This window comes from Arachis ipaensis, chromosome B3 (assembly GCF_059453495.1).
Source record: "Arachis ipaensis isolate K30076 ecotype BB chromosome B3, ASM5945349v1, whole genome shotgun sequence".
Lineage (NCBI taxonomy): Eukaryota > Viridiplantae > Streptophyta > Magnoliopsida > Fabales > Fabaceae > Arachis > Arachis ipaensis.
This window is the reverse complement of record NC_142438.1, coordinates 69,298,148-69,370,236: the sequence shown is the minus strand read 5'-3', so window position 1 is coordinate 69,370,236 and position 72,089 is coordinate 69,298,148. Positions and strand designations below refer to the sequence as shown.

General features: G+C 36.5%; 2 protein-coding genes and 1 pseudogene across 2 annotated transcripts; all 3 read left to right on the top strand.

Annotated features, from left to right (window-relative positions):
• The first annotated feature begins 15,591 nt into the window (after positions 1-15,591).
• On the top strand, positions 15,592-17,297 carry LOC148571018 (uncharacterized). The gene is made up of 2 exons (XM_088507187.1): positions 15,592-16,125; positions 16,350-17,297. The coding sequence occupies exons 1-2, from the start codon at positions 15,592-15,594 to the stop codon at positions 17,295-17,297; spliced, it is 1,482 nt and encodes a 493-aa protein (XP_088363313.1).
• Positions 17,298-18,685: 1,388 nt separating this feature from the next.
• On the top strand, positions 18,686-20,222 carry LOC148571017 (uncharacterized). The gene is made up of 3 exons (XM_088507186.1): positions 18,686-18,985; positions 19,097-19,777; positions 19,911-20,222. The coding sequence occupies exons 1-3, from the start codon at positions 18,686-18,688 to the stop codon at positions 20,220-20,222; spliced, it is 1,293 nt and encodes a 430-aa protein (XP_088363312.1).
• Positions 20,223-55,441: 35,219 nt separating this feature from the next.
• LOC148571016 (casein kinase II subunit beta-2 pseudogene) lies at positions 55,442-55,923 on the top strand (annotated as a pseudogene).
• Positions 55,924-72,089: the final 16,166 nt, after the last annotated feature.

Genomic DNA, 72,089 nt, shown 5'->3' with positions numbered 1-72,089 from the left:
ATTAATTTAGTTAAAAAAATCATTGTCTCCTATGTTTTTCTATTTATTTTTTTTAATTCATTAAATCCAATAAATTATAATAAATTAATTATATCAACTAATTAATTCAATCAATTATTTTTTAATTTATTTTTTGAATTCAATAAATCAAATAAAATTAATTATACTAATTATTTGTATTAACTAATTGATTTGATTAATTCTTAAAAATATTTTTATTTTATTTATTTTATTTATTTAAATATAACTAATTAGTTATTTAATTTTATTAGGATAAATATCAAATTCTATTTCTAATATAAAAATACAAAATTTTATTCCTTCCATTTTTATTTTACCACTATAAAAGACCATATATGCTAGAAGAAAATATCATTCATTTACCAATTACTCTTTCATTGGGTAGCTTTTACAACAATTCTTTTTCTTCCGATGAGGCGTCGTCACAAGAAGGCAACTATCATGGACACAAATCAGCACATACTCTTCAACTCCCGTGTTCATCATTCAGAGCAATATATGATATGTTATCCATTAAGCATTTATAGACCATGGTGTTATCATGTATGCATAAATAAAAAAAATCCATAATTAAGCTTAAGTCATTTACCAATTTGTGTGGTATATTATAGTGTGAAATTACTTTCAATTTGTGTTGTGCAATGATATTATAGTTTAATTTAAGCTTTTATTTTAGAATTGTGTTATGATTTTATCTTATCATTTTCTCTTAGATATTAAGTTGATGTATTTTTATTTATTATTATTGAAGCAGATGTGATATAAAATTTGTAAAAAAAAAAAACTCACATTTAATTTATTTTATTGTAGTCTTATATTCTTCTATTTCTTTTTATTTTTTTATTCATTTTATTTTTTTAAATATCATATAATTTATTATAATTGATTATATCAGTTAGTTTAATTCATTAATTTATAATATATATGATAAAATAGATCATTTGTTACTTATACGTTTATTTTTCTAAAATCTAAATTTGAATAATTATATTTTCAGTTTTTGTTATGAATAAAATATTATTAATAATGAATAATAATTAACCACTCATACTTTTAATTAAAGTATTTGGATGATTTTTATATTTATTAATATTATTTATTGATTATTTTTTCATAAATAAATTATATTATAATTTATCTTAGTTCATAATTGATTAATGATTAATGTTCATGAAGCTATGTTACTCTAAATTTTATATTTTATAAATATTTTATTTAAATATAATTTTTTAACATAAAAATGTATTATTTTTAATAATATCATAATTTTATATTTTTTAATTATTCTAAATGAATATTTTATCAAATACTAATTAAAGTCATTTTTCCCTTTACTTTTACTAATCTATTATCTAACTATTATATAAAATTAAAATCGTATTAATAAATTTAATATTAAAGTTAATTTGGCTTTTTATTATTTAGAGTATTTTTCAATCAATAATTTTATACTCCTTACTTTTTTTTCGGTTTCATTTTGAATTTTAATTTAGTACTCAAAGGTAGTGAAATTCCATTGATACTGAAATAAAATTACAAAAGGGTCCATAGGGTAGAATAAGTAAAATAATATGATACCCACATTGTAACATCCAAATGAAACAACTTAGGATCTAAAATATTTATCTTTCTCTTTCTCGCCATCTATTATATTATCTATTCTATCTATTCTATTATATAAAAATAGAATTTTTACCTTTAATGATAGAATCAACGTAGTATGCTTCTGCTTTATTTTGTTTAACTTATTAAAGACAATTCATTATGATGAATTAATTATATCAACTAATTGATTTGAATATATATTTAAGTATCACACAATTTAAAATTATGTATATTAATTATTTGATTTAATTTTTATGATATATAAATTTAAGGAATAAATTAAAATAAGATAATTTATTACTTATTTAAATTGAATACAACAAATATAAATTAATTTAGTTAAAAATTTACTATTTTCTAATCTTCTATACATAAAAATGACAAAACAAAATTATAAAAATAATCTTTTTATCACTTTTGCTATTTTAATTTTATTTTCTTTGCTTTTTTTATGTATAATTTTATTTTATATTAATTTTGTTTATTTAATAATAAAATATACTCATATTAATTCTATCATATAATAATATATTTTACTCCTATATTAATCGAAGAATTTCAATAGTTATTAACTACATCTAATAGAATGACTGAGAAGTGAGAACTACGAGAAGTTAAACCCAGGTTCAAAATGCTGAAACAAAGAAAAGAAAACAGTGGATATATGATTAGAGAAAAATGTATAATAATGACAAAATATACTAAAATTGGATTTTTTCTCCAACTAATAAAAGTAAGGTGTTAATTCCTCATGAATTCATTTTTTCTCTAAAATGAAATCACTATTTTTTTTCTAAATTTATTTTAGAAAAATATATTTATTATAATTATATGACAATTAACATTTAACGAATAATGCATGATTATACTAATTTAAAAAAATATTTTTATTATAATTATATAAAATCAATATTTAATACATTATCAACTAATAAAAGTGAGGTGTCTATTCCTCATGAATTTATTTTTTCTCCAAAATAAAAGCACTATTATCTCTTCTAAATTTATTTTAGAAAAATATCTTTATTAATAATTATATTACAATATTACAATTAGCATTTAATGAATAATGCATAATTATAATAATTTAGAAAAATAAAATAAAATCCAGTAATTTATCTTCCGACTGCACACGTGTGTAGAATAACTTTTAAGAAGGAGTCATGTATAGTAAATGCGCTCGATGATTGTAAAACTATATACTAACATTGATATAATATTATTTTAGGTATATGTTTTGTAGGCATAAAAGAAAAGTGTTGAGTTATTTTTTAGTAGATTTAAATTATTTATTGTTTATTAGAGAATTTTGTGCATTAGAATTTTTTAATAATTTATTATTTATTTTAAGCTAATTTTGATATGTCCTTACTTGACAGTAAAACAACATTTAAAAATTTGTTGGTGGGTCTAAGTATTATTAAGTTATTTATGGTCACATTGAGTATATATATTTGATTTATTGAAAAAAGTAGATTACTAAAACTAATTAATAACTATTTTAGAGTTAATATATTTAACACTAGATTAAGAAAAAACAAATAATACATAACATATTATATTTTTATTAATCAAATTATTATAATTTAAATTAATTTTAACAAAATAATTTAAAATTTTAATTTTAATCTTATCGCGTGCATGGCACGAGTTAATACACTTGTTAATATATAATAGGAGAGTAGTAGTAGGTTCAATGCTTGACAAGTGTATAAGCTAATTGATCAACAAGTGTTTTATTTAAATGATTGACAAGTGTCTTGCTAATTCAAAATTCAAAAATAAAATATAACAAGTATAATAATTCGTGTCATGCACGTGATAAGATTGAAATTATAATTTTAAATTAATCTATTAAAATTAATTTAAATTATAATAATTTAATTCATAAATAAATAATATAATGTGCATTGTTCATTTTTTTAATAGGATATTAATGTATGTATTAACTTGAATGTAGTTATTAAATATATAAAAATTATGTTTGAATTATGAATTTTCTAAATAAAATTATCCCGTTTAAAATATTTAAATTATGATTTCAATCATAAATTACAATTATGATTTAAAATTTTTTTTTATATGATATTATATTTTTTTTTCTCTATTTCACTATTAATATACCAATATTGCAAGTCTAAGTTACAGTATTTTACTAAATCTTGACTGAAAAAAAATATAATTACGTGTTTCTATCATTCAATTTATTTATTACACCATGTACTAACATTAATGATATTTTTTAAAAAAATATATTGATAAAATAGATATAATATGATTATAAATTAAATATAACATAAATAAATAAAGGTTTAATTACTCTGCTGGTCCCTATAGTTTCGCAAAATTTTCAATTAAGTCCCTATACTTTTTTTTTCTTTTAATTGAGTCTTTGCACCAATTTTTTTTTTAATTGGGTCCCTACACTTTTTATTCCTTTTATTTAGGTCCCTGTACCAATTCTTTTTTTTTTTTTAGTTGGGTCACTATAAAATTAAGCCAATTACTACTAAGAGGGACTTAATTAAAAAAAAATTAGTGCAGAGACCCAATTAAAAAGAAAAAAATATAGGGACCTAATTGAAAATTTCACGAAATTATAGGGACCAATAGAGTAATTAAACCATAAATAAAATATATAAATAAATGCTAAATCAATATGCTTACCAATGCTTTTGTTAAATTTTGTAAATTAGAAAATAATTATGTATTCGGTTGTTTAGTGATCACATAAATAATCAAGTAATTAGATTATAAATTGATTCTAAAGCGTGCATCTTATTTTTTTCTCATTTTTAAATGAAAGCGAGAATTAAAAAAAATAAGTAGTAGTACATTAAAAAAAAAGATTTTCCACCACAGCACATAATTATTACCAAAAGATATTTTTCATATTAAAATATTAAAATTTTACATACTGCAAATCATGAAGATCAATCACAATGTATTGGTCATTTCTCTTTATTTTTGACTATGATATAAATTTTTCTTTTCCAGTCAAGAGTCTAATAACATCTAATTGAACAAAAAAATTGAATTAAAAGTACCAAATTAAGGACAAATGAGTGAATAATATAACAAATTATAACTTTGTATGTGTGTAAAATAAAGAGAATTTACTCATTTATTTTATGTTAAACGATAAAACTAATAGTAGTATATTAATAAAAGGATATACCTTTAAAAAAAAGTCATAATATAATTTCAAATATTTTTATAAATATATTGTTAAAATTTTTGTTATCAATAAAATGATGCTATTATACAATTTCTCGACGAAACTTAAAATTAAAAGGAAAACAGTTTTGTGTGGGTTAATATAAACTAACTACGTACCAAATAAGTAGCATCGTTCATTTGTTTGTTTCAGTATATCAGTATGGGCAAGCGAATTAAAATGATTATCTAGAATTTTACAATTGTCGGCCGTATGTACTAGACATGACTCATTCTTAAAAGATATTTTGCACGTGTGTGCAGTCGGAAGATATATTCCACTTGATTCCTCAATCTCAAAATTTGGGAAGAAATAGCCTTTCTTTCTACCAATTCATTTTCAAATATTTTTATCAAATAAATCTTGATTGAACAATGAATTTTATCGTACTGCAAAACAAATTAAATATAAGTTATTAGCATCTACAAAGCTATTAAAAGGAATTGTCTTTGATATGTGGAATGGTGTACTTATAAAATTAACTTAAAATATGAACTACAAAGATTTATAAGAATTTAATGTTGATGCACTAATAGTGTAAAGTAGTTTTACACGTGCATCTAATTACGTAATGACATATCACTAAAAATAACTATTTTTCACATTGACCGCGTGAATGATCATCCAAAAGAACGGATGTGATTGCACGACTGTGTACGTAAAACACTTTTACACCATTAGTGTATCAAAATTAAACTCTATTTATAAATTGAATTTGGAAACAATTGCTCAACCAAATAAAAATAACAAATTAGAAAAAAAGAATGCTTTGACTCTTAGATTTAGACTCACAAATCGCAAAAAAAAACACTATATATATAGCCTTTAGTAGTATAAAATAATTATAGAAATTAATTATTGATATCAAATATCAATTTACCACTATTAACGTTAGTATCATATTTATGGCAATTAAAATTATAAATTTATGTTTATTTTCTTATTTTTAATTATTGATATCTTAATCCTTTTAAAAATATGTTTTATTTTTTTAAAATATTACGTGTGTATTGTTTAGACCTTTTCTATTATTATTATTATTATTATTATTATTATTATTATTATTATTATTATTATTATTATTATTATTATTATTATTATTATTATTATTATTCTATCACCATTAAAAATAACAATTAAAAATAATAATTAAAAAATATTAATGATTGATAATTAGTATTATACAATTAATATAATAATTAGTATTAATTTGTATTAACGTATCTATCAACTTGCATAATGATTGAGAATTAGAATTGTAACACCCTAACTACCAAAGCTCACGCTTCCGGCTGCGCGCCTTTGATAGCTCGGACATTACGACGACTTTTACATTATTTAATACTAAAATATGAGCCTGTTTAAAACTTTAACCGCAATACCGCTCCCAAAAATTCTTTCGTTCAATATCATACATCCATAAATACCATACAACTTACAAAAACTCATAAAGGGTACATACATATATACACTTATATACATAGATAATATTATAAGCATAATCCAATACAATCCCTATCCCTCTTACAGATTATATCAAGATAAAGGCGAGGGTACAAAGAATAATAATCTAAAGCAATACAGAGCATTTCAACAACAATTAAATAAGCTCTTCGTAACTTCTGCGCCCATATCCTGAAAGGGGAAAAATGTAGGGGGTGAGAACATCATCCTCGAAAGGGTTCTCAGTAGAGGGTTTTTGGGAATTACTGTAATAGGATACATGAAGATAACCGCACCAGTGATTCATAACCGTCTTATACCTCTTTTCAAAAACAACGGTTTACAATAGGAGTAAAGTCGGAAATCTTTTCTAAAAGAGGAACCATTCAATTCTCAAAAACTCAAAAGCCTTTCAAAACGGTTTATCTATGCTGAACCAAAATAGCCTTTCATATTTTATTCCAAACCAGAAACACAAAACCAAAATCAACCATCGGTTCATCTCATTCCAACCACGGCCCTAGGCCCAAACAATCCAACCATCAACCAATCACCACAGTCCAACAGAGTCCCAGTAGCAAACACAAATAGGAAGATGCAAACACAAACAAACAGTTATTACAAGTAGAACAATTAGCAATTAATCACATAGGCAAACCAAGTATAATATGCACACCCAAACAATGTCACATAAATGCATATGATGCATGCCTGTCCCTAGTGGCTGATGATATCATCTGTCGGTTATAGAGCCAACCCGACAAGTCCTGGTAGCTAACCATTGGACTGTCCCTCTGTCGCGCATCCCCAACTCGAGTTATACTCATCATAAACTTGATCATAATCATGATCCATATCCATCACCCTCACTGGTGAATATTTACGGGGGCGAGCTCATCCGGGGCTTTCACAGTGCCCGGCCACACTTACGACATAGGGTCAACAGAGTATCAAGTCTCAACCTGGAGCACGTGGTGGCTAGCCACTGCTACTACCCAGGGAACTCGTATCTCAGATAGTGGAAGTGCAACATTCACATTTATCAATGATTCAGCATAAACATGCAATCAATCTCATCCATGGATCAACATCCATCTCAGCCATCCGGCTCACGGTTCATTCTAGAACCAGCCAATATTCATATCATACACAGCCATTCCGGCTCACGGTTCAATCCAGAACCAATCAATATATATAAACATACACAGCCATTCCGGCTCTCAATAAAACAGCACTTCCACATTCAAAATCATCAAATTCATGAAATCGGCATTTAAGCCATAAATCATTTTCTCAACTCATTTCACTTTGAAATCAAGTTTCAACTCTTTTCAGCATTGGCTTTAAAGATCTCATTTCTCAAATCATCTCAGGCTCATAAGCCACTTTTACTCAAGGTAAATTCTCCTTTCAAAACAATGCCACTCTCGGCATCCTCTTTCCAAAACTTCCATAATCATGGCAAGTTAAAAGCCTCTTTGAGATATTCAAAATCACCCATCCAACAATGGGATTTTATAACAAAAGTTTCTCGGCAGAGTCCCAAGTCTTTAGGGGAGAATAACATAACTTATTTCGCCAAATTCATTTAAAATCATTAAAACATTGGCTTTCCGACTTGAGTAATAAAATAGGATCTAAGCCAAACCGAGTCACGTAACCTTTACTTCTTTCAAAATCATTTCCTTTACTTAAACAAAACCGGCTTCAATTCCATAATTAAATCTGAAGCGTTTCAAACTGATAAGAGAATCATTTTTGTTATGTTAAACTAGAGTTCAAAAGATACTTTGAATCTTATTTAAAACGTCAAAATAATGAGGCTCATCAACCGAAATCCAATTCCTTTTAAAATCACGAAAACTCTCCCAAGGGACAATCTTTGTGTTTAATAGAGAAAAACATAAACCCGTTTTACCTTTTAAAACAGCCTCAAAGCAAAATTCTCTTTCAAATGACTTGTACCCAAAGACATACTGTTCTTCTTGGAAAATAAGGATAAATCATGATTCTCCTTTCAATAATTCTTTCAAAGCATAACTTCATTGCTTTCTTAATTGCTCTAAGTAAAGGTAATAAGGAAGCCATAATTTCACAATCCTCAAAATAGATAGGAAATGCATTAAACTCAAAATTCCCCAATTAACATTTCAAATAAGGACTCGGATTCTATAGAAATTTCGGCAGCACCTCCCCTAAAACTTGGACTTTTGCCACCCGGTTCGGGTCCCAACTAAACCGTTCCTCATTCCTTTTCAACAACACAAAATCAGGAATCAATTCAAATCAAACTAAATCCAACAGTCGCCTCAATGGCATACCTCAAGGAAACCATTTCAAAATCAACTCAATATCAACCGATTTAACTCATTTATAAAGCTTTAAAGAATCGGTTCAGCAATAAATCATTTATCAAAATCAGAGCAATTAAAGCAACCCAGGCTGGATTTCAAGAGCATTCTATCTTTCACATCATCAAAATAATTGACTCAATTCAAACCAATACTCAACGGATTAAACTCATTTCAAATATTTAAAGAATCAACTTCAAACATTACATTTCACAAGCCACACAACAATTCAGCCAAGCCAACATCCATAGTCGTTCGAGTCAATCAAATAATACATAAGGCAGATACAATCACTAATTACACCATATCTCACATCAGTATCCGTATGTAATAATTCCAATAATAAATTGTAGTTTTCGGAAAGCGCCCCTACCTCAAAACGCAATTCCATAGCCCAAAAGTCTCATAGAGTCATCTCCGCCTCAACCCAAAACCAACTGCAGCCAGCAACTCGGCTCCACTTGCGTTCTCAACAATCTCAGCAACTCTAATCGCAACATACAACAACCGAAACTCAATCTCATAGCAATTAATGCCACAAACCTCAGCATGAGATAACAGAATAATAACGAAAGGGCTTTCAAATCGAAACGCTTACCGAACCGAAGAAGGAGCGGCTGAACTGAACAGCGACGGTCTCCGAACCGGTTCGGCGGCAGCCCGGCAGCAGCTCCGCCAATAATTCTCGAGTGACGGCGGCGGCCCGAATTTCTGATAATAGCAGCTGTATAACCACGCAGTATCAACAATCTTCCCGGGATTTCAAAAGAACAGAAATCTCACTTAAAACCCTTACCGGCAGAATTCTCCGGCGACGGCAGCAGGGGCATTCTCCGGCGGCAGAAGCTAACTGGCGTGACCCCATGAGCAACGGCAAGGCTCCCAACAGCAGCTGGGCGCGGCGGCAAGGACAGCTCCGCGACGGTCCGGCGGGCTCTCTCTCATCGCGACAACACCGGCGACGTTGGCGGCGTGCAGACTGGCGGCTGGGTGGCGCGACTCTTTCCCCCCATCGCGGTCCCCTCCATCGTCTCCGATCTGTTCTGTGGCGGCGCAGAGGCGGCGGCGCGACTGGGACTGGGTGCGTTTCCACCAACCTCGCGTGACAGAGGCGCAACTGCTGGCTCCAGGAACGGGACGATGACGCGGTGACTCCGACGGCGACTGGGCGCAGCCCGCGGCTCCATGGATGGCGGCGACGCCGTGAGCTCCCCTTCTTCTCTCCTCTGCCGCGTAGCTTCTTCCCCCTTGCTCGGTAATGGCCCTCCCCGTGATGGCGGCGAGCGGCGAGCAGCTCGGCGGTGATGGTGAGGCCCGCCGGCGCTAGCCCGCGCCTCTCTTCCTCCCCCTGCTTCCCTCTGCGTTCCCCATTTTCTCCTGGCCCTTTTCTCTCTTTTGCTTCTCCTGGTAGCAGCTGTTGCTGCTGTAGTTAGGCGTGTGTGTGTGTGTTGGGTTCAGGGGAACCGGGTAACCGGGTAGGGTTTTTCAGGGTTAGGATTCATTTTCAAAAATTAGGGTTAAGGGCATTTTAGTAATTTTACTTAAAAATAGGGATAATATAGTAATTAGAAATAAATTCTAATCCAATAATAATAATATATAAAATACTATTTGTTCATCAACTCTACAATTATTTTCAATAAAATGCCCAAATCAAATAATAAGAAATAATATACTTAATTTCTTCATTTTCCAAAATAACAGTATTAATATTTAAAATATTACTTATCCAACCCAAATCATATAAAATACTTATTATTTTATAACTATCAACTTTATAATTCAAATATAGAAAATAATCCAATAATTATAAAATTGGATAATAATCATAGCTTATCTCAAATCCAATAAATCAAAACTTGCCTTAATTATCTTTAATAAAATAATTTCTGAAATTAAGGCTATAAATAACCATATGATTTTGAGACTTGATCATAATAAGACTTTTTCAAAAGCTCCGGGTCTTACAAGAATTATGTAAATTAATATAATAATTAGAATGATTAAAGATATGTAATGATTGACAATTAGCATAATAGTGTATTAAATATTAATTTTTATATAATTATAAAAAGATATTTTTCTTAAAATAGATTGAGAAGAGAGTAAACATAATTAAATATATTGAAAGTAGTACTTTCATTTTAAAGGAAAAAATTCATGAAATATTGATATCTCACCTCCAATATTTTTAAAAATACACTAATATACCAATAACACTAATAGTTAAAAAATAATTGTGGAGACTTATTAATAATTAATATCTAAAATAAGTAAATTAAATAACAACAATTGGAAAGAAATATTTACAAATGTGAGAAATAATAAATATAAATATATTAAAGAATGTATTAAATATTGATTTAATATAATTATAATAAAAATATTTTCCTAAGTTAATATAATTATACATTATTCATTAAATATTAATTGTAATATTATAATATAATTATAATAAAAATATTTTTTTAAAATAAATTTATTTAGAGAAATATAAATTGGTTATTAATAACTGATGCTATTATCATATAATTATCATATTATTATTATTATTATTATTATTATTATTATTATTATTATTATTATTATTATTATTATCAATATAATTAAAATTATTAAAAATATTTTCAATTGATAAGTAGTTTAATAATTTATTAAATATTGATTTTATATAACTATAATAAAAATATTTTTTTAAATTATTATAATTATGCATTATTATTTAAATGCTAATTATAATATAATTATAATAAAGATTTTTTTTTAAAATAAACTTAGAAGAGAAAATAGTACATTTATTTTGGTGGAAAAATGAATTCATGAGGAAGTGATACCTCATTTCTATTAGATGGGAGAAAATTCAGTTTTAGTATATTAAGTGAATAGTTGTGCTTGAATCATTGTTAATATATATATGTAGCATTTAATAAATCCGATGAAATAATGTGTAGCAAAGTAAAATATATAGGAGTATATATGCGTTGTGATATGTTGTCAAAAGCAAAGAAGGAAAAAGAAAAAGAATGAAATGAGCAACTGCAGAAAAAAGGTAACACCATAAAAGGACTAAAAGCCAATCGTTCAGTTGAATCAATCTAAAATAATAGTGTTACATTTTTTTGCATCTTCGTTATATTATTTGCTGATAAATAAAATGCTCCTCATTTTTTCAAGTAACAATAGAGCACACGAGACAGAGATTCAAATACAAATAATTAAAAGAAAAAATTTTGTTGAGGGAAAAATTGAAAAAGAGAAAGATATTCATCAGCACATACATATATATTATTGGTCACAAATACAATAGGACAATTATTTGACCAAAAATTGATTTATTACACAACATTAATTTGTAAATATCGTTACGTGTTAGATAAGCATTGAGAATCGTAAAAAATGACCTCTTTTCTATTAGTGCTGCCGAAACAACAACGTTAATAATAAGACTGAAACCAAAGAAGAAAAGAAAGAAGAAGAGAAGATGGTGATGAGAATCGAAGAGTAAAATAAACAACTTTGTATGCAGCTATTATTATAGTTTGTGAAATTGTTTAGGACAAAGAAATAAAAAAAGTAAAACGGAAAACCACCTTCGAAAAAATATGAAGAACCACTGTTAGGAGGCTTTAGGTATTTATATGTTCGAGAATAAGAAGACCCATCAAAAAAATTTATTATTCACATTATAATCTCTTACCATAATTCTCGTATAATAATTTATTCTATTAAATTAGATTCATTATTCCCATGTCTTTTGTTTCTATTATTATTTACAAAAGTCAAATATAATTATGAATTTTTAGATAATTATGATATTTCAAAATATTATATTTACAACACTAAATCATTATATATATATATATATATATATATATATATATATTAATTATGCAAATTAATCTCTTATATCCATATAATATCATTAATATTTTGTCTTTGAATATTTTTTTTCTATTTTTTTTATTAATATCATTATAATTTTGTTTTGCTACTAAATGTCATGGTTATTAATTATGTATATGTAGTAAGATGATCGAAAACTAACATACGGTTGATAATTTAATAATATTTAATAATTTTTAATTATTAATTTTATATAAAAACATCTATAATAAATTATACAGGAGAGAGTAAATTTTTTTAACTAAATTAATATGTATTTATTATTTTATTACATTCAATTAAAATAAATAATAAATCATCTATTTTGTTATGCGTCTTATAAAGTAATGATGAATTAAAGTAATTGATAATAATTGATTGATATAAATTATAATAAATTGTGTGATATTTAAATATTTAATTAAATCAATTAGTTGATATAATTAATTTATTGTAATGAATTAAATTTAATGAGTTAAAAGAAATAAATAAAAAAACACTCTCAGAAGTATGTCACGTCAACTTTATCGGTAAATATAGAAATCTAATTTTTATATAATAGAATAGATAGATTATTATTATTATTATTATTATTATTATTATTATTGGATAATAAATAAAGGATTGATGAATATATAGTTGTTTCCGTAGGATATTGTTTAGTTTGAAATATTAATTCATGTCTACTAAAATATATATAATAATTTACATTCTTACATGTAACGATGACGTTCTTGATTCCTTACTCTTGACAATTGAACTTCATACACATTTAGTAAGGAGTAAGGACTAATGCTTCCAACAAGTGCCAAATTATCATTATCATTATCTTGCAACTAAGATTGTCCATTCTCCGCCAATTTTTAAACCATGTGTGCAAATATAAATTCTAAAATTATGGGGAGCTCATTTGATATTTTGATTGACCTTATACTTGTTTTGTAATGATCCTTGTCAATATATTTCGGGTGTGCTGAATTTGAGTGTCATTACCACAGAAAATTTTTTTTGTCACTCAGTGTAATATTTAGATATAAAAAATCAATTTTATAATTTTCATTTCTTTTTAAAATTTGCTAGACATATTTTTATAATATAGGTGGTAACTAGGTATATCATATTTACCCTTGCTTAATTGATAATAATGTATGTGTATGTGAATCTGAATGTTGGACATTGTTTATAACTGTCTTGGTATTTTAAGTAGTACAATTTCATTAGTATGTAATATAAAACTGTTTTTTTTTTTTTTCAGATTTTAGGTCGTGTAGCAATTTAAACATTTCTAATGTACATATGCAGGTGGTGGCTCTTGCATAGCAGAAGTTCTACAAGCATTGCTCCTGTCGAAGAAAGCATATGAAAACGGTATGCACAAAATTTTGTTGTTTTGGATTTTTTGTTTGGATAATAGATCTTTGTGGTAGGCCAGATTTCAGAAAACGCTAATCATAAAGTATGAATTATTAGATAAAATACTCATTAGAGAACGCTGATCATTAGTAATGTGCTAATCGTCGATGTAACATAGACTTGTAGTATTTGTGTTGTTTAAATTTATATTATGTTTTATTATTTTTCAAGAGAAATTTGTGTATAAATATTTTAAATTTAATGAAATATTTTTTTGTAGTAATTAATTTTAGTATATTTGTATTATGTAGAATAATAATAATTGTTGGTAAAAATAATTTGAAATTAAAAAAAAAAGACAGGTTATTATTTCTAAAAGAGTGAGTATAATTTAAAAAGTCTTAAGATTTTAGTGGCAATAGTAATGGCAACTAAAAGTGAATAACATTACAATTTTAGAATTATTTTTAGCGGCTATATAAATTGCCGGTAAAATGGGTTTTGGCAGCAATAGTAATAGCCACTAAAAGTGAAGAACATTGCAATCTTAGAATTACTTTGGGTGGCCATATAAATTGCCAAAAAAATGGCCGCTAAAAATTATATACCTTTTGCGGCTATTAAAAATGTCTTTACCGGCAAATGTTATAATTGCCGCTAAAACCTTTTAGCGGCAAAGCATAAGACGGCTAATGTCTAATTGTCAGTAAATGTATTAGCGGGTATTTTTATTGCCACTAAAAATAACATAAATGACTGCTAAAAGTGATTTTTCTAGTAGCGGTCTCCAAACCCGGTTACCCGGGTCCGACCCGCTCCGCCCTTCTGGAAAGTCCAGAACCGACCCATTAGAGCTTCTAACCGTTAATCAAATTCAAATACTTCCCTTATCTTGGCCGAATAAGATAAGATAAGATAATCACCATCACCTATATAAAGGGGAGTCCCTGGCCCCCTCAGGTATGTCATTCACTCTACACACCTTATACCTCTCAGATCCATTCTGACTTGAGCGTCAGAGTGTCTTTGCAGGTACCACCCCCCATTGCTCCAGTCAAATAATCTGGCATCCGCCTCGACCCGCAAGTTCCTGATCCATCTCTCAACCTGTACCGGAGGCATCCAGTACATTAGCGCCGTTTGTGGGAAACTTGCAACATCATCGCGGAATGGCGGACACCTTCGTGGAGCGATCCCCAAGCCATCATTGGTAACTCCCGAACGAGGAACCCAACCTCTGAACACCAAGAGACTACAACCCATGGAAGGATAGCAAGCATTATTCGCCAGACCCCAGCGCGAAACAGGGAAAACAATCCCGAAATACCGATCGTCAAAAACCTGGGAGAAAAAGCAGCTTAGATAATCTAAAACCTCTGTCTCCGAGTGCAAGAACTCGAGGGACGAATCCCAGCTAAGGAAAAACACCACATCGAGGATGGAAGCCATGCGACCTCCCGATTAAGATCCCGCCACGAAGCCACACACAGCAGGTCGCTCGAACGGCGACACAACAGCAGAAACGATTGCAGCACCTCTCACGACCAAAGACACCAGCACGGCGCGAATGACAGAAGACACGCCTGGTCGTCCGAACGGCAACACGGCAAGAGGCATAACCGTAGCGTCTCTCGTGACCCGAGTCCTCGACACGACACCGACGACGACGACGACCGACGACACCGAGAAGCCAAACGCACAAGAAACGACCACATAATCATGGGAGCTACTCCCTTTACTAAAAGAATCCTGAAAGCAAAACTCCCCAAGGGTTTTGACAAACTCACGGACATGAAGTACGACGGAACTAAGGACCCCCAAGAACACCTAACGGCCTTCGAGGCCAAAATGAACCTGGAAGGAGCCCCCGACGCGGTTCGATGCAGGGCCTTCCCAGTAACCCTAGCCGGACTCGCGATTAAATGGTTTAACGCCTTTCCTAATGGATCCATAACTGGCTTCCACGATATCTTGCGGAAATTCATGGCCCAATTCACCACCAGAATCACCAAAGCTAAGCATCCCATCAGTTTGTTGGGAGTTACCCAGAGACAGGACGAATCCACGAGAAAATACCTTGACCGATTCAACGACCAGTGCTTGATGGTTGACAGACTCACGGACTCAGTCACAAGCCTCTGCCTAACCAACGGAATCATGAACGAAGACTTCCGGAAACACCTCACCACTAAACTGGTTTTGACCATGCACGAGATCCAAGGCGTCGCAAAGGAGTACATAAATGATGAAGAGGTAAGCCAAGTTGTAGCCGCCAATAAACGACAGCACGGCAACACACAGCATGACAACACTACACCTCGACATAACCCCCCACCAAGAGAAAACCAGAAGGAACATCCCAAACCAGCAAACATAAACCGACCTCCCAGAGTCAGAAAATTCTCCAACTACACACCCTGACGGCCCCGATCACCGAGATATACCACCAAATAGCAGACCGAGGTATCCTCCCAAAGGCCCAACAACTCAAGGAAAGAACTGGCGGCAACAAAACCTTACACTGCGACTATCACCGAGGTTACGGACATAGGACACAAGACTGTTTCGACTTAAAAGACGCTCTCGAACAACCAATAAGAGACAGAAAACTCCTCGAGTTCGCCAAAATTATTAGGGAACCAAAATGTGTAGAAAGAGACAGATCACCAGAGAGAGAAGGACGCACCCGAGGACGCAGAGACAAGCCCCCCAGGGAAAGCCCAGAGACAGACCTGACCATAATCGTAAACGTCATCACAGGCAAAGACACCCCGGGTAAATCAAAATCATCACTCAAGAAGGATCTCAAGGTCCTGGCAGTCAGAAACCAAACCCCAACTGCCACCACCGGTAAGGCGATAACATTCTCCCTCGAGGACTGCCAACATGGCACCTCGGCGGAAGACGCCCCCTTCTTCATTTCGGCGAAGATCGGAACCGGGCTGGTCAGAAGAATACTGGTGGATACAGGAGCAGACTCTAACATCCTTTTCAGAGGAGCCTTTGACAAACTCAGACTCCGCAACAACAATCTACAAACACACCGCAACAGAGTCACTGGATTCAGAGACAACTTCCTCAAACCAGACGGTTCCATCGTCCTTCCCCTCACCATAGGGACGGGAAACCAAAGGAAGACAATCCTATCCAAGTTCGTGGTCCTCAAAGACTCCACCGCCTACAACGTCATCCTCGGAAGAAAAACAATCAACGACCTCTCCGCCGTCATCTTCACCAAATACATTCTCATGAAGTTTATAGCAGAAGACGGCTCCATCGGAACCATCCACGGAGATCGGAAAATTGCAGTAGAATGTGACAACGCCAGCCTAGCCTTGCGAAAAAGATCACGCGATGCGGCCGACATATTCCTAGCCGACCTGGATGCCCGACAGGACAGACAACCCAGGCCAGAATCAGAATGAGACATGGAAAAACTGCAAATAGGGCAAGCCAAAGAAGAGTACACTTTCATCAACAGGAACCTCCCGTACAATCTTAAAGAAGATCTCTCACACCTCCTAAGGTAGAGGCAGAGACTTGTTCGCATTCACACCCGTCGGTATGCCAGGAATAGACCTCGACCTAATGTCTCACCGACTAGCCGTAGATCCCAAGGCTAAACCTGTGGCACAGAGGAGACGGAAAATATCCCCTGACCGAGCAGTCGAGGTCAACAAACAGGTTAAAGCCCTCCTCGAAGCGGGCTTTATCAGGGAACTACCTTATACGACCTGGTTGGCTAACATCGTGCTAGTCAAAAAAGCAAACGGGAAATGGCAGATGTGCGTCGACTACACAAACCTAAATAAAGTCTGTCCAAAAGACGCCTTCCCCCTACCAAATATTGACGGGCTGGTAGACGCCGCATCCGGCCACCAATATCTCAGCTTCATGGACGCGTATTCCGGGTACAACCAGATACCCATGCACCGACCTGACAAAGAGAAAACGGCCTTCATCACTCCCAACGGCACATACTACTACACAGTCATGCCCTTCGACTTTAAAAACGCCAGAGCCACTTACCAAAGGCTCGTCAACAAAATTTTCCAAGGCCTATCTAGTAACAAGCTAGAAGTTTACATAGACGACATGCTCGCAAAAACCGAATCTGGCGAATAGCTCATTAGCGACCTCAAGCTCGTAATGGATACTCTGAGGAGGCACCAAATGCGCCTCAACCCGACAAAATGTCATTCGGGATGGAAGCAAGGAAATTCTTGGGGTTCATGATCACACAACGCGGGGTAGAGGCAAACCCCGAAAAGTGTAAAGCCATACTCGAAATGGCAAGTCCAAAAAACCTCAAAGACATCCAGAAACTGACCGGCCGGCTAACCGCCCTATCTTGCTTTCTTGGCGCATCGGCACAAAAGGCGATCCCCTTCTTCAAACTTATGAAAAAAGGAACCCCCTTCAAATGGGATACGGAATGCGAAAAGGCATTCCAACACTTCAAAGCAGTATTGGCGGAACTCCCGTTCTCGCCAAACCCTAAACAGGGAAGGTCCTCTATCCATACATGTCCATAACGGAAGGTGCACTAGCCACGACACTGGTCCGAGAAGACGAAAACAAGGCCCAGCGACCTATCTACTTCATAAGCAAAGTCTTCCAAGTCATGGAATCACGCTATTCCCGCCTCGAGAAGCTCTCCTTCGCGCTCCTCACAGCTTCTCGACGCCTTCGCCAATACTTCTAGGCACACCCCATTACAGTCTGAACATACCAAGCAGTCAGACAAGTACTGCAGAAGCCTGACCTAGCGGGATGAATGCTAGCATGGTCCATCGAATTATCCCAATTCCAGATGACATTCGAACCCAGGACCGCGATCAAAGCACAGGCCCTGGCAGATTTCATCGCCGAGATGACACCAGGAAACCCCACCACGAAAACCTGGAAGCTATACGTAGACGGCTCATCCAACATCACCTCCAGCGGAGCTGGAGTGATACTCGAAAGCCAAAACGGGGTCATAATCGAACAATCCGTTCCGTACGAGTTCCCTGTCTCCAACAACCAAGCAGAATACGAGGCTCTCTTGGCTGGCTTAACTCTAGCCAAAGAGATCGGGGCAAAAGTCTTAGAGATATGTAGTGACTCACAGGTAGTCAGCTCCCAAGTCAACAGAGACTACCAAACACGAGACCCCCTACTCCAACAATACCTCACCAAGGTAAATAAGCTAAAAGAAGAATTCGATTGAGTAACCATACAGCACGTTCCCAGGGAACGAAATGCAAGAGCAGACCTACTCTCAAAACTGGCCAGCACCAAGCCAGGACAAGGCAACCGGTCGTTAATTCAGGAAGTCGTCCGAACGCCGTCCGTATCAACCACGACCGACACCGTTCTACCGATCTACGACCCGGAATCATGGACCTCCCCTATCCTACAATACCTCCTCGACGGAGTACTACCTGAAGACCCCAAAGAAGCAAATCGGGTGAAACGGGAAGCTGCCAACTACACCGTCATTTTAGGACAACTGTATAAACGAAGATTCTCGCAATCCCTACTCAAGTGCGTCGAGCCCGAAGACATGGAGTACATACTCCGCAAAATCCATGAAGGCAACTGCGGCCATCACATCGAGGGCAAAACCCTAGCCCAGAAGGTCGTCCGGGCTAGATACGTCTGGCCCTCGGTTATCAAGGTCTCCATGCAGCAGGTAAAAAACTGCAGCAAATGCCAGATACACGCCGACTTCCACCAGGCCGCCCCACACCAGCTCAACGTCATAACGGCGGAACGGCCATTCGACTACTACACCAAATGGACAGCTCCGGTATCTCATCATCGCCATAGACTACTACACCAAATGGATCGAGGCCAAGCCCTTGGCCTCCATCACGGTAACCCAATGCCGAAAGTTTTTTTGGAGACACATAATAACCCTGTTCGGGATCCCCAAGATCATAATTTCAGACAACGAAACCCAATTCACAGACAAAAAATTTCGAGAATTCCTGGAACGGCTTCGCATATCCCATAGTTTCAGCTCAGTAGAACACCCCCAGACAAACGGATAGGTGGAATCCGCAAACAAGATAATAGTTAAAGGACTCAAGAAACGACTCAACGGGGCCAAAGGACTATGGGCCGACGAACTCGGATCAGTCCTCTGGTCATACCGAACCACACCCCAAATCTCCATAGGGGAAACCCCGTTCCCCCTGACATACGGCATAGAAGCCGTTGTCCCAGTAGAGATTGGAGACCCAAGCCCCCGGAGAACAATCGAAAGTAACGACGAAGAGGCAGAACGGGACCTCACAGAGGAAGTGAGAAGCATAGCCCACATGCGAGAACTAGCCTTAAAGCAAAGAATCGGCTTAAGGTAATCTGACGGGAGTTCGCACCCGATGACCTCGTCCTACGACGAAACGATATCGGCGCCCCCACCCCCGGATAAGGGAAGCTCACCCCCAACTGGGAAGGCCCACACATAATCAAAGCAGCAGTAGGAAAGGGAGCATACAAGCTCGAAAGACTCAACGGCGCCGAGATCCCGAGGACTTGGAACGCCACCAACTTACAATGATATTACGCGTAGGCTCATTCCCTACCTCCAAGTTCCTATGTTACTTATTATTCTACTTATTCTTTTGCTTTTTCTCTTTTACTTTGATTTTACTTATTATTTTTCATAAGTGTTATTTTCGGGTACTCTTTCCCCCACGACGGAGGGTTTTAACAAGGCCCAACTTAAATAAAATTTCCTTAATACACCTGCCCCGCTTCTCCCCATACTTTCATAACGGCAAAAGAATGCACGGCCAACATCGAAGACCGATCACCCTCGAGGCCTAAAAATGGATATCCACACATGACTAAATGGCCTACCGACATCGAACGGCTATCAAGAAAAGACCTCGTTTTTAACGTCGAAAGCAAATTACTGCTACATCGTGATGCCCTTCGGTCTCAAGAACGCGGGTGCTACTTATCAAAGGCTGATGAACAAAGTCTTCTCAGACCACATCAAAAAAATCATGGAAGTCTATGTGGACGACATATTGATAAAGACACAAAGCGAAGACACATTACTGTCCGACCTGACTCAAGTGTTCGACACTATAAGGAAGCACGACATGCGACTCAATCCTGCAAAATGCACCTTTGTGGTAGAAGCAGGCAAATTTCTAGGTTTCATGCTCACACAAAGAGGAATTGAAGCAAACCCAGATAAATGCCAAGCCATACTCAACATGAAGATTGGCCGCCCTATCCAGATTCTTAGCAGGGGCAGCGATAAGATCTCTCCCCTTTTATGCTACTTTAAGGAAGGGAAAGCAGTTCGAATGGATGACAGAATGTGAACAAGCCTTCCAAGACTTCAAGGAGTTCTTAGGACGGCCGCCTATCTTATCTCGACCATGAGAAGGAGAACCGCTCATATTATATCTCGCAGTAGGAAGCCGAGCAATAGCCTCAGCACTAGTCAGAGAAGACAAAAGTGGGCAACAACCCGTCTACTTCATTAGCAAAGTGCTACAGGGATCCGAGCTGAACTACCAGAAGATAGAAAAGTTTGCCTATGCTCTCATTCTAACATCTCGACGACTTCGCCCGTACTTCCAGGCTCACACCATTAAGGTTTGAACCAACCAGCCCATAAAAGGAATACTGCAGAAAACAGACTTAGCAGGCAGAATTTTACAATGGGCAGTCGAGTTATCAGAATTCGACCTCTAATATGAAGCTCAGACGGCCATTAAATCACAGTATCTGGCCGACTTTATCGCAGAATTCACAGATGCCTTGGAAACCCCCACAAAATGGAATCTCTACGTGGACGGTTCTTCAAATAAGACTGGAAGCAGCGCAGGCGTGATAATAGAAAGCAACAAAGGAACCCAAGTTGAGCTCTCCCTCAAGTTCGGGTTCCCGGCCTTAAACAACCAGGCGGAATATGAAGCGTTATTAGCTGGTTTGAAGCTGGCTACAGAGGTTGGAGCTCAAAAACTCAACATTTACAGCGATTCACAAGTAGTCACCTCGCAGATAACAGGGAGCTATCAAGCCAAAGATCCCACCATGAAAAAGTATTTGGATAAAACCAAGGAACAGCTCGGACAACTCGGGGAATATAAGATCTGTTACATATCCCGCGAACAAAATGCCCGAGCTGACGCACTCTCAAAACTAGCCAGCACCAAACCAGGGGGCAACAATAGAAGCCTCATCCAGGAAATGCTACAGAACCCATCAATCTCAGAAGAGGAAAAAATCCTAGCCATAACAAGTCAGGACCAGGGATGGATGACCCCCATAATTAACTACCTCAAAGCAGAGACACTCCCCACAGAGGAAAAGGAGGCAAAGAGATTAAAAAGGGAGGCACAGTACTACACTATTATAAACAACATCCTGTACAAAAGAGGGATCTCAATACCACTACTAAAATGTGTGCCGACCAACAACACAAAGGAAGTGCTAGAAGAAGTACACGGAGGCATGTGCGGCAACCATCTCGGAGCACGAGCTCTTGCCAAAAAAGTACTCCGAGCGGGATTTTATTGGCCAACCCTACAGAAAGAAGCTATAGAATTTGTAAAGACATGTCCACCATGTCAGAAACATGCCAACTTCCACATCGCCCCGCCAGAAGAACTCATCAGTGTAACCTCGCCCTGGTCATTTGCAAAATGGGGACTTGATCTTCTCGGACCCTTTCCCCAGGGATCAGGACAAGTAAAATTCCTCATAGTCGGAGTAGACTATTTTACAAAATGGATTGAGGCAGAGCCCCTAGCCAACGCCACCGCTCAAAGAAGCTGGAAATTCCTATACAGGAACATTGTCACAAGGTTCGGGGTTTCATACTCTATCACCACAGACAATGGCACTCAATTCACAGACGCAGGCTTCAGGAGACTAGTAGCCGACTTGAATATAAAGCACCAGTTCACCTCCGTCGAACACCCTCAAGCCAATGGACAGGCCGAAGCTGCCAACAAAGTCATATTGGCTAGGTTGAAACGGAGACTACAAGATGCAAAGGGAGCTTGGGCCGAAGAACTTCTACAAGTCCTATGGGCATATCGAACAACGCCACACTCCATGACAAATGAATCACCCTTTCGACTAGCATATGGAGTGGAGGCAATGATCCCAGTAGAGATCGAGGAAGGGTCATCTAGAGTAGTCCACTACAATGAAGAGGCCAACACTCAACTTCAGAAGGAAGAACTTGACCTACTACCTAAAATCCAGGAAAGAGCTCGAATCAGGGAAGAAGCACTAAAACGTCGAATGGCTTCCAGATATAATCAAAAGGTAGTGCCGAGAAGTTTCACGAAGAACGATCTCATCCTAATCCAAAATGATATTGGAACAACTCGACCAGGAGAAGGAAAGTTGGCAACAAACTGGAAAGGACCCTACCGAGTTGTAAAAGTACTTGGGAAGGGCTACTACAAACTGTCCGAACTCGATGGACGAGAGCTTCCCAGATCATGGCATGCCTGCAACCTAAGAAGGTACTACAGCTAGAAAAGTAAAAGATCTCACTATTGGATGCACTCTTTTTCCTGAAAATATTTTTTAATGAGGCACCAAGTTGAGACTCAAACACTATTCAACATAAAGGGATGAAAAATTCCCACATGTATATATTTGCACTTTCCTTTGAATAAAATATATATTTTAGATATTCTACAAGTATTCAAGACGCATTAATCTGAAGCATTCATTGTCTAATTATAAAGCAACAGATCGGCAGAAAGTGAATAACAATTTCACTGCACGATCACGATAAAGACAATCGTCCGATAAAGGTGAAAACGCGATTAACCCAAAAGACGATCTAAAGATAGCAACCACCTTCTACAAATCGGCAAAGATGAACACAGAATAATGTAAGAAGTTATCGAAAGTGATCCGAAAAAGAACCTGAAGAGGTCTTATGGATTGCTAAATAATAACTTAAAGACTGGCCGACGTTAAGAAGTCAGACCAAGTCAACTCAAGTTATAAGTAAACCCTAGAAAGAGGTCTGGCCAACCCTATTAAAGAGGATTACTTTAACTTAGAAGGGCCCGACATGACAAAGTCAGCCCAAAATGAAAAGTTATAAGAAGTAGTCCCTGAAAGAGACCTGACAAAGGTCCAAAAAAGAGGACTACAAAAATAACTTAGAAAGAGGACGACGCAAAGAAGTCGACCTCCTACAAAAAAGTTATAAAAGTAATCCCTGAAAGAGATCTGACAAAGATCTAAGAAAGAGGATTACAAAAATAACTTAGAAGAGACCGACATAACGAAGTCGGACTCCTACTACTAAAAAGTTATAAAAGTAATCCCTGAAAGAGATCTGACAAAGATCCAAGAAAGAGGATTACAAAAATAACTTAGAAGAGACCGACATAACGAAGTCGGACTCCTACTACTAAAAAGTTATAAAAGTAATCCCTGAAAGAGATCTGACAAAGATCCAAGAAAGAGGATTACAAAAATAACTTAGAAAAGGACGACGTAAAGAAGTCAGCCTACTACAAAGCAAGTTACAAAGGTAACCCCTGAGAGAGACCGGACAAAGGACTACCAAAATAACTTGGAGGACCAACTTGAAGAAATCGGTTATAGATCGTCAAAAATACAAGCGAGAGCGAGAAAACCGAAAAACAAGTTGGACCCACATAAGCATAACCTCAAAGGATCCAAGCTACAAACAATAAAGCGAATCCGAAGAGGACGAGCGGCAGGGTTCCAACATCCTCAGAAAACAAAAAAGATACCAAGTTAAGCGCAAAAGCATGATATAATCTACAAAGTTATAAAGCTTCAGAGGCCACCAAAATCTTCCTTAAAAGCTAGAAAGTTACTTTTGTTTGTAAAAATAAAAAGTTGCTAGGCAAGCAACGAGAAAGTATCAGCAGTTAACAAAACATAAAGAGTTTAAAAAGCCCACAATCCGGGCCAACTACGTAAATATCCAGAATAAATGGGCTAAGGGTCAGAAGACTTTTTAGCAGCATCAGTCCGAGGAGACGGAGGGCGAGTCTGGAGAGGAACAACATCCACAGTACCGTCATCCCGGTTCAAGATCTGGCAGTCAGGATCAGAAGCGGGAGGGCCGACCTCGGTAGGAACAGCAGGAGTTGACACCTTGGCAGAGGACACAGGGAGAGGTTCAACATCATCATCATCCTCATCATTAGGGACAATCTTGCCATCCCTGACAACGTTATCTAGGCTGAAGAGGGTCAGGTCGGCCTCGGGAGCAATAATCCGAACTTGTTCCTTCAGGTTCTCATAGGCAGCAGTTACACTACCAACAAGATGACTTTGGAGCTCGGAGTAATCAGCTCGGGCATTCTCCAACTCCTCCCTCAGGCGCAACACCTCCCGGTAAGATGTCACATAACTATCCTTATGCTCATAGCCGTGTCCTTGGCCAGCCTCACAGAAGCCGCCAGAGAGATGGAACTCGCCTTCTCATTCTCCAAATCTTTTTTTCCAACTTGGCCACCTTCACTTCAAGCTCCTCCTTCAAGCCTTTCATCCAATCAAACTCCTGTTTGGCCTCCTCCATAAAAGCTTTAGTGGCATGGAGAGGAAGACTTTGAGCAGTTCGATATAGGGCCACTCCCATGTGTGCCATCTTGATACTACTCCGAGTTATATAATCAAAATGATGAAGAAGCGACACATCATCCATAGGGAGGACACCATAAGGGCCGATTGTTGATCTACAAACTCGATCGCATCAAAGTTAGGAGCATCAAGGTTGAAAGGCTCAATTGTTTTTTTCTTTTTACTAGGAGGAGCACCAGAAGCTGCAGCAGAAGACTGGGGGGGCTCCACCGGACGAACCCGAGGAGTGGGGATCACCTTCCTCAGACCGGGAGAACTCGGCACGGGCGACTTCATTGAAACTTGTGAAGATCCCTCCCCAGCCGCCTTGGCCGAGATGTTTCGAGCAGCAGTTTCCTTTTTTGCCCTTTTGAAGGCCTTCATGGAATCATTATTTTTTCACATCTCTACAAAATCAGCCACAGCAAAGGATCACAATTACAAGAAGAGGAAGAAAAGCCAATAAAACAAGATAGAAACAAGTCTGACAAATACCCAAAACAGTCCGAACCAGAGACGCATCGTTTAAAAATCTTTTTGTATCAAGATGAGGAGGCGCCCCCTATAAATCCTCAAGAACAACAACAAAAGCACGTTCAACATCGTCAAGCATCTCCCAAGTATAGCGAGACACTCTCACATCTTTCTGCCACCATAGAGGGAAAAAGGGCTCATCGTTTTCATCAAGAAAAAAGGGGCGGGCCCCCTCGACGGCACGAACTTTAAAGAAGTAATTCTTGAAGTCCTTAAAGGACTCATCATACATAGCAAAAACTTTATGGCCCTGGGCAGACCTGAAGGAAACCCAGGAAGCTTTCTTTTTTGAAGAACCACCAGGCTTGGCGGATACAAACAAGTACAGGAAGAGAGTCAGAGAAGGTGTTACACCTAATTCTCGGCAGAGTAACTGAAAAATCTTAATAAAACCCCAAGAATTTGGGTGAAGCTGGGAGGGGGCAATATTACACAACCACAACAAGTCGGTCTCGAAGGCAGTGAAAGGAAAAGTAATGTTCAACTGACTGAAGAAGTATTCATAGGCGTAAAAAAAGGGACGCTCCCCCTCGATGGAAGTAGGAAAACAAACTCTCTCATCAGAATCAGGAGCAACAAGCTCAAAATCTCCCTCCCGGGCACTATTACCACAAATCCTATGGCGCTTCCTCAGCTCTATGCAAAATTCAGCATCCACAACAGAAACACACAGCAAGACAAGGGAGTCCAGCCAATCGGACATCCCCTCAGGAACTCAGGAAGACATCTCTACAATGTTATTGCGAGAAGACATGAGGCCAACTAACCCTACAATAAGAAAAGAAGATGGGGTTACCAAAAACATCTCGGACAAGGAAGAAAACGACTCGATTAATACGATACAGGTAAAGAAACAGCAAAGGAAAACCCCAAGACTCGAACCAAAGTCCTGGGGCATCCCTTGGAGGCAGTAACAAAGCAAGGTTTCCAGGAAAATCTACAGCTCCCACCCAAGCATTTCTCAAAACAAGAAAAAGAAAAAGTCATCACAGTCTACCATCGAAAGCATTCCTAAAAATTAAGTGCGCCAAGAAGAAACTATCAAAGATGCGAACTTTCTCAGAATCAAGCAAAGTAACCTTCAAATAAAGCAAGAAACAGATGTAGATTTTCTAGATAAACGGTGTCAAGCAGAAAACAACCAGAAGCAACCAAAAAAAAAAACCCTAGACAGCCTCAGCAAAAATGCCAAGAGAATGCATAGCAGAAGTCAGGAAGAACGCATTACAGCGACAAGCAAATACAAGACCACGAAAAGATTCAAACTTTTCAAAACATGCAAAATCGAAGCTCTACCAAAAACTGAAGACGAAGCTACAAAAGAAGCAATAAAACTAGAACCAACCTGGAAAAAGCGGCAAGCTTCAAAGAAAGATTGAAGATGGAAGACGAAATCTGGAAATCACCCTCTCACAAGAGAAAACATGAACAAAAGCAATGTCGCAGGGAGAAACGTGAAAACTACAAAACCCTGGGCGAAAACAGAAAGCGAGAAAGAAAAGGGAAGTTACGGTAACAAGGGGAGAGAAACCATTTTTTGGGTATAAAGATTCAAAATAAAAACCAAGGGAAACGGAGCATTAAAAGATAATTAATGAGGGTATTTAAAACCTCACACGTTCCCAAGAAATGAGCGCTAATACAAAAGTGCGCACTTTCAGAGGAAGACGTTCTACATTCGAAATTCTACAAAGAAAAGAATCGACTAAGTGCTTGAGTTCGGCTTCGCTAAAGAAGGACCGAAGTCAAAGACTCGATCTCAAAAAAGAAGACCGAGCTCAAGCAGGGGCACTGTTCATACCCTGGGTCGAGCTGTCCGACCCGGGATGATCGGCGACAAAGCGACCGACCTCTTTAGGACTGACTAGCCGACCTCTTTTTAAAGAGCTCGGCCAAATCGACAGGAGAGCCCAGTAAAGGGCCCAAATAGAGGAGCACGACCCAAATCCAAAGGCAATCCAAGCCTATAGAGATAAAGGCGGTTCCCTTAAAAATAAGCTGACTTTACTCAAGATAAAGATAAGATAAGATGAGATAACTAACTTATCTTATCAGAAAGGTCGGCCCACACTACTATAAATACACTGGAGCACCCAGGTATAACTCATACTCTGATTCTACAAAAAACATGTTTAATACCCATGCTAACTTAAGCATCAGAGTTTCTTGCAGGTACCCCCCACCCTCTGGTGACCAAGGATCAGCAATGCAGCAAGTCCAACAAGTCGGACACAACAGCTCCGACCAGCAAAGAAGATCTCCTCCGAGATCGACCTACAGTTTCAGGTAACCCTCGGAACAGAAACCTTAGCAACTTTTATAGCCAACTCTTCCCTCAAACTCGGATCCTCCTTCTTTTCAACCAACTTCCGATGAATCTTTTCACGACTCCGTCCCAAACTCGCCAGCCGCAAACCCACCACCTGAAGATCAAACATTAACACATTATTTTTCCCCAAAACAAACACACAAAACTTTTTACCTCAAAAACAAAAATTACCTGCATATATTGGTCAATCGCCACATCTCCCACCTCTTCCGCCAAACTAACATCAGACGGGGTCTGGCATACCTCATCCGCAGTGATCATGAAAGGATGATCTTTCCCCCAGAGCGACGACCCCTCACTCTGCTCAACAAAACTATGCAACTTTTTCTGGTTTTCACAAAACCTATGAACCTCTTCCATCAGAACATCATCCTTCTCATCACCAGAAACATCGGACAAATCCACCACATCACCCTTTCTCTTCTTAGCAATAACTTTCCTCCTCTCCCGCCTCGGTTGATCAACCTCGCCAACACCAACCTTCTCTGCCATGGACGAGGATACCTCTTTATCCAAACCCTTGCTCTTCACCCGAGACCTCAAACTCGCGGCAGATACACCTGGGTACTTCCCACCTGAAAAACACGAAAAACAAAACCTGATAAAAAAACCTCAGATATGATACAACATTCACAATTCAAAATCTTACCCAAATATTCCACAACAGCAGCCTTATTTTTCTCCCATTGCAGCAGATCATAAACAGAAATCAATTCCTGCCGATCAACAAACTCGGTCAAAAACTCGATCACGCACTCATCCTTTGGACTTATAGATTCAGACCCTAAAATGTTCTAAGGCTCTGAACACCACCAAAGAGGAAATCTTTCCCCCAAATGCTCATCCACATAAAACAGAAAGTCATCTTCGCAGCTACTTACCTTAAGGTACATTTCCTTAAAGTTCTTAAAAGATGATATGTATAGCTTGAACACAGCAAAACCCGGAGAGCTGTTCAAATTTACCCATCCACCCTTCCAAACACCCTTCGCCTGAAACAGTGAGAAGAACAGCTCCACTGATGGATTTTCCTCCAAAAACTCCATAAGAATCTCAAACGTCCAAAGGAAAGCTGATGAGCGGATATTTTATACGCTTTTTGAGGTTAATTTCATATAGTTTTTAGTGTGTTTTAGTTAGTTTTTAGTTTATTTTCAGTAGCTTTTAGGCAAAATTCATATTTCTGGACTTTACTATGAGTTTGTGTATTTTTCTGTGATTTTAGGTATTTTCTGGCTGAAATCGAGGGAGCTGAGCAAAAATCTGATTCAGGCTGAAAAAGGACTGCTGATGCTGTTGGATTCTGACCTCCCTGCACTCAAAGTGGATTTTCTGGAGCTACAAAACTCCAAATGGCGCACTTCGAATTGCGTTGGAAAGTAGACATCTAGGGCTTTCCAGAAATATATAATAGTCCATACTTTGCTCAAGGATAGATGACTTAAACTGGCATTCAACGCCAGTTCCATGCTGTAGTCTGGCGTCCAGCGCCAGAAACAAGTCAAAAGTTGGAGTTCAACGCCAGAAATGGATCCAAAGCTGGCGTTGAACGCCCAAAACAGCCCTATGCACGTGAGAAGCTTTAGTCTCAGCCCCAGCACACACCAAGTGGGCCCCAAAAGTGGATTTTTGCACCATCTATCATAGTTTACTCATTTTCTGTAAACCTAGGTTACTAGTTTAGTATTTAAACAACTTTTAGAGATTTATTTTGTATCTCATGATATTTTAGATTTAAACTTTGTACCTTTTGACGGCATGAGTCTCTAAACTCCATTGTTGGGGGTGAGGAGCTCTGCTGTGCCTCGATGAAGTAATGCCAGTATTTCTGTTTTCTATTCAATCATGTTTGTTCCTATCTAAGATATTCATTTGCACCTTATTATGATGAATGTGATGATCTGTGACACTCATCACCATTCTCAACCTATGAACGTGTGCCTGACAACCACCTCCGTTCTACATTAGATTGAATGAGTATCTCTTAGATTCCTTATTGTTTTTCTCTCTCCTCACTAAATTCAAAAATATCTTTTCTCTCTATTTTTAAAACAAATTTTCGAAAATTTTTTTTAAAAATTCAGATTTTTTTTCAAAATTTAAAATCTTATCCAAATCATATCTTTTTCAAAACTTCCTAACCACTTTCTCTCTCCTCATTTTTTTCGAAAATCTTCACCTATTTTTATTTATTTTATTTTGATTTATTTTATTTTCGAAATAATTAAATAAATAAATAAAAATAAATATTTTTTTTATTTTACATCATCTCCCTTTCTCCATCATGGATCTAAGTGGAAATGAACAGTCCAAGAGGACTCTGGGGTCATATGCTAACCCCTCTACTGCTTCATATGGGAGTAGTATCTGCATACCTTCCATTGGAGTCAGTAGCTTTGAGTTGAATCCTCAGCTCATTATCATGGTGCAGCAAAGCTGCCAGTATTCCGGTCTTCCACAGGAAGAACCTACAGAGTTTCTGGCACAGTTTTTACAAATTGCTGACACATTACATGATAAGGAAGTAGATTAGGATGTCTACAGATTATTACTATTTCCATTTGTCGTAAAAGACCAAGCCAAGAGGTGGTTAAATAACCAACCTAAGGCTAGCATAAGGACATGGAAACAGCTGACAGAAAAATTCCTGAATCAATACTTTCCTCCAAAACGGATGACACAGCTAAGGCTGGACATCCAAGGCTTTAAACAAGGAGATAATGAATCTCTTTATGATGCCTGGGAGAGATACAGAGAGATGCTAATAAAATGCCCCTCTGAAATGTTTTCAGAGTGGGTTTAGTTAGACATCTTTTATTATGGGCTTACAGAAAGAGCTCAGATCTCTTTAGATTGCTCAGCTGGTGGATCTATCCACATGAGAAAGACAATTGAAGAAGCTCAAGAGCTCATTGATACAGTTGCCAGAAATCAGCATCTGTACCTAAGCAGTGATTCTTCCATGAAAGAAGAGGCTAAAACAGTAACTGCTGAACTCAGTCCTGCAGAGCAAGCTGCTGAATTCAATCAACAATTGGATTTTCTAACAAAGCAGTTAGCTGAATTCAAGGATAAACTACAAGAGACAAGGATGGCTAATATAAACATGGAAGTACAATTAAAGTAAACAAAGCAGCAGCTGTCAAAACAAATAACAGAGGAATGCCAAGCAGTTCAATTAAGAAGTGGGAAAGCACTAAATACCCCACTTCAAGGTAGTAGGAAACCAAGAAATGAGCGAACCACCCAAAATCCATCTGAGGACAGTAAGAGCCCAAGAAAAAATAATTCTGGCGCTAAAACGCCAGAAGTTGGGTGGAAGGCTGGCGCTGAACGCCCAGACCATGCTCAGGACTGGTGTTCAACGCCAGAAACAAGCAAGGATCTGGCGTTGAACGCCCAAAAGAAGCTCAGTTCTGGCGTTCAAACGCCAGGAACAGATGAGGAGCTGGCGTCTAACGTCTCTCCAGCTTCTAACTCTGGCACTCAATTGCCAGTGAGGGATCAGACACACACAAGTGCTGATAACAGCCCATCTAAAAAGGCTTCTTCAACCATTTCTGTAGGAAATAAACTTACAGCAACTAAGGTTGAGGAATATAAAGCCAAGATACCTTATCCTCAGAAACTCCGCCAAGAGGAGCAGGATAAGCAATTTGCTCGCTTTGCAGATTATCTCAGAACTCTTGAAATAAAGATTCCATTTGCAGAGGCACTTGAGCAAATACCTTCTTACGCCAAGTTCATGAAAGAGATCTTGAGTCATAAGAAGGATTGGAGAGAAACTGAAAGAGTTCTCCTCACTGAAGAATGCAGTGCAATCATTCTGAAAAGCTTTCCTGAAAAGCTTAAAGACCCTGGGAGTTTTCTGATACCATGCACATTAGAAGGTAATTGCACCAAGACAGCTTTATGTGATCTTGGGGCAAGCATCAACCTAATACCTGCATCCACTATCAGAAAGCTTGGTTTAACTGAAGAAGTTAAACCAACCCGGATATGTCTCCAACATGCTGATGGCTCCATTAAATACCCATCAGGCGTGATTGAAGACATGATTGTCAGAGTTGGGCCATTCGCCTTTCCCACTGACTTTGTAGTGCTGGAAATGGAGGAGCACAAGAGTGCTACTCTCATTCTAGGAAGACCCTTCCTAGCAACTGGACGAACTCTCATTGATGTCCAACAGGGGGAAATAACCCTGAGAGTCAATGAGGATGAGTTTAAGTTGAATGCTGTCAAAGCCATGCAGCATCCAGACACATCAAAAGACTGCATGAAAGTTGATCTTATTGACTCTTTGGTAGAAGAGATCAACATGGCTGAGAGTCTCGAATCAGAGTTGGAAGACATCTTTAAAGATGTTCAGCCTGATTTGGAGGATTCAGAGGAAATGAAAGAGCCTCTGAAATTTCCTCTGGAATTGGAAAAACCTCCTAAACCTGAGCTCAAACCATTACCACCATCCCTGAAATATGCATTTCTGGGAGAAGGTGACACTTTTCCAGTGATCATAAGCTCTGCTTTAAATCCACAGGAAGAGGAAGCACTTATTCAAGTGCTAAGGACACACAAGATAGCTCTTGGGTGGTCCATAGGTGACCTTAAGGGTATAAGCCCAGCCAGATGCATGCACAAAATCTTATTGGAGGATAATGCTAAACCAGTGGTTCAACCACAGAGGCGGCTAAATCCAGCCATGAAGGAAGTGGTGCAGAAAGAGGTTACCAAATTACTGGAGGCTGGGATTATTTATCCTATTTCTGACAGCCCTTGGGTGAGCCCTGTCCAAGTTGTCCCCAAAAAGGGAGGCATGACAGTGGTTCATAATGAAAAGAATGAACTGGTTCCTACAAGAACAGTTACAGGGTGGCGCATGTGTATTGACTACAGAAGGCTCAATACAGCCACCAGAAAGGATCATTTTCCTTTACCATTCATAGACCAGATGCTAGAAAGACTGGCAGGTCATGATTATTACTGCTTTTTGGATGGCTACTCAGGCTATAACCAGATTGTAGTAGATCTCCAGGATCAAGAGAAAACAACATTCACATGTCCATCTGGAGTGTTTGCTTATAGAAGGATGCCATTTGGGCTGTGTAATGCACCTGCAACCTTCCAGAGATGCATGCTCTCTATTTTCTATGATATGGTGGAAAAATTTCTGGAAGTCTTCATGGATGACTTCTCAGTATATGAAGACTCATTCAGCTCCTGTCTTGATCACCTGAAACTAGTTCTGAAAAGATGCCAAGAGACCAACCTGGTTTTAAACTGGGAAAAATGTCACTTTATGGTGACTGAAGGGATTGTCCTTGGGCATAAAATTTCAAACAAGGGAATAGAGGTGGATCAAGCAAAAATAGAGGTAATTGAAAAATTACCACCACCTGCCAATGTTAAGGCAATCAGAAGCTTTCTGGGGCATGCAGGATTCTATAGGAGGTTTATAAAGGATTTTTCAAAAATCGCAAAACCTCTGAGCAATCTGCTAGCTGCTGACACGCCATTTATGTTTGACACAGAGTGTCTGCAGTTGTTTGAAACGCTGAAAGCCAAGCTGGTCACAGCACCAGTTATTTCTGCACCAGACTGGACATTACCATTTGAGCTAATGTGTGATGCCAGTGATCACGCCATTTGTGCAGTGCTGGGGCAGAGGCATGACAAGCTTCTGCACGTCATTTATTATGCTAGCCGCCTTTTAAATGATGCCCAGAAAAATTACACAACCACAGAAAAAGAATTGCTTGCAGTGGTTTATGCCATTGACAAGTTTAGATCATACTTGGTAGGATCAAAGGTAATTGTGTATACTGACCATGCTGCTCTCAAATATCTACTCACAAAGTAGGATTCAAAACCCAAGCTCATAAGATGGGTGTTGCTTTTGCAAGAGTTTGATATAGAAATAAGAGACAGAAAAGGGACAGAGAACCAAGTGGCTGATCATCTGTCCCAGATAGAGCCAGTAGAAGGGACGTCCCTCCCCTCTCCTGAGATCTCTGAGACTTTTCCGGATGAGCATTTATTTGCCATTTAGGAAACACCATGGTTTGCAGACATTGCAAACTATAAAGCTGCAAGGTTCATACCCAAAGAGTACAACAGGCAACAAAAGAAAAAATTAGTTACTGATGCAAAGTACTACTTGTGGGATGAACCCTATCTCTTTAAGAGATGTGAAGATGGAATAATCCAGAGATGTGTGCCTAGACAAGAAGCACAGAGGATCCTATGGCATTGCCATGGATCACAATATGGAGGCCATTTCGGAGGTGAGCGAACAGCCACCAAGGTCCTCCAATGTGGCTTCTATTGGCCCACACTCTATAAAGATTCCCGAGAGTTCGTACGTAACTGTGACAGTTGCCAAAGAGCTGGTAATCTGCCTCATGGTTACGCCATGCCTCAACAAGGAATCTTGGAGATTGAGTTGTTTGACGTATGGGGAATTGACTTCATGGGACCTTTTCCACCATCATACTCAAACACTTATATTCTGGTGGCTGTTGACTACGTATCAAAATGGGTAGAGGCCGTTGCCACACCTACCAATGATACTAAAACAGTGCTGAAGTTCCTCCAGAAATATATCTTCAGCAGGTTTGGGGTCCCTAGAGTACTAATCAGTGATGGGGGCACTCACTTCTGCAACAAACAGCTTTACTCTGCCATGGTTCGGTATGGGATTCGCCACAAGGTGGCGACTCCATATCATCCACAGACTAATGGACAAGCTGAAGCCTCTAACAGAGAGCTAAAAAGAATCCTAGAACGGACTGTAAGTACCCGTAGAAAGGATTGGGCAAGAAGCTTGGATGATGCTCTGTGGGCATACAGAATAGCATTCAAGACTCCTATAGGGACCTCTCCATACCAACTTGTGTATGGTAAGGCATGTCACCTGCCCGTGGAACTGGAACATAATGCCTACTGGGCAACCAGATTCCTAAACTTTGATGCCAAATTAGCTGGAGAAAAAAGATTGCTCCAGCTAAATGAACTAGAGGAATTCAGATTCACTGCTTTCGAAAATGCCAAGCTTTATAAAGAAAATAAAAAAAATGGCATGACAGGAAGCTGTCATCTAGAATCTTTGAACCAGGACAAAAGGTTCTATTGTTTAACTCTAGGCTCAGGCTATTCCCCGGGAAACTGAAGTCCCGGTGGAGGGGACCATATGTGATTACAAGTGTATCACCATATGGTTATGTGGAGCTTCAAGATATTGATTCTGATAAGAAGTTCATTGTTAATGGACAGAGAATCAAGCACTATCTTGAAGGCAATGTTGAGCAAGAGTGCTCAAGGCTGAAGCTAGATTAAAAGCTCAGCAAGGTCTAGCTAAAGACAATAAAGAAGCGCTTGCTGGGAGGCAACCCAGCCATGGGGCATCACTTCCTCTAAGCATTTTGCCCTATTCTTGATTTTATTTGTTTATATAAAGTTCATTGATCCTAAGGTAAAGAGTCAATTGTATAAGTTCACAGGGTTACAGAAGGATTCTGCACGCAAAACAGAGAAAAAGAGCTCACTGGCAAGAAAACGCCAGTAAAAGTCTGTTTTGGGCGTTCAACGCCCAACAGAAGCATCCACTGGGCGTTGAACGCCAGTAAGGATAGCCATCTGGGCGTTGAACGCCAGAAAGAAGCTCTTTCTGGGCGTTTAACGCCAGATTTACAGCGTTCTAGGCGTTCAGAAAAACGCTCAGTAACAAAGGACTTCCTGGCGTTCAACGCCAGAAATAAGCAGCAGCTGGGCGTTCAAACGCCAGGATGGTGGGGAGGAGGTAAATTCGTTTTTTCTTCAAATTTTTCATTTTAATCCTAATTTTCATGTTTCAATTCATGATTTCTTGCATAAACATGTTAAGAACCCTGATTTCTAAAATCCCTAATTTCTAAAAAACCCTTCTTTAAAAATATTAAATGTATCTTAATCCATAAGCACAAATCCTTTTTTTCAATCCAACTCAATTCTTTTTCAAAATTTTCAAAACAAATCTCTCTCTTTTCATTCAAAAATCTTTTCAACTAAGCAATATCTTTTTCAAATCTCCATACTATCTTTTTCAAAATTCCAAATCTATCTTTTTCAAATATCTTTCATATCTTTTCAATTTTAAATCATATCTTTTCTTATCATAATTTTTTTCTAAAAATCATATCTTCTATCTTATCTGTCTCCCTATTTTTCGAAAACCCACCCCCTCTCCCTTTAAATATGGGTTCGGCCTCCCTCCCCTCCCATCCACCATTGCACCTAGCTCTCCTTCATGGCTCCTAAAAGAAAATAACTCACTCCAAGAGGCAAGAAAGAAAGCGTTCCAAAACCACTTTGGAATCAAGGGAAGTTCTTAACTAAAGAACATTCAAACCATTATTACAAAATAATGGGTCTAAGATCAGTGATCCCGGAAGTTAGATTCAATCTGAAAGAAGACGAATATCCGGAGATCCAGGAGCAAATTCGAATCAGGAACTGGGAGATCCTAGCTAATCCTGAATCGAAAGTGGGAAGGAATATGGTCCAGGATTTCTATGCTAATATGTGGCATACAGACAGGCAAAGACTATCTGGATCTGCTATCTATGACTATCGGACCTTGGTCAGAGGAAAGATTATTCATACCCACCCTGACAAGATCAGGGAGATCTTAAAGCTACCTCAGCTGAAAGATGATCCAGACTCCTTCAATAGGAGAATGATGAGAACAGTCAACGGCCTGGATAAGATTCTAGAGGATATATGAATCCCTAGAGCCAGGTGGACCACCAGCACGAAGGGTGTTCCAAATCAACTCAAAAGGGAAGATCTCAAACCAGTCGCCAGAGGATGGCTAGATTTCATTGGGCTTTCTCTGCTGCCCACTAGCAACCGTTCTGAAGTCACTATTAGAAGAGCAGTGATGATCCATTGCATCATGATGGGAAAAGAAGTGGAAGTTCATCAACTGATTTCAACTGAATTTTACAAAATTGCAAACAAAAATTCCAAAGATGCCAGGTTGGCTTATCCAAGCTTGATTTCTATGCTCTGCAAGGACGCTGGAGTAAGGATGGGAATAACTGAGTATATCTCAATTGAGCGACAAATCACCAAAGCATCAATGGAAAAACAACAAGCACAGGATGACCCCATCAAGAAGAAAACACAGGAATTTCTCCCAGAAATCCCTCAATCTGAATACTGGGAGTATCTTGAAACATCAGTTACCAAGATGCAAGAAGCTATGGAACAAATAATGAAAGAACAGAAGGAACAAAGTAGCATTCTTTGCTATTTGATTAAAGAACAGAAGGAGCAAGGGCGCGACTTAAGGGAATTGAAGTGCCAGAAATTATCTCTTGAAGGACCAAGCACCCCGCAGATTAGAGGAACATCCACTCCCCAGAACAAAGGTTGTTAAATTCCAATCTTAGCCTTAACTCTGTGATAACTGTTCTTATTCTAGTTTTACCTTAGGAGTCATATAATAGTAATTAGTATCTATATTTTTGATTTTATCTCCAATTAAGCTATAATTTAATTTTCTCATCATCATCAAACATGAAGAAAATAGAAGAATTTCTTTAGAATAAGAGGCAATAATTTTCAAGTTTTTAATAAGAACATTCTAATTATTTACATGTGGTGGCAATGCTTTCTGTCTTCTGAATGAATGCTTGAACAGTGCATATGTCTTTTGAATTTGATGTTTAAGACTGTTAAATATGTTGGCTCTTGAAAGAATGATGAACATGAGACATGTTATTGATAATCTGAAAAATCATAAGAATGATTCTTGAAGCAAGAATAAGCAGCAAAGAACAAAACTTGCAGAAAAAAAAATTTAGCGAAAAAAAAAGAAAGAAAAAGAAAAAGCAAGCAGAAAAAGCTAAAAGCTCTTAAAACCAAGAGGCAAGAGCAAAAAGCCAATAACCCTTAAAACCAAAAGGCAAGGGTAAATAAAAAGGATCCCAAGGCTTTGAGCATCAGTGGATAGGAGGGTCTAAAGGAATCCCGACCTAAGCGGCTAAACTAAGCTGTCCGCCTGTCCCTAACCATGTGCTTGTGGCGTGAAGGTGTCAAGTGAAAACTTGAGACTGAGCGGTTAAAGTCAAGGTCCAAAGCAAAAAGAAGAGTGTGCTTAAGAACCCTGGACACCTCTAATTGGGGACTTTAGCAAAGCTGAGTCACAATCTGAAAAGGTTCACCCAATTATGTGTCTGTGGCATTTATGTATCCGGTGATAATACTGGAAAACAAAGTGCTTAGGGCCACGGCCAAGACTCATAAAGTAGCTGTGTTCAAGAATCAACATACTAAACTAGGAGAATCAATATTACTATCTGAATTCTGAGTTCCTATAGATGCCAATCACTATGAGCTTCAATGGATAAAGTGAGATGCCAAAACTGTTCAGAAGCAAAAAGCTACTAGTCCCGCTCATCTAATTAGAATCTGAGCTTCACTCAAAAAAAACTCGGAGATATTATTGCTTCTTAAATTATTTGTATTCTATTTTATTTATCTAGTTGCTTGAGGACAAGCAACAGTTTAATTTTGGTGTTGTGATGAGCGGATATTTTATACGCTTTTTGGGATTAATTTCATATAGTTTTTAGTGTGTTTTAGTTAGTTTTTAGTTTATTTTCAGTAGCTTTTAGGCAAAATTCATATTTCTGGACTTTACTACGAGTTTGTGTGTTTTTCTGTGATTTCAGGTATTTTCTAGCTGAAATCGAGGGAGCTGAGCAAAAATCTGATTCAGGCTGAAAAAGGATTGCTGATGTTGTTGGACTCTGACCTCCCTGCACTCAAAGTGGATTTTCTGGAGCTACAGAACTCCAAATGGTGCGCTTCTAATTACGTTGAAAAGTAGACATCCAGGGCTTTCCAGAAATATTTAATAGTCCATACTTTGCTCAAGGATAGATGACTTAAACTGGCGTTCAACGCCAGTTCCATGCTGTAGTCTGGCGTCCAGCGCCAGAAACAAGTCAAAAGTTGGAGTTCAACGCCAGAAATGGATCCAAAGCTGGCGTTGAACGCCCAAAACAGCCCTATGCACATGAGAAGCTTTAGTTTCATCCCCAGCACACATCAAGTGGGCCCCATAAGTTGATTTTTGCACCATCTATCATAGTTTACTCATTTTCTGTAAACCTAGGTTACTAGTTTAGTATTTAAACAACTTTTAGAGATTTATTTTGTATCTCATGACATTTTAGATCTAAACTTTGTACCTTTTGATGGCATGAGTCTCTAAACTCCATTGTTGGGGGTGAGGAGCTCTGCTGTGCCTCGATGAAGTAATGCCAGTATTTCTGTTTTCTATTCAATCATGGTTGTTCCTATTTAAGATATTCATTTGCGCCTTATTATGATGAATGTGATGATCCGTGACACTCATCACCATTCTCAACCTATGAACGTGTGCCTGACAACCACCTCCGTTCTACATTAGATTGAATGAGTATCTCTTAGATTCCTTAATCGAAATCTTCGTGGTATAAGCTAGAATCCATTGGCAGCATCCTTGAGAATCCGGAAAGTCTAAACCTTGTCTGTGGTATTCCTAGTAGGATTCTGGAATTGGATGACTGTGACGAGCTTCAAACTCGCGAGTGCTGTGCGTAGTGACAGACGCAAAAGGATAGCGAATCCTATTCCGGTATGATCGAGAATCTACAGATGATTAGTCGTGCGGTGACAGCGCACCTGGACCATTTTCACTGAAAGGAAGGATGGTAGCCATTGACAACGGTGATCCTCCAACACACAGCTTGCCATAGGAGGGACGTGCGTGCGTGAAGAAGAAGATAGAGAGAAAGCAGAGATTCAAAAGGTAAAGCATCTCCAAAACTCCAACATATTCTCATTTACTGCATAACAAGTAACCTTTAATTCATGCTCTCTTGTTCATTTGCAAGTCAATTGATAGCCACTAATTAATATCCTGACTAAGAGTTGCAAGATAACCATAGCTTGCTTCAAGCCAACAATCTCCGTGGGATCGACCCTTACTCACGTAAGGTATTACTTGGACGACCCAGTGCACTTGCTGGTTAGTTGTGCGGAATTACATAGTGTGAAGTAATTTTCGTGCACCAAAAGCCCAACCATTGGGGTGAAGTTGTGAAGGCGCACAGTTTAACTGCCTCAGAACTTTACACTCAAAATCACTGAAAGGGATTCTCACCCTCAGTTCCTCCAAAACACAGCTATACATAAAAAAATGCTCAAAACCCTCCCCTCTATGAAAAATCCTATCATCCACAGCACATGGTAACAGTTCCAATCGAACCCCAGAATTAACCCTAACAACCTTCAACTTATCTATCTCATTTACAGCACCAACATCCAGAAACAAAGAGACACGATCCCTTACATCATCATTCACCCAGTCATAAGACCAATCTACCTCCCCTTTCGTTTCTTTCTCATAACCCATTGAAAAATCTAAAGCAGAAAAGGAGAAAAGAAAACGGTTAAGCAGAAAAACCAAAAATAACCAAGAGTAACTCACCTCTTTTGCTCATTGTTTGGTTGATAACACTTGAGGAAAATAAAACAGCAAGCATGCAACCCTTTAGAATTCCCAAAACTTTAAATTCACCCACTTTAACCCAAAATTTTCCTTCCCATCAAATCAGTCGCGTCAAAACCCAATAAACCCACATTGAAAACACGCAAACTCATTAATACCTTCATTTAATTATTTCTCTTTCCTAATCATGAATGCCTATAGTCTCAATAACTGTTCAGTAAAGCACCTTGACCTGGGGGCTACAAGGTTAAACCATACGTCGAACTGTTCAGCAACTAATTCATACATCATTAAAAGCTCAACCTGCTTCATTAAACATTTTCCCAGGCCAACCTTGGGGGCTGTGGTCCGGCCATTATAAATCCAATATCATAAATCGGCTTTACCATTCATAACTCGGCATTATTCACATCATTACTCAGAAAATCAGCATTACAGTTCGGCATTACAGTTACTAATCGACAATCAATTTCATTTATTGAAAAGTGACATTACAAATCAGCTTAACGGACTGCTTCACAAATATGAAACGTCCAACCTGACATTTACCCTTATTATTGCTCTTTAATACAGACAATAAAACAGGAACATAACCGATTTATACATTATCACCTATAAAAAGGTATGATCTTCTATTTTAAGGAGACATTGAATTCTCAATACTAACTTAAGCTTCGGAGTGCCTTTGCATGTACACTCCCCCCTGTTTCTTGCTCAAAGCTCTACGCGATTGGACACCCTCTTGGAGTAAAGCTCGGATTATCATAAGGCTTAAAGGTCGGCACCGAAACTTAAATAGCTCGGCGTCGACTCCCAGAGACCGAGCTCTCCCTCCAGGTATCCATATAAGAACAGTAGTGATATTAAAAGAAAAATTATATAATAATCTATCTCAAACATATGAAACACACAAAAATTTATTATGATCTTTGCATGTAGTACGCTTAAAAAGAAATTCGTTTAGCATATATAATAATAATAATAATAATAATAATAATAATAATAATAATAATAATAATAATAATAATAATAATAATAATAATAATAATAATAATTAAGCAACAAATTTTCAATATTTTGTAAAGTTTGAAATTGAAGCAAAATTTGTGGATCTTCTTGAATTTTGACTTTTAATATCACTACCATTACATCCTATATTTAAGTAATACTGTAATGGAAAAAAAAGATGTAGTAGAAAAAAATAGTGGTATATATAACTTTGTTTAGGTTAACATACATAAATTTTTTGTTTAGGTTAACATACATAAATTTTGATTTTAATCATATATTTTCGTTTAGGTTAACAAATACATACATTTTAATTTTGAGTATATATATTCCAACAAAATGTAATAATGTAAGAAAAAGGTTTTAGAATAGAAAATAATAAGAGAGATTTTGAGAAGAATTAAAGGAGAGAGATAATTTTATTGAAAAATTTTTAAGAAGAAAAGATACAATTACTAATTTTTTGTTTGTCAATTACATTTCTTTTAAAATTAGTAGTATCAAAAAATATTTCAAATTTAATATTATCAAGAAAAAATAAAAAAATATATATATAAGGACTAATTTGATTAATTTTTAAAATTTTAGGGATGAAAATGACTTACGTCTGAACTTTCAAGGACTATTTTGATTATAAAAAACTTTTTTACATGTCAAGTGTCACTGATCTGACATGTCAACCAATCATCTTGTGACACGTGGCATTAACTCACTACGTCATCATATGCCACGTGGCACTTAACGTGACACGTCATCATCTAACTGACGCAAGGACTAACGTGACCAAGTCGTGTATCTTTCGGGGACGAGTTCGATTAATTTTATCTTTCGAGGACCAAAATGGAGATCGGAGTATCTTTCAGGGACGATTTTGACTATTAACTCTTATTAACTAATTATTTACATTTATAAATTAAAGATAATTACTTATATTATTGATTTGAGTTATGCTACACGTACAAGTCTTTTTGGCTTACAAGTCTTACAAATTTGGCCAAATCTAACAAAAACTACATTCACCCACCCACTGGAGCGTGATAACACGCACATCACTCAATCATTTTCAAAGCGCGCTCTCACTCACAATTATGGAAGACACTTCTTCACGTTCCTCCTTCTCCTTCTCCTCTTCCTTCTTGTTCTTCTCCTTTTTCTTTGCGTTTCTCCTCCTTTTTCTTCCGTGTTTCATCTTCATCATTTTTTTTATTATCATTGTTGTTGCTGCATTTTTTTCTTCCTCCTCTTTTTATTGATTTTGCAATATTATGTATTTTTTTCTTCTTTGTTTGATTTTTCTCTCAAAAAGAATTATAAGAAAACGAAATAAGAAGATGAGGAAGAAGAAGCAGTAGAAGATGAAGAGGAGGAAGAAGAAGAGTTTTGAATTATATAGAACTTATCAGAATAAAAATACACCCAAAAATTCTTAAAACACACCTAAATATCTTCATATACCCAAATATCTTCGTGTTACACTCAAATTTGCTGCAAATATAGAAAAATATTTTCTCTAATGCTGCGTTTTTTTCTTCTTCTTTTTTTTCTTATTTCTTTCTTTCTTTTAGTTAAATGAATGTAAGTTCATCCTCTTTTAAGTAATTTTTCAGCATTATGTGTTTCTTCTTCTTCTTTCTTTGATTTTTTTGTTTTTATTCTTGTTAAGAGAGTAAAACAAGAAGAAATTTGAGAAGGTAAAATAAAAAAGAAAAGATGAATAAGAAAAAAAAAGAAGAAAAAGATTGTGATGATGATAAAAAAAAGAAGAAACAGTAGAAGATGAGAAAGGGAAAGAGGAAGAGTTTTGAATTATGGAGAACTTATTAGAATAAAAATACACCCAAAAATTCTTAAAATACACCCAAATATCATCGTATTACACCCAAATATCTTCGTGCTACACCCAAATTTGCTGCAAATACAGAAAAATATTTTCTCTAATGCTGTATTTTTTTCTTCTTCTTTTTTTCCTTATTTCTTTCTTTTAGTTAAATGAATATAAATTCATCCTCTTTCAAGTAATTTTGCAGCATTATGTGTTTCTTCTTCTTCTTTGTTTGATTTTTTTTGTTTTTATTCTTGTTAAGAGAGTAAAAAAAGAAGAAAATTGAGAAGGTAAAATAAAAAAAAAGATGAATAAAAAAAAAAGAAGAAGATGGTGATGATGATAAAAAAAAAAAGAAGAAACAGTAGAAGATGAGAAGGAGGAAGAGGAAGAGTTTTGAACTATACAGAACTTATCAGAATAAAAATACACCCAAAAATTCTTAAAATACATCCAAATATCTTCGTATTACACCCAAATATTTTCGTACTACACCCAAATTTGTTGTAAAAAAAGGTTTCCTCTAATGCTATATTTTTTCTTCTAAATTGAACCATACCTTAGCTTTGGATTCAAAAGAATAATCAATTTCGTTCTAGTTCAATTGATAATATGAACCTAAATTATTTATTATCTTCAACAACGAGATAACTAATGATGAAGGAGAAAGAGAAAACGAAATGAGGAGGAGAAATTTCAATGAAAAAAGGAGGAAGAGAAGGAGGAGGAAGATGTGGTGTTGATGACGACGATAACGAGAGAGAAAAATTACGAAGACGAAGAAGAAGAAGAGGAGGAGAAGGCACGAAGAAAGAAGAAGAAGGAGAAGAAAAAGAGGAGACACGGAGAAAGAAGAAGAAGAAAAAAAAGAGGCACAGAGAAAAAGTACGTGAAAAACGCGTGAATATAAATGAGTTGTATGGAAAATGCTTGTATGCGGAAAATAATTCATTGTAAATTATCTTCTAATTACAAAAATAAACTTCCATTTAAAAGAAAATTATAATTAATTAGATGAATATTATCAACTATGGTTATTTATATAAAAAAATATTAATAATAATATCAACATATGAATAATAAATTTAATTGGAAAAAGAAATGGATTTATATTTGTAAATATAGATAAAATAAATTAGAGTAAAATATATTAATTATTGTATGAAACAAGTAATTTGTGAATTTAAATATGATTTCAAGTAAATATGACTGCGTAAATAATAATTATTTTCAAGAATTACAAAATAATACGCACTTTTTGAATAAAAAATTTGAATGTAAAAATTATACATTTTTTAAATGCTTCTATATTAGTTTTCTCTTAACAAAGTTTTACTTTTCTATCTTAATGGTAAAATGTTGTATTTAAAATTTGAAAATATAGTGGTAATTTTTATCAAAAGTATATATAATTAACATATTGTGAAGAACTCTCTTTTTAGAATTACAATTGTGCTAAATTGATGTTCTCTTATTTTAGTCTTTTCTTTTATCTTTTCGATAAAATTCGGTTTTATTTTTTAAAAAATTAAATAACGATAATTCTTATCAAACGAATAAATTATTAACATATATGAACTCTCTTGTGATTTTATATAATTTATTTTAAATAATTATTCTTTAAATTAGATTTTAATAAGTATTGTCAATGTTAATTTTCTCATAATCGTCTATCATCATTAAGTCACTTTTGAAAAAGTAAATGAAAGAAAAAAATATAGATTTTAGAATACTATACTATTTAAGAAAAAATTGTAATAATAAAATAGAACAATATCAAATATCTAAAAATAATTGTAGAATTATTTTGATTTTTCTTTTAAAATATATTATAAATTGATTACAAAGGCATTTATTGTTTTCAATTAATTATTAGTTGATCATAGAAGAATCCAATGAAGGACCCAACTTGCATTCTATAAAAGTAGTAGCCAAGCTTGATCCTCTTAACAAACTACTACAAATGTAATGTGCACACTTCACAGTCTACTGCGACTTATGCCTGTGGGCTGTGGGGCCTCTTCCATATTCTACGAGTACATAAATTTAATGCTATATATATACTTGGGTGTGAGATAAAATCAAAGCTGCGAGAGAACCACAATACGATGGAGTGATGGACCATCTAGCTAGCAAAGTAGCAAGCAAAGCAAGTAACAACTGGGAATTAGAACTGATATTCTCTGTAGAAGTAAAACGCTAAAACAAAAATGTTTCATTAGCAATGTTATTCTAAATTATTACTATGCTTAATTAATTCTAGTAGGCCCCTAGTACTATGCATTATTATTATGAGAAGCAGCAATAGACAAAAAAGAGTGGGAAACCACAATTGAGAATTCAAAGGGTAAACTGTTAATAGAAATTGAAATCAATTAAGTTGTTTGAGGATAGTACTGCACACTGAACTGTCGGATCCGCGTTTGTGTCGTCTCTCTGAAATTCACAAAGACACAACTCTAACGTTGAAAATTGGGACAACACGGTGATGAAAAGTGATATGTGGTCTTATTTTATTTTATTTTATCTTTTAATTAGTTTGTTAAATGTCTATTTAAACATTTTTTGAGATAATTTACATAACTTTAATTCATAAAATTTTTTTAGTGTTTTATGCACATTTTTTTAGTGTAATTAAGTGAGGTGAGTGATTTGCTTCGCTTGTTGCATAGAGAAAATTGAGTATAGGTTGTCAAGGACAACTTTTTTGAAGATCTAGTAGGGAATCTTTTTCGGTGACCTAGGTTATTAAGAACAGATTTTTTAGAGGTCTAGTAGAAAAATTCTTTTATCTATCATTTTAAATTCTTATCAACTGGTATCAATTACAGGTTGTAGGTAAATTCTTATTTATTTACACGTTTCATAGGTCTTGTTTAGTCTTTTTCATTTTTGTAATTCACGTTAGAGTCCAAAAAAAATTTATTTATTTTGGTTTTGCAATTATTCTATCTTTAAATCAGTGTCTGAAAAAAAAGTCGCAAAAAAAATTAAATTATGAAGAAAATTATGAAGAACCAGTTTGTGCTATCATCATATCACGATGAATTTTTTGAAAGATTTTGTAAGTTGCAACAAGGTTCACAATCAGTAATAGAGTACTACAAGGAGTTTTTATATTTGATGGACAAGACTAATATTAAAAGGAGTCCTGAGGTTTTTATGGAACGATTTTTGTTTGGATTACGTGAAGAACTTGTAGATATAGTCCAACGTTACCATTACGCAACCATGGAGGATTTGGTCAAATTGGCCATTGACAGGGAGCAGGTGCAACAAATGATAGATCGCCATAAGAAGAGGATTTCTTCTACGCCTATCTTTCATTCTTCTTCAAAGCCAGAGATGAAAGAATTTGTTTAGTATGCTGTAGAGGGAGATGTGTCCTTGGAAGACTCAAAAGTGTAGAATTTTTCAACTGGGCTCTTGGGATGTAAGAAATTTAAAAATTCAGAGAGAAAAGAAACAGAGAAAGAAAGTGAGTATTTGAGTGAAAAGGATCAATGTTTAATTGAAAGTGAGAGTTCTGAGAGAAAATATGAGAATAGTGAGAGAGAGGAGTCAATGAGTGACAAAGAAACTGAGAGCAATAAACACACTTGTGAGAGAGATCTAGAAACTTCTAACTTAGATAAGAGTGCATTAGTATCATTGAATTTCACGGAGTTCTTAGTTTCTCATCATCTAACCATGAAATTCCTAATGTTTTTATTTCAACTTTCTCTAGCTTTGTAGATTCACTGATAAATTTTGGAGGCATTAATATGGATGAAAAGAAAGGAAGACAAATTGCACACATTGGACAAGATGATGAAAGTATGGTTGGAAAGATTGAACTTGCACACATGAAGGACATCGTCATAATTCAGTGGGTAGAGAAGAGTCATCAAACCATGGTATTTAAACCCGGAGATTGGGTTTGGATTCCTTAGAGGGACGAAGAGCATCTCATTCAAGATTCGAGGATGAATCTTTTTTAAGAGAGAGAAAATTTTCGTCATCTTAGAGCTAAAGGACGGAATGATAATCTTGTCATACTCAAGGATCTGAATTCTAGAAGAATTGTGTCATGCCAGTCTTGGACATCAAGAAGACCAGGAGTCCGTCTCAAAAACAATGGTGCTGAAAGGACAACAATTCATAAGGTCCATTGAGCTAAGGAAAGACAACAAGAAGCCCAATAAAGCTTTTCAAATTTAATGGGAGGCATACTTTTTATTAATTTTCGAATTTTAGCCATTTATTTTTAATTTATTTTGCTGTTAGAGTTTGTTAGAAGATTTGATTTACTTTTGATTTGCATAGTAGTATTTTTAGGGATTTTAAATTTAAATCAAATATGATCTAATCTAATAAGATCAAATTTGATTTAAATTAGTTATCATATCTTTAGAATTTTAAAACTTAAATCAAATCTGATCTAATCCAATAAGATCAAATCTGATTTAAATTAGTTATCTTATCTTTTAGTTAGTTTGTTAGGTGCCTATTTAAACACCTTTGGTGAGACAATTTACATAACTTTGATGAACCTTAGTGCTTTATGCACGTTTTTTTAGTGTGATTAAGTGAGGTGAGTGATTTGCTTCGCTTATTACATGGAGAAGATTGAGTGATTTAATTTTCATCCCTCTGATCTAGGTTGTCAAGGACAAGTTTTTTGAAGGTCTAGTAGAGAATCCTTTCCGGTGACCTAGGTTGCTAAGAACAGGTTTCTTAGAGATCTAGTAGGAAAACCCCTTTATCTATCCTTTTAAATTCTTATAAAAAAGTCACGCAAATTATTTGAATTAGGCTCTAAAATGGTCCCCGAAATTGGCGTCGTGCATTAAAATTGTTTCTGAAATTATAATTGCACCCATGACGTCTTTAAGATTGACAAAAATACACACGTTAGTCTCTGACTCTCTGGCCCATTTTCCATTAACGACGTGATGACATGGCTTGATGACGTGAGCTGTTAGTGACACGTGTCACTCCATGATTTGGCCACGTCTAATGGTATGATGATATAGTGACCAGTGACACGTGGCATGCTGATGTAGATGGTTGTGCCATGTGTCACAATGCTATTTGGTCAAGTGTCCGTTTGTGCCACGTGTCGTCCATTATGTCATCATTGTAGATGCACTAAATTATTCACTCACTTTGCATTAAGTGACTCATTTTAGCCCCTCAAATTAAATGTTGTAACCACCCTACCCCATGAGGCCTGAGATTTCTCATTCCTCATGACGTTCACCGGCATGAATAGGTTTAAATATATATGCGGCATAGGTAGTAAGTTAAAATTATAATCCGTGACGCTAAAACTTTTTAGCTTTTCCAAACGATAAGTTTTGGATAATTAATTAATTACCGTTGTAATCAAATTTCTTTTATTTTATTAATTTATTAAGTTCACTGAATAATAAATTAGCAGAGAAACAATCCTAGATGCATCATCAATCAACAATTAGTACATTATCACAATTTGTATTCTTAACCCAAAATACTCTTGCCATAGGATAAATCAAACTAATACTTTAGTCATTCTTATGAAAAATCCTAAGATCAACTAAACCATTAGTTCACCTAAGCCAATTATAATTTAACCATGATTAGAAGCAACAATGTCACTCCTTTCTTTTCCATTATTGCCACGGATAGCACCTTTCCCCCTTCTCAAACCGTGATTTCATCTCATGGTTAACTAACCTAGTGGATGCTTAGTCATTAAACTCAAGTACATGTGTTGCCTTATTCACCAACATTAGCCACGAAACACACATGCAAGCTTACACCCATTCTTCACTACATTATCCTCACTCCACTTATTTATTTTCTCACACACAATCTGCAAAAAGGAAGAGAGAAAGAGTGAAGACCGAAGTGACCTAGCAAACACGGTTGGCTTGCCATCTTCCTCTTCTCTTCAATTTCAGTAGAAGCTTGAAGAATGTAGCCCTCCTCTTCCTCCATCAACCCTTGTAGCATTGAAATTATTTACTGGGTAAGCTATCCTTGGCTCCCCCTCTCTTCTATCTGATTCGGTTTCACCATTATTGAACAATTCAGCCTTCCTCTTTCTTCTAGTTTGTGAAGCTCAAGGGAAGTTCCTCTAGTCTCTCTATTCCACTGAGCCATTCGGTCAGAGAAGGTGAGAGTTGCATTTCCTCTTTTCTGGTGGTCAGGGTTTGGCTCCAAGGCCCTAATGATAATGATGAATGAAATTAAATTATGATGCATTAGGTGTTGTAGCTGAGAAAGTGAGCTTAGGAGCAAAGCATATCAATTTTCGACATCACCAAGTAAGGGTTAGGATAATTGGATTGTTAATTTTTTGGCTGTGCCTGTGATAAGAATTGATGAAGTATTATATGCTTGACTGATGATAAATATGGTTCTAGTATGTGTTTGAATGATGGATAGGGTATATGAATTGATATGTTTGGTATAATGCTGAAAGGTAAAAGCTTGACTTTATTTAGGTACTTGAAGTTGTGAAAATTGTCGAGTTTAGGTTTTTGGGTTATCTTGGCTGTGAAAGAAATCATAAATAACTGAAGGAAAGTCAGAAATATGATTTTGAAAGGGATATAAGTTCAAATGTGAGTTATAGTATGTAAGGTTGTTGAAAAGGTCCAAGGCAGAATTTTCTGCATAATTGACAGTGGAATAAACTAGTTTTTGGGAGCAGACCAGGCCCTATTTTTGAATGAAACTATTTTTTTGTGCAACTTTAATGTGTCATGAGAATCTCATAAAAAAATTATAATTTATTGATGAGTGGTTTGGAAGAAACGAATTTTTAAAGATTGATGGATTCTGCAAAAAATTCTATTTCTCTACTGCAGAAGCACCAACTTCCAACCCACTTAATTTACAATTCTGAAGAGTTTTTAAGCTGAAACTAATGGCAGTTTCAAGCCTTATATGTCCGAAATCTTCAGTTTCAATTTTGTATCAAAACACTTTTTAACCAATTAGATATGTAGCAAAAAGTGTGAGTTGCTTGCTGGATTTTGAAAACAGATTTTTAAAAGGCCTGGCTGTGTTTCTAACCTCATACCTTTTTCATGTGGCATGATAATGATATGGAATTTGATTCGTTGGAAAAATAGAAGAGTCTTGCATAAGGTCATAAATTTTGAAAAGCAATGGGTGAAATTTGGATTTTTAGGGTATTTTACAAATTTACTGCCCCTGCTATTTTTCTGCACTTTCAAAAAATCGTGACAACATCTTTTTAAAAGAGATAGTACAAGTTTAAATTAGGACCAAATTACCTCAATATCAAGTTTTAGATTTTAAAACAGTAGTATTAATACATCCAAGAAAGGTTTAAGGATAATTGGTGATGTGGAGGTATGTATAATTAGGCGGTGATGCGGAGGTACGTTTTATAATATTGGTGATGTGGAGGTAATAAAGGAAGAGGAAAATAGAAAGTCATATGTAAAAGGGGTAATCGTAATGGAAATGATTTGAGAAAAATATATATTGAATGGGCCTTGTGCCAACTGCTAATGCGAAAGTGCCCGCCTAACCGATAGCCTGAGATTGCTAAAGCGGAAATGTTCGCCTAACTGATAGCACTGTTTTTTATTATGGTGCACATTAAAATGTTATTATAAGGAGGCCTAACTGACACAGTAAAGGAACCATAATCGGGGTTCACTCCAAGTAATCTCGAGTTGCGGGTAGACAACCGATGCATGAGCTCATGACCTGCGCTAGGAATAGGCATGCATCATCTTGTTTGCTCATATGAACTTCCTGTGAATTGTTTATTTCCATTTCCTAATTGTTTATACTATCTACTTGTTAAATGTATATTTGTGCCCTGTGTCTCTATGTTTGTTCTTTTTTTGTTTCACGACAACTTAAAAACAAAGACCCTAGGTTCTCCGTTTACCTTACTGAGAACTCTAGGTTCTCACCCTTCTTCTCTTTCTTTCTCTCCCTCCCCAGATGCGATCGACAGAGGAGTCCTTTGAGTTTCGAGTTTTGGTACATCGTCCACGTTTCGATCCCGGCATGTCGTACGTGTTCACTCTAGCTGAAGACCATTCCGGAGATTGACCTAGCTAACTTTTTACTCCTTTTGACGATCAGTAGTGTTACTTTTCCCTCGCTTTTGTAGTACTTTTAGAGGGGTAGGACCTCTTAGTAGTTGGTTCTAGTTTAGGAAACCCATGCGAGGGTTGGGACCGACTTCCTCTTTTGTATCTGTATATATAACTTAGTGTTGTACTCGGCTTTTGATAGATGATATGTATCTCTAAACTTAACTCCTGTGTATATTTATATATATGTATATATGTTATTTTCTGCTACCAAGTATTTATCTGTGATATGGCTTTGAGTATTAACCTTGCGAGCAACTAGATGATTTTTTTATGATAAATAAGTTAATTACGCTGAACCGATCAAGGCTCTTATTAATATTTGCTTATGAAATTCGAGTTTAGAGCCAAGTAGGTCCGTACAACAAGTAACACCAAAACGATTGACATTGGTCATGATGTGTCAAAAGTTAGAGTGTTACAAATGTCATGCATCAAACTAGTCCAGTCACAAGTTTTTTTCTCATTTTTTCTCTATAAATTCAAAATTTTCAATATTTTTGAATGCATTAATTTTAATTCTATTTTTTTTCATGTTATTCAAATATAAGTGCTTTTATAAAATATTTTTTCTCTTGCGGATACCCCTAACCGCCATCTTAGAGTTGACGTGAAGGCATTTCAAGCACCCTCACAATCTTCGACCTCTTTCGTCTAGACTGGAGAGGTCGGACATGATAGTGAGGGTGCTTGAAGTGCCTTCAGTCTAGCCCATTTATACACAACAGAAATGTGTATTTCATAAGAACAAAAAAATATTTATTTTAATTATTAATTTCTTATTAAAAACACATGTTTTTTTATGAAAAATGTGTCTAATCAATTATATAATTCTTTTTTTTATAATAACATACTTATATATTACAAAATTTACCAATATTAAATTATTATAGAAAAAAATTATATAATTAAAACTAAAATTTTAAAAATTTTTATGAAAGCACTTGTATTTAAACGATATATAAAAAAATAGAATTAAAATTTGTGCATCCAAGATATTGAAAATTTTAAATTTTAAAAAAAAATAAAAAAATTGGTGAAGGGAATAGTTTGGTGCACGACATTCAATTTCAGGGACTAAAATGAGTCACTTAATGCAAAGTGAGGGACTAATTTAGTGCATCTACAATGATGACATAATGGACGACACGTGGACGAATATTGTTGCGACACGTGGCACAAACTGAAACGTGGCCAAATAGCATTATGACACATGGCAAAACCATCCACATCAGCATGCCACATGTCACTGGTCACCACATCATCATAACATTACACGTGGCCAAACCATGGAGTGACATGTGTTACTAACAGCCCATATCATCAAGCCATGTCATCACATCGTTAATGGAGAATGGGTTAGGGACTAACGTGGTGCAATTTTGTCAATCTCAGGGACGTAATTAGTGCAATTGGAATCTCAAGGACAATTTTAATGCACGACGCTAATCTCAGGGATCATTTTGGGGTTTAACTCTAAATTATTTTAAAGAGTTAATAGCTATTTCTGACCATGAATAATGCAGACGTTGATAAAACTAAACATAAAAAATTGAAACTAAAGTTACACACATATAAGATTTGTTCGACAAGAATAACTAATCGTTAAATTTTAATTGATAATTCCATAAATACCCTTCTCCTTTTCCCTTTTTTCTTCGTCTTCCTTCCATAACTACTGACGGGCGAAAAATTCCCGATTAAGAATTTATAATGGAAATAACGTTGTGAGTACAGTTCTTAACCGACGAAAATTCTGCTTATCAATTTAGAAAGAATTGTCACAACTCAAGAATAAAATACTGGGAGTAGAATTCGCAGGTCGTCTCCCAACGAGTTGACAAAAGAGTGCTATTTATTGGTCATGAATTTTCTGAGAAGTTTTAGAGTTGGAGAACGGGAAAATAAAATAATTATTAATTAAAGCAATGAAAATTAACAAGAGGTTTTATATATTTGAAATAAAAAGCCTTGACTGGGAGAAGATTGATTGTAAGTTCTATCCTTGTTGAATTTTCCCAAGTGTAATGGTAAGAGGTTGTTGTTTCTACTTAGTTATCCCTTACCGAATAAAGGAAAGTCAAGTAACTGAACCAGCTCCAATTCACAAGTCCTAATCCTCTCCTATGGAAGGATTAGCGTTAGTGACTAGAGAGTCAGCCAACAACTTCCAATTACCAATTAACACTTGAGTATTTTAACTCAAGGGTCTCCTATTAATCAACTCCCAAGTCAAGTTGGGAGTCTACTCCATTGACATGAATGCCATTTTCATAAATGATAAAAGGGGATGAAAAGAAGACATGAAAATTCAAATAAAATAATAACAGAAAATTAATTAAAGGTAAAAATAACTCTTTGCATTAATTCTTTCCAAAATCAAAGATATCCATATGTAACTCTGAACAAAGTGAATGAAAAGTAAAAGAGCAAGGAAATAAGAAAGTACACTGTAATGGCAAAGACTTCAAACGGAGGTAGTAACTCTTCTCAATATCCCAATTAAAAGCAAAAAACTAGAAAACTATGAATGTGAAGAACCCTAGAAGAAGTAGTGTTTTCTCTCTCTAAGATTCAAAACTAAAAACAAAAACTGTGTAAAAATGAATGTCTATTGAGTCTCTGCTTGTCCCCTGGCTCTAGTCTGTGTTTCTGAGCCAAAAACTGGGTCCAAACTCAGCCCAAAATAGCCCCCAACGTCTTCTGCGATTTCTGCACGTGGCGCACGTCACGTGTATGCGTTAGTCACGCGTACGCGTCGATGATCCTCTTCGCATGTCACGCATATGCGTCAGGTATGCATCCGCGTCGCTGTGAAAAGCTCCAAGTTGCATGCACACGTGAGCCATGCGTGCGCGTCGATGCTCGCTGGTCATCTCCTTTGTTTCTTGTGTTCCTTCCATTTTTGCAAGCTTCCTCTCCATCTTTTAAGCCATTCCTGTCCTATACAGCCTGAAAACACTTAACGCACGGATCACGGCATCGAATGGTATAAAAGGGAATTAAAGATATACAATTTAAGGGCTTAGGAAGCAAGTTTTCAACCATAGAACAAAACTGGAAAGGATTTGTAAAACCATGCAAATTGTATGAATAAGTGTGCAAAGAGTTGATAAAAACCACTCAATTTAGCACAAGATGAACCATAAAGTAGTGGTTTATCAACTATCATCACTTCTATCACATCCGCCTCAACCCCTAAATTTTCTCATGCCAATTTAACAAATCCTAATTCCCCCTTCTTTTGGAATGAGAATCCACATTCTTTGGTTCCTTAACTAGTTTCTTTTCTTTTGCTAAGCATCAACGTGTTTGGAAGCGCGAATCCGATTCGGTTTGTGGTGAATGAGCAGGAGCGTGTTGCGGCAGTTATTGACACCGCCCTTAAGACCTACGCCCGCGAGCGAAGGCTCCTTGTTTTCAGCAACGACACCGCCGGATTCATCCTCTACTGCCACCATGTTGGATCTAATGGTATTTCCTCCAATTTTTGAAACCCTAACTAGCTCGGAAGAAAAATAGAACCAGTAACTTCTTTTGCATGATTTAGTGAGAGAGAAACCGAATCAGAGAGAGAGAGAGAGAGAGAGAGAGAGAGAGAGAGAGAGAGAGAGAGAGAGAGAGAGAGAGAGAGAGAGAGAGAGATGTACATAGAGAGGGAGCGAGAGCAAAGAGGTATCAATACTAAATCGGAGGTTGATCGGAAGTGAACGACATCGTCGACAAGCAACTGGAGCGTCGTCACCATCAACATCGAGGTCGAGGCCAATCAACGGTAGAGACCAGACCTTCCTTTCTCTTATCTGGCAAGTCTTCTTCCCCACTCGATCAAGCTCTTAGAGACTCTCGCTCCACCGCCTCCGCCACTATCTCTAAGAACTATAATGCTTCCGATGAGAAATCTGAGACTGACAGCGATGAGTCTAATGTTAGTGGTTATGATGGAGATGACACGTCGTGGATCTCGTGGTTCTGTAATTTGAGAGGGAACGAGTTCTTTTGCGAGGTGGATGATGATTACATCCAGGATGACTTCAACCTTTGTGGATTGAACAATCAAGTGCTTTATTATGATTACGCTCTTGATTTGATTTAAGATGTTGAATCCTCCCATGGTGACATGTAGGATGTTGGATTTTGCAACGGAGGTGGTGGTGGTAGTGGTTATCGAAGGAAGACAATGAAGAAAAAAGAAAGGAAAAGGGTATTTACGAAATTATAAAAAAATTTAAGGGTTAAGTACGTTTTTCGTCCCTAAGGTCTGAGGCCAAAATCAAAATCGTCCCCAACTTTTTTTGTTATTAAAATCATCCTCAAAATTACAAAACGTTATAAAATCATCATTTTGTTCATAAATAATATTTTTTTTTGACAATTTTGCCTGTAAAAAAACTCTTCCCCTCACCACTAACCCCCAACCCCCTTTCTTCATCATCACCAGCCTCTTTCTCTCTCTCTCTCTCTCTCTCTCTCTCTCTCTCTCTCTCTCTCTCTCTCTCTCTCTCTCTCTCTCTCTCTCTCTCTCTCTCTCTCTCTTTCTCCCAGACTCTTAATCTTCCTTAATCCCTAACCACAAAATAAATCAACAATTCAGCAATAGCAACATTAAAATAAATCAATAATCCAACAACAGCAACAATCACAAAATTAGCAACAACATAAATTAAAAAAATTAAAAAGGAAGAACTCATGTATATGTTCTTCAAAAAGAAAAAAAAAGAAAAAAAAAAGGAAAAACGAAGAACAAAGAAAGAGAGCAACAAAATAAATCAACAATCCAACAACAGTAACAATCACAAAATAAATCAACAATCCAACAATAGCAACAATCACCAAATTAGCAACAACATAAATTAAAAAAATTAAAAAGGAAGAACTCTTGTATATGTTCTTCAAAAATTAAAAAAAGAATAAAAAAGAAGAACGAAGAACAGAGAAAGAGAGCAAGGGAAGAAAGTTGAAGATTGTATTCTATATTTTGTACCAAGACAAACATAAAATACAATATTTTTCTCTATAACAATAAAAAACAAAAGCCACTAGAAGCCGATGGAGCACTTCCCCTCAAAACAAACCCCAGAATACTCAACACCCACTTTCCCTTACACATGGAGCTCTAAAGCAGATGACTTTACCCTTGCTGAAAACCACCTAGAAGCAACCGGATCTGATGCCTAATGCATGTGCCTTCAAAGAAGTAGAACAGAGAGAATCAAAACACAGAAGGGGAGAGAGAGAGAGAGAGAGAGAGAGGGAGAGAGAGAGAGAGAGAGGAATCGAAGAAGGTGAAGAGGTTGAGCAAGACCATCATTGTCGTTGTCGAACTGAGGAGAAGGGAACGACCAGAGACAGAGGCCGAGTTTGAAGGGGAAGTTTGGATCTGAGTTTCGGCTTTCTCGCCGTAGAAGGCCGCCCTCTGTTCCGCCATCGCCTCTCTCTTCTTCCTTTCTTTTTCTTTTTTCTCCCTCTTTTGTTCCTTTTTTTTGTTTCAGTTTGTCTGTTTTAGGTGCAGTAGGAAGGGGTGGGGGTAATGGGTGGGTGGGATTAGGGTAATTAATAATAATAGGAAAAGGATATTTGTGTCATTTCAAAAATTATTATGGATAAAAAGACGATTTTATAATGTTTTGTAACGTTGAGGATAATTTTAATAATAAAAAATGTTGGAGACGTTTTGATTTTGGCCTCGGACCTTAGGAACGAAAAAATTACTTAACCCAAAATTTAACGATTAATTATTTTTGTCAAACAAAATTTATCCTATATACGTATAATTTCAATTTTAATTTTTTATAATTAATTTTGTTAAGGTATGAATCTTGTATGATTAGAAATGACTATTTATTTTTATTTTAAATATGGTAAAAAATTTGTTATTTAACTAAAAAATAGTGTGATTTGGTGTTTTACGGAGATATATCCTATACACAAATGGCTCTTGCGAATCTCACTTTATTAATTAAAAAAAATAAAACACAAGTTGTTCATATGATTTTTCTTATAAATCTTTTTACCAAGTACAACTTGCCGCTACCGATTTAGTGTTAGAAAAAAGAAAAAAGAGAAAAAAAAAAAAAAAAAAAAAGAAAAGCACAACACTTTTAAGAAATTAATTTAAAATGGAAATTAAAATGATGTTATACATGTTGAACAGCGGAAATAGATGGAGCAGCTTCTCGTAGGTGGCAAGCCGCTGATGTTAGGAAATTAATTTTTTAATATATTTATGAATAATATATATATATATATATATATTAATTATAATAAAAAATTAAATTATTTTATATTAAATAATTTATATAAGAATGATTTTATTTATTGTCATAAATATTAAATTGAATAAATTATTATTATTTTTTATTTAAAATTAAATGAGAATAAAACTAATGATACTATTTTGAGTTAATAGCTAAAATCGTCTTTGAAAGATATCCCGATTTCTGTTTTGGTTCTCGAAAGATAAAATTAATCGAAATTGTCCCCAAAAGATACACAATTTGGTCACGTTAGTCCTTCCGTGAGTTGGATAATGATGTGTCACTTTAAGTGTCACGTGGCACATGATGACGTGGTGGATTGATGCCACATGTCACAATATGATTGGTTGACGTGTCAGATCAGTGACACGTGGTACGCCACGTGTTAGATCAGTGACACGTGGCACGTGTCACTTGACATGTAAAAAAGTTATTTATAATCAAAATAGTCCTTGAAAGTTCAGACATAAGTCATTTTCATCTCTAAAATTTTAAAAATTAATCAAATTAGTCTTTATATAATTTTTTTTTGTTTTTTCTTGATAATATTAAATTTGAAATATTTTTTGATACTACTAATTTTAATAGAAATGTAATTGACAACAAAATATTAGTAATTGTATCTTTTCTTCTTAAAAATTTTTTCAATAAAATTATCTCTCTCCTTTAATTCTTCTCAAAATCTCTCTTATATGCAATAAATAACATGTTATTAGCATTATTGTTATAACATTTTATTAGTATTATTATCAAATTTTAAAATTTTTTGAAGATTATTTTATCAATAACAAAGGCCAAGTACTATTTTATTAGTGTTAGAATCTTTCGGGTATCGATGTACTATTTATCTCATTTTTAAATTTTTAGATGATTTAGGTGCATTGCTATAATACTGGGTCGTCCAAGTAATACCTAAGGTGAGTCAGGGTCGATCCCACGAGGATTGTCGGCTTAGATCAAACAGCGGTTATCTTGTAAATCTTAATTAGGCGGATAGAAAAGTTGTTTAATTGTGTAAACGCATAAAAATAAAATAAAGATAACGTTACTCAATGGTTGTGAATCGAATAATAAGAAGATGGTTAATACTTCAGAGATGCTTTGTTCTTCTGGATCATTCCTTTCTTACTGTCTACTCCAACTGCAAATGATTTCTTCTATAGCAGGCTGTATGTGATCAACGCCGGTTTGAGCGGCCGCCAATCTTCTCCTAGGCTGAACACTAGGTTTAGTGCGCATCCAGTCTGAATGAGGGTGAAGCTCCTGCAGTTCATCCCCTTGGTGATCCTACTCAAAATGCCACAGACAAGGTCGAATCTTCCGGATCAGAGAATGCTACACCTTGATTCTAGCCTTTACCACAAAGACTCTAATCTCCCCGTACCTCGGCTGAATTGATGTCTCGAGAAGTCTCCAACGAAGTCGTGGATTAGCCGTCTAAGAGACGTATCCTCAAGCTAGTGGTTCATTGATATCCAATGAAAGACGCTCGCTGAACCCATGTAGAATAGAGATAACCTTGTGCCAGTTCAACTCATTCATAAGGTTGAAGTACGAAGATACATCTTAGAATAGAATCGAACACAGATTGAAAATAGAACAGTAGTACTTTTATTAATCCATAAAACTCAGCAGAGCTCCTAACCTTAACCTAGGAGGTTTAGTGACTCATGCTGATAGAAGAAAATACAAAATGAAACGTAAAAGTGGGCAAGAGTCTATATGTCTAACAATGGTGAACTCTTGTCTATATATACTAAACTAATGACTAAAGATTACAAAAATATGATAGGCTTAGGCTTGTAGTGCAAAAAACTTAGTGTCTCCCACGTGACAGGACTCCTTAGGGTATTGAACACTGGCTAAGGGCTCCCTTTGGGCATTGTACGCTGGTCACCTCCTTATGGGCGTTGGACGCTAGAACTGGGGTAGATGGCTGGAGTTGAATGCCAGTTTTGGGCCTTCAATTCTGAAGCAAAGTACAAACTATTATATATTTCGGGAAAGCCCTGGATGTTAGCTTTCCATAGCCGTTAAGAACACTCCATTTGGACTTCTGTAGCTCCAGAAAAGCTACTTTGAGTACACGGAGGTCAGATCCTGACAGCATCTGTAGTGCTTTCTCTGTCTCTGGATCAGACTTTTGCTCCAGCTCCTCAATTTCAGCCAGAAAATACTTGAAATTGCATAAAAACACACAAACTCAAGCTAGAATCCAAAAATGTGAATTTTACACTAAAAATTACGAAAATATAATAAAACTTAAACAAAACATGCTAAAAACTATATGAAAATGATGCCAAAAAGCGTATAAAATATCCGCTCATCACAACACCAAACTTAAACTGTGGCTTGTCCCCAAGCAACTAAAAACAAAGTAGGATAAAAAGAAGAGTAAGATACAATAAATCTCAGAGTTTTCAATGAAGCTCAGTTTCAATTAGATGAGCGGGACTTAGTAACTTTTTGCTTCTGAATAGTTTTGGCATCTCACTATCCATTGAAACTCAGAAGTGTTGGCATCCTTAGGAACTTAGAATCTAGATGATATCATTGACTCTCCTAGTTAAGTTCTTTTTTATTCTTGAACATAGCTTTTAGAGTCTTGGCCGTGGCCCTAAGCACATTGTTTTCCAGTATTACCACCGGATACATAAATGCCACAGACACTTAACTGGGTGGACCCTTTCAGATTGTGATTCATCTTTGTTAGAATCCCCAGATAGATGTGTCCAGAGTTTTTAAGCACACTCTTTTTGCTTTGGATCATGACTTTAACTGCTCAGTCTCAGGCTTTTTACTTGACACCTTCACACCACAAGCATATAGTTAGGGACACTGTTCATTTAGAGTGCTTAGGCCAAGATTTTGTTTCTTTTAGGCCCTCCTAACCATTGATGCTCAAAGCCTTGGATCCTTTTACCCTTGCCTTTTGGTTTAAAGGGTTATTGGCTTTTTCCTCTTGCCTTTTGGTTTATAGAGTTATTGGCTTTTTCTGCTTTTGGTTTCTTTTTCATCTTGCTATATATTTCTTTTTTTTCACATTTTTTTTGCATATATTGCTTTTTTGCTATTTTTTCTTGCTTCAAGAATCAATTTTTGGATTTTTTAGATTACAAATAATACTTCTCCTTTTTCATCATTCTTTCAAGAGCCAACGTTCTTAATTCCAATTTCAATTATGTACTGTTCATTCATACATTCAAAAAACAAAAGCAATGCCACCACATCAAGATAGTTGAACTATTCTTATTATATAACTCGAAATTCATGCATCTTAGTTTTCTTTTTCAAATAAAATTCTCTTTTAAGCAAGGTGAGAGATATATGGAACATTTTATAACCTTAAAACATAGATAGAAATGATCATGCAAAAGGAACACGAGAACAGACAATAAAACATAATGGAAAACAGAAAAATAACATAAAAAAAGGGGTGATGGAACGGGACCACCTTAATGATGACGACTACCACTTCCTCTAGAGAATCCAATAGAGTGCTTGATGTCTTCAATGTCACGCCCTTGTCTCTGTTGTTCTTCCCTCATAACTCTTTGATCTTCTTTAATTTCATTGAGGATGGTGGAATGCTCTTGATGCTCCATCCTCAGCTGATTCTTGTTAGAGTTTGATTCTCCTACAGAAGTATGCCATTGATCCCAATAACTTTGAGGAGGAGAATACATCCCTTGAGGCATCTCAAGGATCTCATGTTGAGGGGGTTCCACATGGTCATGTTGTGGTTCATGTGCTGGCTCTCTAGTATGCTCCATCCTTCTTTTAGTGATGGGCTTGTCCTCCTCAATTGGAGTGTCACCTTCTATGACAATTCCAGTTGAATTACATAGGTGACAGATAAGATGAGTAAAAGCTAACCTTACTTGGGTGGAGGGCTTGTCCGCCACTCTATATAACTCTTGAGGTATCACCTCATGTACTTCCACTTCCTCTCCGAGCATGATGCAATGGATCATGATGGCTCGGTCTATAGTCACTTCGGACCGGTTGCTAGTAGGGATGATAGAGTGTTGGATAAATTTCAACCATCCTCTAGCTATGGGCTTGAGGTCAGGCATTTTTAGTTAGATAGACTTGCCTTGGAAATCCCTTTTCTACTGTGATCTGTCCACAAAGATGTCTGAGAGCACTTGATCTAGTCTTTGATCAAAATTGAGTCTTCTAGTGTAAGGATATGGGTCTCCTTGCATCAAAGGCAAGTTGAACGCCAACCTCACACTTTCCGGACTGAAGTCTAAGATTCTCCCTCGATCCATGGTGCCCCAATTCTTAGGATGAGGGTTCACACTAATGTCATGGCTTTTTTTGACCTATGCATTAGCACAGAACTCTTGCACCATTAAGATCCCAACCTCTTGGATGGGATTGGTTAGGACTTTCCAACCTCTTCTCTGGATTTTATGTCAGATCTCCGGATACTCATTCTTCTTAAGCTTAAAAGGGACCTCAGGGATCACCTTTTTTTTGCCACTACTTCTAAGAAGTGGTCTTGGTGGGCTTTAGTGATGAATCTCTCCATCTCCCAAGATTCGGACGTGGTGGCTATGGCCTTTCCTTTCCTCTTTCTAGAGGGTTCTTCGGTCTTGGGTGCCATAAGTGGGAATGGAAAGTAAAAAGCAAGGCTTTTTCAATACCAAACTTAAAACTTTGCTCGTCCTTGAACAAAAATAAACAAAAGAGAAGAATGGAGTAGAAGAAGAAGAAAATAGATGGAGATGAAGGGAGAAGAGCAATTCGGCCAAGTGAGGGCTAAATGAGTATGAGTAGTGTGTGGGATAAGTGGAATGAGGGGGTTATTTATGGGGAGGGTATGGTTAGGGTTTTGAATTAGTGGGTGGGAAATATGTGGAAAATTTTGAATTTAGTTGGTGGGGGTTGGTGGGAGTTATGGTGGTTTTGGGGAAGAGGTATGGATTTGATTGGTTGTAGGTTTATAGGGAAGAGTCTGTGGGGAAGTGTGAAAAAGAAGAGAGGAGAAGGGTAGGTGAAGATGCTGTGGGACTCACTGGTCCTGAGAGGCTAGGGAATTCAAGTTCCCTGCCCTCTTTATGGGCGTTGAACTCCCAGCTCATGCTCCATAGCTGGCGTTCAACGCCAGCTTGCTGCTCCACTCAGGGCGTTGAATGCCCAGGATGGACCTCCTTCCTGGCGTTCAACGCTAGGTCTTCTGCCTCTGTTGGGCGTTGAACGCCCAGCCTTTGCTCCCCGGTTGGCATTCAACACCAGTAATGTTACCCTTTGTGGGCATTGAACGCCCATTTCTGCCTTCTTGTCTAGCGTTCCAGGGTATTCTGTTTCCACTTCTGAACATTTTTGTCTTTGTTCTGACTAATGCACATGATCATGAACCTAAAGAAAATAATTAAGAAAAACAAATTCAAAGAAAAACATAAATAATAACTATGGTTGGGTTGCCTCCCAACAAGCGCTTCTTTAACATCACTAGCTTGATAGTTAGCTCCTTACGGAGAATGATATGGGCTCAGAATTTTGCCCCTTACAGTGAACTTTCTTTCTGTCTTCTCATGGATGAGCTCCACATGTTGTAGAGACAAGACACGACTCACTATATGTGGTGTGACTGGTTTCTTGGGAAAGACAACTCTCATACCAGGTGAAAGGCCTTCTGTGGAGATCTTTTTGTCCCTCCAGCCTTTAGGTACTTTCTTCTTAGTACCTTTGATCTCAGTGCTTGTTGATGGCTACCCAATACCAAACTTAGAATTGGTGTCTGGGGCTTAGTAAAGCTCTGCACTACAAGAGATGGTTGGAACACTAAGTATTGCACAGTTATCTCTCTTTCTCAGAGGGAGAGTTGGGGTAAGGCATCTTAAACAAGATGTGCTCCTCCCTTAGTTGTAAAATCAATTCTTCCTTTGCTACATAAATGATAGCATTGGCAGTGGCTAGGAAAGGTCTTCCAAGGATGATGGATTTATCCTCATCTTCCCCAATATCTAAGATTATGAAGTTTTCAAGGAGGTAAAGGTCTTCAACCTTCACCAAGACATCCTCTACTAAGCCATATGCCTTTTTTATTGACTTGTCTGCCATCTCCAGTGAGATATTTGCAACTTGTACCTCAAAGATTCCTAACCTCTCCATTACAGAGAGTGGCATGAGGTTTATACTTGACCCTGGGTCATACAAAGCCTTCTCAAAGGTCATGGTGCCTATGTTGTAAGGAATTAGGAAGCGTCCGGGATCCAGAAGCTTTTGGGGTAGCTTCTGCTAAACCAAATCATTGAGTTCTTTGGTAAGCACTGGAGGTTCTTCCTCCAATGTCTTTACTCCAAATACCTTGGCATTTAGCTTCATGAGAGCTCCTAGGTACCAAGCAACTTGCTTTTCCCTGGTTTCCTCGTCCTCATCAGAGGATGAGTATTCATCAGAGCTCATGAATTGCAAGAGTGCTTGCAAGGGGACCTCTATGGTCTCTACATGAGCCTTGGCTTTCTTCATTTCTTGGATAGGGACTTCATCAGTGGGTGTTGAATACTTAGTAGGGATACCCTTACTGGCATTCAACTCTATCTTTTGTGGCTTTTTGGGAATTGAACACCCAGTGAAGACATCTTCATTGGCGTTTAACGCCAGCTTCTCTGCCATTTTGGGTGTTGAACACCCAGGAGGGGCCTCCTTCCTGGTGTTCAACGCCAGCTCTTGTGCCAGGTTGGGCGTTGAACGCCTAGTAAGGTATCCCTTACTAGCGTTCAACGCCAGATTGCTCCCTTCAGATTCGGCCTTAACTTTAGTGGTTATGGTCTAGCACTCTTCTCTTGGGTTTACTTCAGTGTTACTAAGAAGAGTGTTAGGAGGGGTATCAGGGATTCTCTTGCTCAGTTGACCAACTTGTACCTACAAATTTCTAATGGAGGACCTTGTTTCAGTTATGAAATTATGAGTGGTCTTAGAGAGGTTGGAGACTATAGTGACTAAGTCAGAAAGGCTCTGCTTAGGAGTCTCAATATGTTCCGGAGATGATGGGAATGGTAGCCTGTTGTTGAATCTATTATGAGTTCTTCCACTTTGATTATTATTGAAACCTTGCCGAGGCTTCTGTTGATCTTTCCATGAAAGGTTAGGACGATTCCTCCATGAGGGGTTGTAGATGTTTCCATAGGGTTCTACCATGTAATTCACCTCCTCCATCATGGGTTGGTCAGGATCATAAGCTTCTCCTTCAGAGGAAGCTTCTTGAGTGCTGCTAGTTGTAGCTTGCATTCTAGTCAAATGCTGAGAGATCATATTGACCTGATGGGTTAAGATCTTATTCTGAGCCAATATGGCATTCAGAGTGTCTACTTCAAGAACTCCATTCTTTTGAGCTACCCCATTATTCACAGGGTTTCTCTCAGAAGTGTACATGAATTGGTTGTTTGCAACCATCTCAATGAGTTCTCTTGGTTTTGTAGGCATTTTCTTCAAGTGGAGTGATACATCTGCAGAGCTGTCCAATGATATTTTGGACATCTCAGACAAACCATCATAGAATATACCTAAGATAGAAAATTCTGAAAGCATGTCAGAAGGACATTTTCTGATCAGTTGCTTATATCTTTCCCAAGCTTCATAGAGGGATTCACCTTCTTTTTTTTCTGAAAGTTTGAATTTCCACTCTAATTTTGCTCATCTTCTGAGGTAGAAAGAACTTAGCCAAGAAAGCATTGACCAACTTTTTCCAAGAGTCTAGGATTTCTTTAGGTTGAGAGTCTAACCATATCCTAGCTTTGTCTCTAACCACAAAGGGAAAGAGCATAAGTCTGTAAACCTCAGGATCCACTCCATTGGTCTTAACAGTATCACAGATTTGCAAGAATTCAGATAGAAATTGATGTGGATCTTCCAGTGAAAGTCCATGAAATTTGCAATTCTATTGCATTAGAGAGACTAGTTGAGGTTTAAGCTCAACGTTATTCGCTCTAATGGCAGGTATGGAGATACTTCTTCCATAGAAGTCAAAGGTTGGTATGGTGTAGTCACCAAGAACCTTTCTTGGATCTCCTTCATTGTTAGGCTCGGATGCCATGCTTTCAGCTTCTTGTTCGAAAATCTCTGTGAGGTTTCCTTTGGAGTGTTGTGCTTTAACTTATTGTAAATGCCTTCTTAGAGTCCTCTCAGGTTCAGGATCAGGATTAAAGAGAGATTCTTTATCTCTGTTTCTGCTCATAAATAAGAAAAAGAAAACCAAGAAAGAAGAAAAGAAATCTCTATGTCAAAGTATAGAGAATTCCTTGAGAGATGTGAAGAAGAAAGAAGAATGATGATAGAGAGAAGAGAGAAAGAATTATGCTACAGGGGATAGAAGAATTCGAAAATTAGAAGTAAAAAGAGAAAATTTTTTTGTTTTTATTTAATTTATTAATTAAAGAGGAAATTAAAAGCTAATTAACTAAAAAGATTTGAAAATTAAATACTGAATTTCGAAAATAAAGAGAGACAAATAGAGAAGATATTTTCAAAAATTAGAAGAGAGAAGAATTAGTTAAGAAGTTTTGAAAAAGAAGAAAGAGAAAACAAGTAACCAATTAAGAAAAATTTGAAATTAAGATAAGATAGAAGATTAGAAAAGATTTGAATTTAAAATTTAAATTTAGAAAAGATAAGATAGAAGTTGAAAAGATTTGATTTTTAAAATTTAAAAGAAAGATAAGATAAGATAGAATCACAATTAAAAGAAAAGATTTAAAAAGATTTGAAATTTGAAATTTGAAATTTTGAAATTGAATTTTAAAATTTGAATAAGATAAGATAAGATTTCTGAATTTTAAAGAAAGATAAAAATATAAGATAGTAATTTGAAAAAGATATGATTTTTGAAAAGATTTGATTTTGAAAAGATTTGAATTTGAAATTTAAAACTAAGATAAGATAAGATATTGATTTTAAAATTAAAATTTGAAAATTCTTGTTAAGATTTTCGAAAATAATTTTGAAATAATGATAGAAAATATATTTTTTGTATTTTTGAATTAATGAAGAAAGAGAAAAATAACCAAAAGACACCAAACTTAAAATTTTTAGATCTAAAGATACTAGAATTCGAAAATTTTAAAGAAAAACATGTAAAGACACCAAACTTAAAAATTTTAAAGATCAAAACAAAAAGAAAAACAAGAACAATTTGAAGATAAAGAAGAACAGCAAGAACAATTTCGAAAAATTCAAAGCGATTAAAGAACATGCAATGGACACCAAACTTAAAATTTGACACTAGACTCAAACAAAAGACACTATTTTTGAAAATTTTTGAAAAAAGACTCGAGAAAATTCGAACTTAACAATAACAAGAACAAAAGACTCAAACAAAAGATAAAGATTAATAAAGAAAAGAAAAGACTCAACAAAATTAAAGACAATATCTAATCTAAGCAACAAAATAATCTGTTAGTTTGTTCAAACTCGAACAATCCCTAGCAACGGCGCCAAAAACTTGGTGCACGGATTTCCACACTCCGTACAACTGAACCAGCAAGTGCACTGGATTGTCCAAGTAATACCTGAGGTAAGTTAGGGTCGATCCCACGAGGATTGTCGGCTTGGATCAAACAATGGTTATCTTGTAAATTTTAGTCAGGCGGATAGAAAAGTTGTTTAATTGTTTAAACGCATAAAAGTAAAATAAAGATAACGTTACTCAATGGTTGTGAATCAAATGATAAGAAGATGGTTAAGGTTTCAGAGATGCTTTGTTCTTCTGGATCAATCCTTTCTTATTGTCTAGTCCAACTGTGAATGATTTCTTCTATAGCAGGCTGTATGTGATCAACGCCGGTTTGAGCGGCCGCCAATCTTCCTCTAGGCTGAGCACCAGGTTTAGTGCGCATCCTGTTTGAATGAGAGTGAAGCTCCTGCAGTTCATCCCCTTGATAATCCTACTCAAACTTCCATAGAGAAGATCGAATCTTTCAGATCAGAGAATGCTGTGGCTTGATTCTAGCCTTTACCATAAACACCCTAATCTCCTAGTACCTTAGCTGAACTGATGTCTCGAGAAGTCCCCAACGAAGTCGTGGATTAGCCGTCTAAGAGACGTATCCTCAAGCTAGTGGTTCATTGATATCCGATGAAAGATGCTCGCTGAACCCATGTATAATAGAGATAACCTTGTGCCAGTTCAACTCATTCATAAGGTTGAAGAACGAAGATACATCTTAGAATAGAATCGAACATATATTGAAAATAGAATAGTAGTCTTTTATTAATCCATAAAACTCAGTAGAGCTCCTAACCCTAACGTTGGAGGTTTAGTGACTCATGCTGATAGAAGAAAAATACAAAATGAAATGTAAAAGTGGGAAAGAGTCTATATGTCTAACAATGGTGAACTCTTGTTTATATATACTAAACTAATGACTAAGGATTACAGAAATATGATAGGCTTAGGCTTGTAGTGCGAAAATTCACTTTTGGGGTCCACTTGGTGAGTGTTTGGATTGAGATTTAATGTCTCCCACGTTCTAAGACTCCTTAGGGGCGTTGAACGCTGGCTAAGGACCCCCTTTTAGCCGTTGGATGCTGGTCACCTTCTTGTGGGCGTTGGATGCCAGGACTAGGGTAGATGGCTGGCGTTGAATACCAGTTTTGGACCTTCAATTTTGAAGAAAAGTATAAACTATTATATATTTCTGGAAAGCCTTGGATGTTATCTTTCCAAAGCCGTTGAGAATGCCCCATTTGGACTTTTGTAGCTCAAGAAAAGCTCCTTTGAGTACATGGAGGTCAAATCCTATTAGCATCTGCAGTGCTTTCTCTGTCTCTGAATCAGACTTTTGCTCCACCTCCTCAATTTCATCCAGAAAATATCTGAAGTTGCATAAAAACACGCAAACTCAAAGTAAAATAAAAAAATATGAATTTTACACTAAAACCTATGAAAACATAATAAAACTTAAACAAAACATGCCAAAAACTATATGAAAATGATGCCAAAAAGCGTATAAAATATCCGCTCATCACTAATCCATAAATAGGAAACTGTCATAAGGGAATACTAAATCTAATTCATCTCTCTCATGCTTCCCAACTTTCTAATTCTCCAACAAATCAGAATTAGAATCATAAACAAAACCATCACCAGCTATTCTGTCTCAGCAATTCTATATCAATATCTCATATCCTCACCTGTAGCAAGTGAAATCACTTCACTACGTCTATCCAAGGAGCTCAAATCATCTCATTTAATATTCATCATGGTTAATTAATCATCTCATCATTTCATTTCAACAAGAGCAGCCCTCAGCGTCAACCGACACCAGCATGAGTGACCTATCAGTTGTACAAACACAAGCAATACAAACAAGTAATACACAATTAAAGTACAAGTAAAGCAAATAGCATTTAATCAGGTAGCATAACATATATGTAAAATTTAGCAAATCCAAAACAAATAGGCAAACCCAAACAAGTCAAGCATATGCAAATGATGGATGCCTGCCTTATGACCGATGATATCATCTGTCGGTTACAAAGCCAACCCGACATGTCCTGGTAGCTAACCATTGGACAGTCCCTGCGAGTGCGCATCCCCAAGCTCAAATTCATAACCAATAAAATAAAATATCCATGGGGGAGAGCTCATCTGGAAAGGTTTAAGTGTCCGGCCACATCTTACGACACAGGGTCAACAGAATCTCGGATCTCAACCTGGAGCAAGTGGAGCCGACCCACTGCATCTACCCAAGGAAATCCGAAACTCAGATAGTTTCACAAATCTTGAATAAACCTTGACTGGAAGAAAGTGGGAGCTAACCAGTGCATCTACCCCAAGAGTCTCAAACGAAACCCGGAGTAAGTGGAATCAATGCCACTGTATCTACCCAGGCAGGTATATCTCACTCCGTCTCAGAGCAAGTGGAATCAATACCACTGCATCTACCCAGGTAGGTGTATCACAATCAGTATCATATTTAATATCAATCTCTTAATCGTTATCATCCTCATTAACAATTTCATAATCATCATCATTCTCTTTATGAGTCTCATAATCATCATCATTCTCATTAACAATATCATCATCATCACTCTCTCTAACAATTTCATATTCATCATCATTCTCTTTATCAGTCTCTTAATCATCATCATTCTCATTAAAAATCTCATCATCATCATCACTCTTGCTAACAATCTCATAATCATCATTATTTTCATGATTCATCATTAATTCTCTTCTTATTTCATTCACAGAACTTACCAAGCTTAAGTCGCCGTCCTCTAAACTCATAACCACAATTACCCCTTTTATTCTTTTACTATTCTCACCCTTGATTCAATACCCTAAAAATGGTAGAAAGTTTTTAAGTAAGTGTTACGAAAGGTTGCAAGCTTGTCGGAAAGGTAAAATAGTTAAAAACAAAGTTTTCTTTGGAAAGCAGGGCAATATGCGTACGCATAGGGTTGTGTGTACGCACGCCTAGAAGGATCTTCAAGAAGTGTGTGGTGCGTGCATACACAATCCCCCAAACTTTTCGTACAACAGTAGTACCAGTAAGTGCACTGGGTCGTCCAAGTAATACCTGAGCGAGTCAGGGTTGATCCTACGAGGATTGTGGCTTGAAGTAAGCTTGTGGTTGCCTTACAGGTCTTAGTCAGGAAGAATTAGAAAGTTTTATATTGTGAAGTAAGATGATCATGAAACTATGAAAGCAAAAGGGATAAAACCAATTAGATTATGCATAAATAGGAGTTTATATGATGGGAATTGAGTTGAGGGTCGGAGTTGCTTTGCCTTTCTGAAGTAACTCTGGTACTACTATCTTCTTTGCTTGTGACTGATCTTCTTCTATGGTGGGCTGTAAGTGATCAAAGCCATTGCCCGTGGCCATTGATCTCCTCTGCTACAGAGTGAACGCAAGGTACCTTGGTCATCCAATCCAATGGAGGGTGAAGCGCTTAGCAAATCATTCTCCTGGCGATCCTACTCAAAACTCCACAGACAAGGTAGAATCTTCCAGATCAAAGAACGCTGCTTCTTGAATCTAGCCTATACCATGGAGACCTTAATCTCCCCAGAGATTGGCTGAACTGGTGTCTCGAGAAGTCCCCAACAATATCGTGGATTAACCGTCTGAGAGATATAAATCCATAGCTGTTGGTTCATGCTTTCCGGCAAGTATTCACATGAACCCAAGTAGACGCGAGGGTTTGTCAGGCGCGTTCGTCTTGGTGTGATGAACAGATTTGATTTGTCAGATTATCCTGTTCATCACGTTGAAGATCGGGATATACATCTTAGAGATAGATCAAACACGGATCGAAGAAGAAGAAATAGTACTTTTATTAATTCATAGGACTCAGCAGGGCTCCTCCCCTTAACCTAGGAGGTTTAAAAACTCATATTGAGGTGTACAACAATGGTGGAAACGAAAATAAGAAGAAAAAATGATGAAAAAGTGATGATGTTTGTTCCAATAACATGAATAAAAGCCCTTAAATACTAAACTAATGACTAGTAAGGGTATAACAGTCATTTTAGTGCTAAAATCTACTTCTAAGGCCCACTTGATAAGTGTTTGGGCTGAGCTTGATAAGATCCACATGCTATGAGGTCTTCTGGATGTGAAACGCCAGCTAGGGAGTCATCTCTAGGCTTTTGGATATTGGGCTTTACTTCCTTGGGAGTTGGACGCCAGAAAGGGCAGGAAGTTGGTATTGGACGCCAGTTTTGGGCCTTTCAATCCGAAACAACATATGGACTATTGCTGGAAAGCTCTGGAAGTTAGCTTTTTCATAGCTCTTAAGAACATTCTAATTGGTTTTCTCTAGCTCCAGAAAATATCTTCCGAGTGTAGGCAGGTCAGATCTAGACAGCATCTGCAGTGCTTTCTCTGTCTCTGAATCAGACTTCGGCTCCAACTCCTCAAATTCAGCAAGAAAATACCTGAGAAGGTACAAAAACACACAAACTCAAAGATGTGTCCAAAAATGTAAATTTAACACTAAAACCTATAAAAACTTAATAAAAACTAAATAAAAACTACTAAAAAACTATATGAAAGTGATGTCAAAAAGCATATAA

What these genes read in the sequence shown, in the direction of transcription:
- LOC148571017 (XM_088507186.1), top strand. Translation starts at nt 18,686, where the DNA reads ATGACATTCGAACCCAGGACCGCGATCAAAGCACAGGCCCTGGCAGAT. An exon ending in AGATATGTAGTGACTCACAG is followed by an intron (nt 18,986 to 19,096) that starts GTAGTCAGCTCC and finishes GTAACCATACAG; the next exon opens with CACGTTCCCAGGGAACGAAA. An exon ending in TGGAGACACATAATAACCCT is followed by an intron (nt 19,778 to 19,910) that starts GTTCGGGATCCC and finishes ACAAACGGATAG; the next exon opens with GTGGAATCCGCAAACAAGAT.
- LOC148571018 (XM_088507187.1), top strand. Translation starts at nt 15,592, where the DNA reads ATGGGAGCTACTCCCTTTACTAAAAGAATCCTGAAAGCAAAACTCCCC. An exon ending in AGTACATAAATGATGAAGAG is followed by an intron (nt 16,126 to 16,349) that starts GTAAGCCAAGTT and finishes ATCCTCCCAAAG; the next exon opens with GCCCAACAACTCAAGGAAAG.